The 72,089-nt window shown below is 39.2% G+C and overlaps 2 protein-coding genes across 2 annotated transcripts; both read left to right on the top strand.

Moving 5' to 3' along the window:
• The first annotated feature begins 32,423 nt into the window (after positions 1-32,423).
• On the top strand, positions 32,424-42,680 carry LOC140014585 (uncharacterized). The gene is made up of 8 exons (XM_072065643.1): positions 32,424-32,783; positions 32,931-33,663; positions 33,757-35,172; positions 35,452-35,956; positions 41,545-41,619; positions 41,730-41,860; positions 42,151-42,217; positions 42,299-42,680. Exons 1-8 carry the CDS (start codon positions 32,424-32,426, stop codon positions 42,678-42,680), a joined length of 3,669 nt encoding a protein of 1,222 aa, XP_071921744.1.
• Positions 42,681-43,024: 344 nt separating this feature from the next.
• LOC140014584 (uncharacterized) lies at positions 43,025-53,453 on the top strand. Its single transcript, XM_072065641.1, has 8 exons — positions 43,025-43,384; positions 43,532-44,264; positions 44,358-45,773; positions 46,053-46,557; positions 52,146-52,220; positions 52,331-52,473; positions 53,049-53,302; positions 53,385-53,453. The coding sequence occupies exons 1-8, from the start codon at positions 43,025-43,027 to the stop codon at positions 53,451-53,453; spliced, it is 3,555 nt and encodes a 1,184-aa protein (XP_071921742.1).
• The last annotated feature ends 18,636 nt before the right edge of the window (positions 53,454-72,089 follow it).

The following is a 72,089-nucleotide window of genomic DNA, read 5'->3' as shown; positions in this document are numbered from 1 at the left end:
ATGGCTTCATTATTTTTCTCATCCAGTCCCAAAGTCACACACAAAATAAGTTCATTCAATAGCCGTTCAGTAAGCTCCAAGTAGTACAAGTACAATTCAAGCTAGGGAAAAGTCCGGAAATAAAAGTTAAGCTCTAACCATAAAAACAATTTTTTTTGACATCATTTTGCGGTTTTGGCACCATTGGCACTACAATTATCGGATGGAGGTGCAAGATGTGCCGTTTCGAAGCTAAGAGATAGGGCTACAATGTTGAAGAAGGCTACTCAGACCATTTTCTAGTGCAATCATGTCAAAAATTCAATATACTAACCAGAACTGCAAAAACAGGTTCACCAACCGCATTCTGGTTCAAACATCATAAGACAGGCTACCTAAGTCCAAATAAAGTGATTCCAAATCCATCCGAAAGCTAAGATACAAGGATACAATTCATCAGAAGACATCCACAACCCAATCAGAAGCATTCCCAACCAAAATAACCAATTACAGACGCAAATATCAAATTCGGGTAGAAACAGGGCAGCAGGGGTATTTCCATTGTTTCACAGGCTACGTTCCTCCGATTGACCTGAAATTTTTCAGGCATCTATAAATCATCATTCTATACAACTTTCATGTTTTGAGCTAAGGCCAATTCGGCCTCTAACTAGGTGAAACAGTGCCGGGTAGAATGGTGAAAATTGGAACCCTAATCTGGAATTTTTGCTTCAAACCAGAAATTTTCCACTAATCCTTACAATTATCATACCAAAGCTTCATTCTAACCCATACTAGACCATCATACATGATCAAACAATATTAATCATATGAAAACAGAAAAATTCCCAATAAATAGAAAACTTAGACAACACAACCATAATTCATGAAATACTCCACAAAATTGCATCTTTAACTACCAACCTCTACTAATTTCACATCAAAACCAACAAAGGGATAATTTCTTAACCACTCACCTTTGTAACCTCAAGAAACAAGATAGCTAGGGCTTGTTCTTCCCAAATGGCTCCACCAATTCCCTTAAACTAGTTTAGCAACTCACTTTTGTGGAGAATTTTGGAATTTAAACGGTTGATTTGTGAGATTCAAGCAAGAAATTGAAGAAAGAAGTTGGGAGTTTTTCTCTTCTTTTCCACCAAGAAATTCGGCCAAAGAGGGAGAAATGGAAGATGATTTTTGGTCAAAATTAGTTTTAAGAAGGAAAGAAAATATCTTGGTCAAAAGTCCACCCTCGAATAGAAACGCGACATGTGGCGCCTTTTATGTGTAAGCTTATCTTCTTGTCTCTCCACTCTCATCCATATAACAACCTTCAATTATCTCTTAACACCTGGTAAAATAAATCCGATATCCAAAACTTAACCTAACTGGTAGAATTTTTCCGAACTTACCACACTAGTGGGTCCCACATTCGATATACGTTCTTAATTTCTCAAAAACTAACCGATACTAGAAAAATAATTTTAAAACCCTATTTGCTCATAAAAATTATCTGGAAAATTTTCCTAATAAAGAAAATGCAGAAAATATGCCATTAAATAGAATAAAACCCAGAAAATGAGAAAATTACGGGGTCTCACACCCTCTCCCCCTTAAAAAAATTTCACCTTCGAAATTTTACCTTCATTTGCATCAAACGAGTCCGGAACTGTTTGGGTGCCTAATGCATAAGCTTTTGCTGGCCCACTAGTTCGGTTCTCTCTTTCATTTGCTTGTTTTGTTTTAGCTCCCTCCAGTTGTAGAATACTACCTCCGCGTGACTGTCTCCTCGGACAGTTGCTAACTTGGTGCTCACCACTCCCACAAATCAAGCACTTCCGCCCTTTCCACCAACAATCGTTCTCGGTATGATTTGCCTTTCCGCAATAGCCACAAGTGATGCGGATACGGGTGTGCAATAACTTCAACCTTGGGGCAAGGATCCTTGCCCCAAGGTTGAAGTTATTGCACACCCGTATCCGCATCATTCCCTCTTTCCTCGAAAAGATTCGTCCTCGAATCTTCAAAGTCTCCTCTTGAAAGTGAGTAGTCCACAAATCGATGGTGCGCTTAAAGGACAGCAGTGTTGGAAGTAGACGAATGACTACGAACCATGTTGCATGTCGTTTGGTCAGCTTCGGGAAGCTCTCAAACAAGAACATGCGCCAAGGTAGGAAAGAGCTTGTGTAAGGCATGTGAAAATCCCAAGTGGCAATGAAAAAATCTCTAATTAGTCTTTGGTCATGGATCTTCATATTGACACCTTGATTGTGCAAAGGTGTAAAATCCAGCACTAGTTGACATTGATTTGAATCATCTTGCATGGATAAATTGGGAGCAACTTGTTGCATGGATGAGACACTAAACAACTCGTGGAGGACAACTTTGGGATCTTGCGTGACACACAATTTCTCATCTTCCAACATATAAGGTAGCAAACGATTGAATTCCACTTCATGAGGGTTACTCGAACTAGCACAAGTTGAAGCTGACAAATTGAGCACTTGGCCACCAGCTTTTGGCTGTGTGAATAAGCATGAAAGATCACCACCTTTACTTGGAATAAGCACGAAATCGGGTTGTAAGTCTTTAATCAAAACTGAAAAATTTTGGACAGCTTTACAACCTACAAAAACAAAATAACCTTCAACTTGAAACAAATTAGAAATTGGGTAAAGAAGTAATGGTACATCATCAACTAAATGGTAAGAAGGTATAGAACAAGTTTTAAATGTGAATACTCCCTTTGCCACTTCATTATTCCTTCCACCAATTGATTCAACTTGAGAAGGCATTGCTAGCCTTTTACACTTTTCTTCAAAATCTGGATAAGAAATACAAGTGTTAGGATGGAAATTATACTCAAAAGAAGGTAAAGATGATGAATGACCCATAGGTAGCAAATGAGAGTCAAATTTCGGAATTCTCCCTTCATGGTGGATTTGACTTGATTCCCCTTTGGTATGGACAGATTTGAATTGGAATTGTTCCATGAGATGATTCCAAATAGATTCAATTCCTAAAAGACAAACTCCATGGAAGCTAGTGAATTGTACAAGTGACTTTGGAATGGAGCATGGCATGACTAACTTCACTTGACTTTGCTTAATCTGCACAAATGAAGAAACACTAAATAAAGCAAAGGTAAGTTCGTTAGAAAAACAATAAGCCCTCACATTTTTGCTCAAAATCGTCTCACTTTCTCTCTTTTCTTCCTTTTTACCACTCATCTCATCAGATTTTTCCATCTCTTTATCTAGTTTAACGCCCTCGATTGTTTTCTCATCATCAACCTCCTCAACAAATGGTTCAATAGGATGAGATACTCCTTTGTTGGGAATAGGGTCAGCTATCTCCTTCTTAGAAAACTCACTTTCATAGCATCCATTTGACTCCATTTGTTTTTGGTGTAGAAGACGTTGATATGTCTCCCAAAATGACTCCGCATGAGGTGGTTCAACTCTAAGTTTAGTCTTAGAAAATGCTGAATGAACCTTCTTATCACCTCTTGCATAAACCGGCTTTAAAGAGGTAGATTGCATGGAACCCCTCCTCTTGAGAGATTCATTCTCTTGCTTGAGTTTATGTTCGTTCTCTCGATTGTACAAGTCCGTGGTATAATGGAAGGGTACAAATCGTTTCCTCATCACTTGCTTCATTTCAGTCCAAGTGGCAATCGGTTGTTCCCTATTTCTCCTTCTTGTGGCACATACTTGCTCCCACCAAATAGATGCATAATCTTGAAATTCAATAGCTGCAAGTTTCACCTTTTTCTCTTCGGAGTAATTGTGGACTTCAAACTTAGCTTGCTCCTTGCTTGTATGGTGAATGATCAAGGCTCGTAAAGCTTCCTTCACCTTCTTGGATCTTCATCTTGTCATCGGACCGCCAATGTGGACCAAAGGATCTTTGCCCCAAGGTTGAAGTTATTGCACACCCGTATCCGCATCATTAAAGATCCAACTCTGATAATTACAAGGTTGGGAGGTTCTAGGAGGGTCTTCCCCTAGGGTTGCCTATATCAGTTGGTAATCAGAGCATCAGGTTAATTATCTTTTAATTGAAGTTGTTCATATCTTGTTAGTTGTGTCTTTTGTCAAAAAAAAAAAAAACTGTAGCGATTACTGTTCATCGTTACTGTTCCGAAATACTGTTCATCGTACTGTAGCGTACTGTTCACGTTACTGTTCATCCGAGTCAAAAAAAAAACTGTTTGGGTGTTGTCTTTTTGTGTTTTTCTGTCCAAGTTCTTGGGTTTGTTATACTTGTGTTTGGGTTCTTAGGGTTTAAAGACAAAAAAAAAAAAAAAGAGTCACGTACCTTATATTGTTTAGTGTTCAAGTTGCTAGAGTATTGCTGGAATTTTCTTTTGAGTATTGCTGAAATTCTGTTTTGCCTATTTCTTGAGAATTGGTTGTTGTTTTTGGAAACCCTAGACACCGCAACATAATTTGGGGAAATTCTTGTGTTTCTTGAACAAATTCTTGAAGTTCTTGGACCACCAAGTCTTGTTTTGAAATTTCTTGAACAATAAACCAAGAACTAGGGTTTTCTTGGAATTGCCATAACCTTTCATCCGTTTTCTTGAACTTGTTGGTGTGATCTGAATTTGTGTTCCATGAAGAGCCGAAAAAAAAAGAAAAAAAAAAGAAAAAAAAAAGGAAGAAGAGAAGGAATTGGCTCTCATACAAAGGAAATCAAGTTTCCAAAAAAAATCATGAGTTTCCAATTCTTGGTGGGTTCCCAAATCTTGATTAGTCTCCAAATCTTGGTTGATTTCCCAAAACTTGAGTTTCCTAATTTTGATTGGTTTCCAACTCTTGAGTTCCAATCTTGATTGAATTCCAAAGACCCCAAACAACCTAACCAGCCCCAAACACACCCAATTCCGTTTTCAAAACCAAACCAAACACCTTAGCCCAAACCGCCTTGGGAGTTCTTGAGTTTCTAAAATCGGTTGAGCTAGTTTTGCAACCCGATTTGACTGAAATTTGAGGACTGGTTCGTACATTATTTGAGCACCCCAAAAGCACCATTTATACTCCAAAATACTGACCAGAAACTCAGCAAAGCAACAGCTGAAAAAAAAAAAAAAAGTTCCACCTTCAGGTAGAGTTTTTGTTTTCTAGGATTCGCAAAAAAATTCTGCTTTGTGTCTTATTACTTATAGGGTAATTAATTCTGGAATTTTTGAGAGTTGAGTTGTTTTAAGAACTTCGAGAAGGAAAAATTGAGAGTGAGTGTGTTTTTTTTGAGTGATACACGAGTGCTTTGCAAGGTAGACTAGGATACATTTGTTTTGCAGGTTTGACAATATGTCTCAAGAGGGGAACATGGCCGAGCCGTCTGAGACCGACGTGTCACTCAAATTGGTGCTCCAAACTCTCCAAAAACAAGCGGGGAGGCTTAAATTTGTGGTGACACGACTATCCGACAGGGTGGCTGCCATTGAGATACGAGGTACTGGAGATATTCCCAATAGGGCTTCAAGTGCTCAGAGTGTTGAGCATGATGTGGATGATGAGGGGTATCATTCTAACACCTCATTCCGATCAAGGAAAAGCCACAGGGAAGCGAGGGAAGGCCGAGACCAACCTAGGAGAACCGATGACAATCTTGGTTCCATCAAGACTAAGATGCCTACCTTTCATGGGAAAAATGATCCTGAAGCTTACTTGGATTGGGTTAGGCGAGTTGAGCAAGTGTTTGAAGTCCACAATTACTCTGAAGAGAAAAAGGTGAAACTTGCAGCTATTGAATTTCAAGATTATGCATCTATTTGGTGGGAGCAAGTATGTGCCACAAGAAGGAGAAATAGGGAACAACCGATTGCCACTTGGACTGAAATGAAGCAAGTGATGAGAAAACGATTTGTACCCTTCCATTATACCACGGACTTGTACAATCGAGAGAACGAACATAAACTCAAGCAAGAGAATGAATCTCTCAAGAGGAGGGGTTCCATGCAATCTACCTCTTTAAAGCCGGTTTATGCAAGAGGTGATAAGAAGGTTCATTCAGCATTTTCTAAGACTAAACTTAGAGTTGAACCACCTCATGCGGAGTCATTTTGGGAGACATATCAACGTCTTCTACACCAAAAACAAATGGAGTCAAATGGATGCTATCAAAGTGAGTTTTCTAAGAAGGAGATAGCTGACCCTATTCCCAACAAAGGAATATCTCATCCTATTGAACCATTTGTTGAGGAGGTTGATGATGAGAAAACAATCGAGGGCGTTAAACTAGATAAAGAGATGGAAAAATCTGATGAGATGAGTGGTAAAAAGGAAGAAAAGAGAGAAAGTGAGACGATTTTGAGCAAAAATGTGAGGGCTTATTGTTTTTCTAACGAACTTACCTTTGCTTTATTTAGTGTTTCTTCATTTGTGCAGATTAAGCAAAGTCAAGTGAAGTTAGTCATGCCATGCTCTATTCCAAAGTCACTTGTACAATTCACTAGCTTCCATGGAGTTTGTCTTTTAGGAATTGAATCTATTTGGAATCATCTCATGGAACAATTCCAATTCAAATCTGTCCATACCAAAGGGGAATCAAGTCAAATCCACCATGAAGGGAACATTCCGAAATTTGACTCTCATTTGCTACCTATGGGTCATTCATCATCTTTACCTTCTTTTGAGTATAATTTCCATCCTAACACTTGTATTTCTTATCCAGATTTTGAAGAAAAGTGTAAAAGGCTAGCAATGCCTTCTCAAGTTGAATCAATTGGTGGAAGGAATAATGAAGTGGCAAAGGGAGTATTCACATTTAAAATTTGTTCTATACCTTCTTACCATTTAGTTGATGATGTACCATTACTTCTTTACCCAATTTCTAATTTGTTTCAAGTTGAAGGTTATTTTGTTTTTGTAGGTTGTAAAGCTGTCCAAAATTTTTCAGTTTTGATTAAAGACTTACAACCCGATTTCGTGCTTATTCCAACTAAAGGTGGTGATCTTTCATGCTTATTCACACAGCCAAAAGCTGGTGGCCAAGTGCTCAATTTGTCAGCTTCAACTTGTGCTAGTTCGAGTAACCCTCATGAAGTGGAATTCAATTGTTTGCTACCTTATATGTTGGAAGATGAGAAATTGTGTGTCACGCAAGATCCCAAAGCTGTCCTCCACGAGTTGTTTTGTGTCTCATCCATGCAACAAGTTTCTCCCAATTTATCCATGCAAGATGATTCAAATCAATGTCAACTAGTGCTGGATTTTACACATTTGCACAATCAAGGTGTCAATGTGAAGATCCATGACCAAAGACTAATTAGAGAGTTTTTCATTGCCACTTGGGATTTTCATATGCCTTACACAAGCTCCTTCCTACCTTGGCGCATGTTCTTGTTTGAGAGCTTCCCGAAGCTGACCAAACGACATGCAACATGGCTCGTAGTCATTCGTCTACTTCCAACGCTGCTGTCCTTTAAGCGCACCATCGATTTGTGGACTACTCACTTTCAAGAGGAGACTTTGAAGATTCGAGGACGAATCTTTTCGAGGAAAGAGGGAATGATGCGGATACGGGTGTGCAATAACTTCAACCTTGGGGCAAGGATCCTTTGGTCCACATTGGCGCTCCGATGACAAGATCAAGATCCAAGAAGGTGAAGGAAGCTTTACGAGCCTTGATCATTCACCATACAAGAAAGGAGCAAGCTAAGTTTGAAGATTTGCTGGACCATGAAGTTACCTTGTTCACTTGTACGTTTGAAGTGAAAGAATGATCTCATACTTGTTAGCTTAGTTGGTAGTTGTTTTAAGACTGCCTAGTTTAGTAGTTGTTAGTCGTAGAGTATTTTATTACTTATTGGGCCTTATCGGGAAGCCTTAAAGAGCTGGCTCTTTATGCGAACCAAATTCCTATTCCAGGTTTATGTGGGCCGGATTTGCCCTAGTTTTAGCCTATAAAAGGCACCTATTGTATGAGCGAAGGGACAGATTATTACAACCAGAAATCGTGAGGAATTTTCCTTCAAGTTCTTAATCGAACTTACTCTTGAATTCTTGAGTTCATAGCTTAGGATTCAAATTAGACTTTATCGATTAGTTTGCTCCCTAATCGTGGTGTCGCTTCATCCATCCTTATTTGCTTAAGGTTGCTGATTACCTTTGTGTGTCAGAGGTCTTGAGTTCATGAGAACAATCGAGTTCAATTTCTGTTGGGAAGAAAGATCCAACTCTGATAATTACAAGGTTGGGAGGTTCTAGGAGGGTCTTCCCCTAGGGTTGCCTATATCAACAAGTCAAGTAGGAAGCCATTTTTTGGCTTTCTGGAGAAGTCTCCCCATATCCGGTTTGGCTTACTTTGGTAGACCTTTCATTTCCCGCCCCTACTGTCCATGGCGGGTAGGACAAAAAGTTCACTTTCTGCATTTTAGAAGGTGCTATTGATTCACTAGGAGATTCTTCAATCACACTACCAACTGCACCTCTTTTCCGAGTTTGGGAGGCTTTTACTTGTGCCTTTGCATTCTCGATTCGTTGAGCCTTCTCAAGGGCCTCCGTAAAAGTATTCACTTGCGCCGTGGCTAACGCCTCTTGGATGTCCAAATTCAGTCCCTGTATAAACCGTCTTACTCTGCGCCGTTCAGTGGCTACCAGTTCAGAAGCAAACTTGGATAATCTTGTAAATTTTGTTTCATATTCGGCCACACTTAACGTTCCCTGGCGTAACCCAATAAACTCCTCCTCCCTCCTTTCTTGGACTAAAGGTGGAAGGTACTTCTCGTTAAATTCTCTTATGAAGTTTGCCCATGTCCAGATGGTCTGTTCTCTTTCCCACTTTGCTCTAATTACGTTCCACCATGATCGGGCCGGTCCCTCAAATTGAAATACTGCAAAGTTCACTTGCCTTTGCTCAGTGTAGTTTAGGGCTGTGAAGATATTAACCATGGTTTCTATCCATTGTTCACGTCCGGATCGGGCCCTCCAAGGAATTTTGGCGGAGTAAACTTCTGGAACCTTTCAAGAGCCTTATCCTCGCCCATCTCAGGGTTCCGATTTTGGATTACGGGTATTTGGCCTTGTTGATCCACCAGTCTTGCCAAGATATCCGTCATCTGTTGCATTGCCGTTGCCATTTGGTCTCCAGTCGCAGCTCTTGATCCCTGCCCTTGCTCGGCTGACGTTTCCCTTTCTCCTCTTGATTCCGGGGTCCTCTCAGTTCCCCGGTCTCGACCACGTCCACGACTACGTCTCCCGTCCATAGATATGTTTTTCCCTCTCTCTTTTCTTTTCTTTTCCCCAAAAGGTATTTTAGTGAATAAACACAGTAAATTAACTAAGCACCAATTTCAACATACCAAATACACAAGTAAACATATACGCACATAACACGCCAGATCAAGGAGGCAGATAATCAAATACACAAATACATATCACAAATACATATCAAGTTTGACAGATAATCATCTACACGAATTCACATGCTAACGTCATGTAGTAGCCATATATGGGTGCATGAAAAGAAAAAGGATACGTTGCCCCACACCCTGTTAACCTCGTCCAGTCTCTCACGTCACTTTCTATCCAACTTGATGTCCATTGACCTCTTGTGCTCATTCTAGCCAGACAAAGCCTGTTCATGTTCCCAAAATGCAATTTCCAAGTACTTAACGCCACCTCAACTTTTGAGTACTCGGGCACAAGAATCCGAAATAAGACAATTCACATCTCGAGCAGGCCAGTCCCAAGAGTAAACTATCTTCAATCGAAATTCCTACCCGACGTACCTATCTATGATTCTCAAATACCATAAGAAAATGTAAAGCCTATAACATTCACAATTCAAGGCTTATGCTCGAATGAGCACTTAGTCCCTCATACTCATTCACCACTTAGTCCAGGCTCACTCCGCGCAGAGACCACGCGAAGCAGGCTCTAGGTTTTATCCCTCAATTGCTTAACTTTAAAGTCAAATCGAATTCCCACAGTCCGGCATCCTAAACTTTAGCCTAGGATATACTACAGAGATCTGAAGCCTAAGCTCTGATACCAATTGTGACAGCCCCACCTCCCCATAAGGCGAACCAAAGGGTTCGGCGGACCGCCTGCCCAGCTCTCGCCGGGACTCAGTCGTTCACTCACACAAATCAGAAATAGAACCACAAGAAAGAGCAAAATGAGGATCCAAAATTTAAAACAAAGCTTATATACATTGCTATCTCAGAAAGAAGTATAACTGTCGAGAATACAAAAGTTCTCAAGTCACCATACAGCCAGCCCGTGCCAAGCACTAGAGCGAGAACCAAAATAAAGCCAAAACTAGACCCAGCCAGTCGATACAGAGCTCTCGCCCTTGCTCGCCTTCCCCTGTTAAGGAAAACAAAACTAAAGGGATGAGCTAAAAGCTCAGTGAGGTTCCGAACATAGAATCAAGCCATAAATCAAACAATAAGTCAAGAAATATTTACAACATGTACAATAAACCATACATGAAAAGGATACGTTCGTTCGTTCATTCATTCGTTCGTTCGTTCTCCTGTCATTCCCCTTTCCTTCATTCATTTGAAAATGCATTTTTCGTTTATACATAAAACCCTCGTTCGTTCGTTCATTTCATTCACCCTCTCCTGGACATTGGCCAGGCTCCACCAACCTTCACCAACCTACAAGGTAATACTCGAGTATACCAAACGTTCACCCAGGTCACCATATCGCCCGACCGAGTCCGCTTCTGGCTCGAGTCGATTGGTAACAAGGGGCAGTGGCCAGTTCAGCCAAAAGGCTTACATTCATGCACAAGTAGCATTTTAATCGTTCAATCGTTGAAAAGTTCACAATCATTTAGGCTGAGTGCGATAAAGTACACACTCGCCTAGAAAACTCATTTTGGCTAATCATTGAAAGCGTTTAACATGTTATCAGTCATATATACAAGCCATATAATCAAGAAACATAACAAACAAGGAACACTCACCGAATTATGCTAAATAACGTCCAAAATGTCCTATCGGATTTTACCCTCGGTCACCGAGAAAACCTATGATTCAACGAGAAAGAATATTACAATTCATCTAGCAAAACAAGTAAGTGGAATCAAGGAACTCGACTAGTTACGAGTAAAACGGCTAAAGGTGACTTTAAAATGAAAATAAAGCCATTTGGACCTGTGGACGGAAACAACTAGGGTGTCATAAACCAAACTCAAAGGGTTATAACAGTTCCAATGGAAAACACTTGAATCAAAGTCAAGTCGGAATCCAATCAGATAGGCTCAGAAATATTATTTTTCGGAATCGTGTATGTGGTTCAAAATCGATATACATTCCAGTAGATATTATGGCCTACATGTCTTGACTGAGAAAACCTTAGGTCATACCTCGATATTTTGGTATGAAGTAGTAAATAAACATGTGAAGGTTCAAATGGAAAAGGTATCGTGTTTTAAGATGGAAAATGGGCATAGTATTTGCCAAACGAAAAATAGACAAGTTGAAATAGAAACTTAGCCCTCGAGCGAAAATTTGGGCAGCACGCCCTTTGTATTTTCCTATTTCCAGCCATTTATGGCTTCATTATTTTTCTCATCCAGTCCCAAAGTCACACACAAAATAAGTTCATTCAATAGCCGTTCAGTAAGCTCCAAGTAGTACAAGTACAATTCAAGCTAGGGAAAAGTCCGGAAATAAAAGTTAAGCTCTAACCATAAAAACAGTTTTTTCTGACATCATTTTGCGGTTTTGGTACCATTGGCACTACGATTATCGGATGGAGGTGCAAGATACACCATTTCGAAGCTAAGAGATAGGGCTACAATGTTGAAGAAGGCTACTCAGACCAGTTTCTAGTGAAATCAGGTCAAAAATTCAATATACTAAACCAGAACCGCAAAAATAGGTTCACCAACCGCATTCTGGTTCAAACATCATAAGTCAGGCTACCTAAGTCCAAATAAAGTGATTCCAATGCCATCCGAAAGATAAGATACAAGGATACAATTCATCAGAAGACATCCACAACCCAATCAGAAGCATTCCCAACCAAAATAACCAATTACAGACGTAAATATCAAATTCGGGTAGAAACAGGGCAGCAGGGGTATTTCCGTCTTCTCACAGGCTACGTTGTTCCGATTGACCTGAAATTTTTCAGGCATCTATAAATCATCATTCTATACAACTTTCATTGTTTTGAGCTAAGGCCAATTCGGTCTCTAACTAGGTGAAACAGTGCCGGGTAGAATGGTGAAAATTGGAACCCTAATCTGGAATTTTTGCTTCAAACCAGAAATTTTCCACTAATCCTTACAATTATCATACCAAAGCTTCATTCTAACCCATACTAGACCATCATACATGATCAAACAATATTAATCATAAGAAAACAGAAAAATTCCCAATAAATAGAAAACTTAGACAACACAACCATAATTCATGAAATACTCCACAAAATTGCATCTTTAACTACCAACCTCTACTAATTTCACATCAAAACCAACAAAGGGATAATTTCTTAACCACTCACCTTTGTAACCTCAAGAAACAAGATAGCTAGGGCTTGTTCTTCCCAAATGGCTCCACCAATTCCCTTAAACTAGTTTAGCAACTCACTTTTGTGGAGAATTTTGGAATTTAAACGGTTGATTTGTGAGATTCAAGCAAGAAATTGAAGAAAGAAGTTGGGAGTTTTTCTCTTCTTTTCCACCAAGAAATTCGGCCAAAGAGGGAGAAATGGAAGATGATTTTTGGTCAAAATTAATTTTAAGAAGGAAAGAAAATATCTTGGTCAAAAGTCCACCCTCGAATAGAAACGCGACATGTGGCGCCTTTTATGTGTAAGCTTATCTTCTTGTCTCTCCACTCTCATCCATATAACAACATTCAATTATCTCTTAACACCTGGTAAAATAAATCCGATATCCAAAACTTAACCTAACTGGCCGAATTTTTCCGAACTTACCACACTAGTGGGTCCCACATTCGATATACGTTCTTAATTTCTAAAAAACTAACCGATACTAGAAAAATAATTTTAAAACCCTATTTGCTCATAAAAATTATCTGGAAAATTTTTCTAATAAAGAAAATGCAGAAAATATGCCATTAAATAGAATAAAACCCAGAAAATGAGAAAATTACGGGGTCTCACATACGTCCTAGGGGGAGGTGGGGCTGTCACACAAGGGATTGTATGAAGCCAAGTTTTTGTGATTTTTTGGTAGCTATTTCTTGATCTTTGACAGCTGTTGCTGCTAGATTTTTGGATGGAATCTTGGGTGTTGAGTTGTCCCTATACGAACTAATCTTGGGGGAAAAGAAAAAGAAGTGAAAACGAAATTTTTGTTGCCAAAAATCCAGCTATTGTTGCTGGTTTGCCTTGCGAAGGAAGAAGAAAGTCGCGCGCGTGCTCCGCAACTTCTTCTTCTTCTTTTTTTTTTTTAAAAAAAAAAAAGAAACTGGGCCAACGGGTCTCTCCTTTCTTCAGGCCTTTGCTTGGGTTTTGTATGGGCATTTTGTTTGGATTTTGTAAGATTTTTGGTTGGGTTTTGGGTGAAATTTTTATTAGGTTTAAAACAAAACAACAGCAACAATAATAAAACCTCTACTACTTCTATTTTCTTTTCCTACAAAATAACACAAAAATAAGAGTGATTACTTAACAATACAATAAACACTCTCTCTTGTTTTTTTTTTTTGAAAAAAAATAAATTTTGATAAAAAATTTAGTGTCTATAGCTTGCTCCTCTTTGTCTGAATTTCGAAGAAATTTGAGACAAAAATATAGATACCAAATCACATACTTGCCTTCTTTGGTTGCAACTACATCAAAACAAACAAAGTGAATAGTCTAAAACAAAGATCTAAATACGCACGGATTTATTTACGTTTCCTTTCACACCCGACGTAGTCTAAATGCAAGGTTAAACGAAACTTGTGTTGGAAACAAAAAACAAAGAAATGAAGAAAATCACAAAAGTAAATAATAAAAGGATACATGTATCGGATCGCGAGTTGATATCCATTAGTAGGACTAATCCAATCCCAAACAACTAGTGAAAATTTTGAAAAATCATTTTGAAACTAGATTGCTTGGCGGGATCCAAGCTAAGCCCAAACAAGTAGTGAAATTTTGAAAAATTATTTTAAAATTAGATTGATTGGTGAAATAAAATCCGATTCCAATTAAATGACAAATTGGTGGGATAAAACTCGAATTCAATTAAATGATAGATTAGTAGGTTAAAATTCGAACCCAATTAAATGATAGATTAGTGGGATAAAACCCGAATCTAATTGAATAACAGATTAGTGGGGTAAAACTCAAGCCAATTAAATGACAGATTGGTGAGATAAAATTCAAACCCAATTAAATGAAAAATTGGTGGGAAAAATTCAAACCCAATTAAATAATAGATTGGTGGGATAAAATTCAAACCCAATTAACTAACAGATTGGTGGGATAAAACCGATATGGGATAAAACTCTAGCCCAATTGAATGATAGATTGGTGGAATAAAATTCGATCCCAATTGAATAATAGATTGGTGGGATAAAATCCAAATTCAATCAAATAACAGACTGGTGGGATAAAATTCGAACCGAATTAAATGACACATTTGTAGGATAAAACTCGAGTCCAATTAGAGGACAGATTAGTGGGATAAAATTCGAACCCATTTAAATGATAGATTAGTGGGATAAAATCCGAATCCAATTGACTAACAGATTGGTGGGGTAAAACTCGGGCCAATTAAATGATGGATTTGTGAGATAAAATTTAAACTCAATTAAATGATAAATTGGTGGGACAAAATTCAAATCCAATTAAATAATAGATTGGTGGGATAAAATCCGATATGGGATAAATCTCTAGCCCAATTGAATGATAGATTGGTGGAATAAAATTGGTGGGATGAAACCCGATATGGAATAAAACTCTAGCCCAATTGAATGATAGATTGGTGGAATAAAATTTGATCCCAATTGAATAATAGATTGGTGGGATAAAATCCGAACCTAATTAAATGATAGATTGGTAGGATAAAACTCGAGTCCAATTAAAGGACAGATTAGTGGGATGAAATCCGAACCCAATTAAATGATATAATCCGAACCCAATTAAAATTCGAACCCAATTATGGTTTTGGTGGTTGAGGAGAGGGAATAATGATGTCTCGGAATTTTTTAATAGGTTTCTCCATGAAATAGGGGAGTGTTTGAAGGGCAATAGTTGAGGACTAGGAAGACTGTGAATTGGATCGTCCAGTTACTGGGTGACATCTTGCAAGCCCGATTCCCGAGGATGAGGTCAGCACCCTCGTGAGACAAGTTGCTTCGGGAGGTGGTCCGCTACCGGAAGCGGGTGAGTATTCAACCGACTCGATGGATCTCGCCGCAAGGGGTGGAAGTTAAATTCAGATGGGTGTTCTCGGGGGAATCCTTGTGAGGACCCGAATTTTACTTACTTTAATTCTATTTTACTGGTTTATTTAAATATTTATTCACCCGTTTTCTTCGAATAATTTATTTCAATAATTTTAAATCCATTTACATGGAACTATGCCTTACTCATATTTTTAAAACGTCCTGTTAGCAAATTTAATTTTCGGAGGCTCGTTTAAAAAGAAATAGCGAATACACGTTTTTCGAGGCAATATTCGATCTGAGAGTGCAATGATCTTGGAGATTTGAGGACTCACGTTTTATTTCTTAAAATAGTTATTTTTATAATTATTTACCCTAGTATTGGTTAATTATATTATCGTTATATGAATTTCTTTTAAACTTCGTCTTATCGCGCGCAAATCGGAAGTTCGCGTAAATCGAGTCGAAACAGCTAAGTGGAGATTTAAGAAACTTATACTAGACTACTAAGGGTGAATAATTATAGTGTTAAAGGAATTATATTGGAGGATTAGTGCACGAGTGTGTCAAACCCGAGAGAGAAAACGGTGGTACAGTACTCGCGCGCGCACGTTATTCCTAGTTGACTTTTTTTTGCACCTTTAACCTAGCTTCCTTAACACACTTCTCTCACAAAAATTCAGACCACAAACACACTCATTTCTCTCTCTCTTGGTCAGCTGAATACCCAAGGAAAGAAGGAGGAAGAAAGCTTCTTCATCTTGCACAAATCTTGCTCCAATTCACTTCTAACTTCGAATCCAACCTCAAAACCACTTGGTGAAAGACTTCATCTTGTGGTAATTTCTTGGTGTTTTAGTGGTGAAATTTCTGGTTTTTTCACGAACTAAGGAGGTAACCATTAACTCTTGCTTTCTTGTTCCATCTCTTGGCCTTAAAGCTTGTAGCTTCCTTATTGTTGTGGTTGGTTGGTTGAAGTGGGCTCTATGAACTCCGACCTTAGTTATGTGAGGGCTGCCCTGAGGATTAAATGCTTGATTAATGTTGTTTTTATGTTAAGTGAGTTGATTATGGTCAGAAAAGTGAAAGGAAAAAAATCAAAGGAAGTGAGGAACTAGAGCTGGCCGAATCTGTCCAGTGCTTTTCGTTCCTGCCTTTCAAATTTTTGTGGGTTGTTTTCCCATGAAATTGGTTGATATATGTTGTATATGGTGTGTAAAAAGCTTCTACCAAAAATCATTTGAATTGGTTGAGCAAAACTTGAATTTTTGAAACTTGAAGAAATCTGGAAAACGTGTTCTGGGCAGCTAAACAGTGGCCCTTTGATCGAACATAACTCTTTGTACAAAAGTCAAAATCGAGTGCCATTTGTGGCATTTGAAACTAGATATCTGTAGCTTTCTAACGGTATGAAAATCACATGCTAGTTCGATCTGAGTGAACTGCAGTGAATTGATAAAGGCGGCTGTTCTGTTCTGCTCTGTCTGCCTGTTCCATTCGAATGGATAGGAGAAGCTGCAATTTATGGCTTGAATTTGAACTACTTGTGAACTGATTTTGGAAATGTTTTCTTCTGATGAAATGTAGAGTTTTGAATCTAGTTTCCAACACCGCCAACTATTCTCAATTCCAAGTTTTATTGAGTGAAATATATTTCAATTTCCAAGCGGCAAAGCTGGAAAACCCTTCCTTTTGCTGGCCGACTGGCCGACTGGTTTAGTTGTTTGTGATATTTTATTTTGAAATTTTGATGTCAACCAACTATCAATTGCTTATGAAATGTTTCTTGGACCTTGTTTTCACAAATGAACCAAAATGGGACTGATTTCATGGTGTAAAGTGTTTGAAAAGGAAAAGGAAACAAGAAGACAGATTTGTCTTGGAAATTTCTTGAACTTTGGTAGTTTTGTTAACTACCTTCCTGTACGAGTTTTTAAGTGAAATTTGATATAGGAGTAGTCCTTATATGGAAGTTGAATTATACCAAATTTGGTGTTATTATAAGATCATTTCGATACCCAAATGATGCCCCAAAGTTTGCTTTCCAAATCTGGAAAATTTCTGATTTGTGCTTGAATTCCAACCAACTTTAGACTATTATATCTCAATGCTCAAAACTCCGAATTTAGTCCCATTTGACCTGTTTGAAACTTTGTTAGGGACTCGTATTGTGTTACAAATTTCAGAGGCTAGTTCACTTTCTGTGAATTTTCCCGAATTTTCAAAGTTTGCCGAAAAACAAGACTGAAACTGTCTTATATGCTCAAATCAGCCACTTTGAGCTGAAATTTGAATGTCTTCCGTTTAGAATCTTGGAAAGGTGTCTTTTAGGAACTTTTAGTACTTTGAACCAAGATTCCAACGTATAAAGTTTTCCAATTTTGGACCTACTGAGTGCAAGTTCTGATTTTTCTAAGTTGATGCGCAAAACTGAAATTTTCTGACTTGTTAGGAAACGAGTTTTTTGGAAACTCTTCCCTATCCTTTGATACTGATTGACCGTTTCAAACTTGATTTCATGGAGGAAATCAGTTTTTCTTGTGTTATTAAACCCCACTTTGGAGTCTCGATTTACGAGTAATTAAAACTTTCTTGTATGACATCTTCTTAGTATTGTACAAGTGTACAATCTTCCTTGTTAGCAAAGGGGTTTGTAAGTAATAGTGTGTGATAGTCAATTATTATTTGCTCAGGCGCTCAAGGGGAACTTCAAGAGGATCTCGAAGTGGAAGCCTAAAAAGCTTGTTTGCGCACTTACTCCCTTATTTTGATTGGTGAGTGTCAAGTGCCTGTTAAATGCTTATGTGATTGAAATGTGAATTGTACAAGTGTTATACATGATATGTAAACTTGTTGAGACAAGTGTGTACTTTATCGCGCTCGTTCTCCTTTAAGTGATGCTACAATTAAATTGTGCTAGGTGAATTGATATTCGAATTGTATGAAGTGAATTGTTATGGGAATTAAGTGAAGTGTTGCTATTGCAAACCATATTTGTGTTGTGATGTCAAATGGAGTGAACCTCCTCAACTTATGTGTATACTTGTGGGGACGCCCTTGTCCTCTCTTTCTTTTAATTATGCGATACTTGTTACATGTATACACATGATCGGTAATTGTTCATAAACATGTTTAACTCATAAGCCCTGAGCGGATGCATGTACCACACCAATCTGAGTGGGAGGTGCCTCTCATACCGTCTCAGTGCTATAATCGGTTCTCTGAGCGATAGCATGTACCACACCAATTTGGATGGGACGCACCTCTCATGTCGACTCAAAACCCTAAACAAATAATCGGTTCATCGAGCGATAGCATGTACCACACCGATTCGGGTGGGAGGTACCTCTCATGTCGACTCAGAACCATAAACAAAGTATAAACCAATTGGAGCGATGTCTCATCGACCACTGAGCGATAGTATGTACCGCATCGATTCGGGTGGGAGGTACCTCTCATGTTGAATAAGAACCATAAACGTATAATCGATTCCCTGAGCGATAGCATGTACCACACCGAATCGGGTGGGAGGTACCTCTTGTGAGAACCTTGAATTTTGCAAGAAATACCAATGCATACTTCAATTTCACTTTTATTTAGCATTCGTATTCTTTAAATCTTTTCTAGTATTACTTTCACTCACTTTTATATACTGGTGCAAATTTCATTCGTAGTTCTTATTCTAATCTACCACATTATTTCATTTGTTTTAAACAAGTAAATAAAAATAATTTTCGTGAGCAAAATAATACAACGGTGCTAACTATTAAAGCACTTAGCTTTGCTACACTAAGTTAATAATTCTTGAGTTATATTAAGTTTACTCCTTGAAAATAATTCCTTAATTTTGTTATATAGTTAATTCTAATTTCGAATAAGGTTAAGTGTAGCTAGATATCTCTATATGTTTATGCAACCGGTAAATTCTAGATAAAATCAATACAAGTACTCTAACCATATTTAGGACATAAAATTTCGATAACCAAAGCCTTGCAAGATTAGCGAATCATTAGGCGTTCAAATCACACTTGGGGACAATTTTTGGAGCTAAGTTAGGACCAAGGACTTAAGTGGATAATAGGAGGAGAAGTGAAAAGACTAAACTACCCTCACAATGTCACACAATTACCCCACGGCCACAACCATTCCAGGCAGCCAAACAACTCCTCGGACAGCATGATCAGCCACCACCCTAGCCGGCCAACCGCATCCTTCACCACTTCAACACACCACCACCCTAGCTGACCAACCGGCATCTTCACCACTGCAGTACACCATCTCTGCTAACACTCAACCTCTTCTCCTAAACCGGCACCATACACTTTTCTCTCCCTTTCATATCTCAAGCCACAACCTCATTCCCTCTCAACAAACACATTTCCCTCACCGCCTCGCTATCATCGTCAAAGAAGAACGCGAGCTGCAATTCCCTTTCTGTCTTGTTCTGGCCGTAAGCTGGAGTGAAGGCAGAGAGAAGCCGTGAGCAAGCTCCACACATTCTGCACCTCCATTTCACCCAACTTCACGACTGTGTCACCACCAGCTCCACCGACAACCACAACCTCAATCACTGCCGCGTGAGTGAGAGCTGAGAGGAAGAAAAATTTTCCAGATTTTCGTGTGAAAGATTAGCTTGCTGTGAGGTAAAATTCTGGATCATGTTAGGACTAATCAGAGGTAGTTTGAGCTATCTTGAAGCATGCATGTACTGTGGTATGTGACGACCCCACTTCTCCCAAGGGCGAACCCAAGGGTATCGGCGGGCCGCCTGCCTAGCTCGCGCCAAGACTCAAAACTTAAAGCAATAAAACTAGATAAAACGAAAGAGCACTATATACAATATATCTACAATCCCAAAAGTTACATTTACATCCTCAAAAGTCTCGAGTCAAACCACTCTAATACACTATAACCACAACCAGCAGAAGATAGACCCTAAGAAGGGTCCTTATACAAACCACCAAAACTAAAACAAACATCCTAACTGTCTAACTAATACAAGCCAATCTAACTATACTAGTGTACGAGCCAAAAGTCCCCGCGTCGGCCCCTGCTAAGGAAAACAAAAGGAAAGGGGTAAGCTATATGCTTAGTAAGTAAACAGGGGCGAAAGCATAAATTTCACGTAACAACAGTTACACAGTAATAGTAAAGCAAAAGCAGAAAAGTAACATCACATAATAAGGATACAGGTGGCTCCAAAGCCAATTCATATGCCATGCGTGATCTCCTGCCGACACTCCGTCGACCACACTCAATGGTCCGTAGAACTTCACTTGTACACCCACCGACACCTTATCACCCTCACTGGCCAGTCACCTCACAAACTTGCCCGGGCGAACGAAATCACAAACTTGAGCTTGAGTCACAAGCTCGGGTCACAAACTTGGTCACCTTCTCGGTGAACCGGATTCACAAAATTGGTTCATAACATGAACCTACAAACTTGGTGACCTCAGACTAAGTTGGACACACTTCGACCAAGCCCTAACCGGCTCGAATAGTCCATACAGGTCTTAGATCGGGCCCACGAACTCACAAACTTTGCAAACTTCACAAACTTTACTCGAAAGTCGCCCCGAGCCACAAGCTCAAGGGTTTTGGTTCCAAAAGGTTCATATACATATGCCAAGTACAATTATACATTCAAATTAGGGTTTAGGTCGAGTGCGATAAAGTACACCCTCGCCTAAGTACCCTTTTCACATATCTCAAACACATAGCAAAGAAAACACACCAAACTGGCCTGAATACTTACACAGAAACTGAAATAGCAAAAGTACGAAGTCGGATCGAAATGAACAGCTAGTAGTGGGCCCCATCAGTTCCGCCCAGCTCACCACCGTCTGAAATAGAAGATTGTGTCACATCATATCGTAAACGGCTACTATCGTGCCTCAAACAAACAAAACGGCAAAAACGGCACGCGCGCACATACATATGACGGACGGAAACGGAAACGGCCGTTAGCGGAAACGGCAGATTTGACACTCGTTTCTATTGTAATCATAAGTTGAGCTACGAATATCGGATTAAGGCGTATGAGACACCATATCGAAGCTTAAAGGATGAACAACAATTGTTATGAAGACATCCAGAACTGAAACTGGAGGCTTCAGCCCCAAATGAACCAAACACAATCACATACGAAATCTGGCCAATGCACAAATGGTCAGTTTTGAGTGCAAACTGTTTTCTATGCTACACATGGGCAAAAGAGCTGAAATTGGCAGTTAGATAGTTCATTCCAAATGGAACAACTTTCATGAAGGTCGGCAATCCAAATTCGGAACGGAAGTTGGTCATCAGGACCAAAACAGATCTGACCAGAAAATGGTCATTTTCACGGGCAGGCCTTATTTGCTCGGCTATATCTCAGGTTCTATAAATCCGATTCATGAAATTCCAAGGGCGTTAGAAATCTCTGATATAGGGCTATAAGTTTGGTGTTTTGGTCGCAAGCCCAAACAGCTTGTAACCTAGTCAAACGTGAAGCCAAAGTTCCAGTCGTAAACTGTCCGGATATAAGAACAGAACAGAATTTGACGGTCAAAACAGGTCTGAGTATTTCGTTTATAACTCAGGTTATACCACTCCGTTAACCCTGAAAATTTACAGGGATATCCAGGACTTAAGGGGCTACAACAATGTAGAAGGCCTCTCAATCCAAATCCTAGCACAACTAAGTCAAAAATGCAGAAAACCAACCCAGAACCGTAATTGCAGGTTCCCAAATCACACAAAACTGTAATCAGTCCAAGTCAGTCTATACAGGTCCAAAATCATTGATTCCAAAGGCATATGAAAGCTAAGACATCAAACTACATTTCATAAGAAGACACCAACAACATAATCCAAACCAATTCCAGTCAAAACAGACAATTACTATTGCAGTTCGGACATTCTGTTCACCAAAAACAGCAACAGTAAAAACGGCATAACTCACTCTATACTACTCCAAATGCCCTGAAATTTTGCAGGCACTTCAAACTCATCAATATCTACAACTTTCATGTTTTGAGCAAAGTCCAATTCGGCCTCTATCTATGACCTAAAATTTCGGACAGAATGTTCAACCAAGAACCCTAATTTTCCAGAAATTCTTCCAAATCCAAAATTGATTGCAATTATCAACTATTCACACCTACTAGTGTCATTATAGGCCATTGCCAATCATCAAAGATGGCTACAACATCCACTTCATATTAAACCAGAAAATTCATCATAAAATTAAAAACTTCACCAAATCAAGCCAAACCAAGAAATAAATCATATAATCCATCACTTTAGCCACTTCTAAGCCAAACATAAGCATCATTACATGTAGTAGGGTGTTCAAGCATCACTTACCAAGAAATCAAGAGAGATAGGGCTTGTGGACACCTTAGCTCTTCAAATCAACTTCACTAATACACTTATTAGCACTAGAAGAAAGGTTTTTATGGAGTGAAATCTAGTCTAAGCTCTTGTTTGTGGAAGATTGAGTGAGATGGAAGCTTGAAATTTGATGAACTTCCTTCCTTCTTGCAAGAGAGAGGGCCGGCCAACACAAGGTAAGAAAATGGTGAATTTTGTGAATTTTTGGAGATATTAACTAATTTTGGTCAAAAGTAAAAAATGTGAATAGTAAATCTTAACTTGGAACCACTAAGAAGGTGACACTTGTCACCTCTTAAATGCAATCTTATCTTTTCTTTTCTCTCTCACATCAATCAAATCACCTCCTCTACTTATCTCCTAACACCCGATAAATTTTTCACAGTATCCGAAATTTAATCTTATTGGCCGAATTTTTCCGAAATTTTCGCACTAGTGGGTCCCACGTCCGAAATCCGTTCTTATTTTCTCAAAATCTAACCGATACTAGAAAAATCATCTAAAAACTATATTTACTCATAAAAATTATCTGGGGAACTTTTCTAATAAGAAAATGTGGAAAAGCGGCGATAAATAATCTCCACTGAAACTTTCTAATATTGCAACACTAGAGGTTTGCTAATCATTCAAACTTACTAACCTATGTCAAGGCACACACTAGAATACCGAATATAAATTATAACTTGAACCTTATAATCATAATACATAAACTAGGATTTTCAAGCTCAACCGAATTAGGGTTTCCTTCCTAGCCATAAAACCCTGATATTTTCTATACCGAATATCAAATAACCCTAATATCGACTTACGATCGGACTGGGGCCTCACAATCTCCCCCACTTAGGACAATTTCATCCTCGAAATTAATTCGCTGGTCAAAGCGTACCTTCAAAACTTGCCGAAGGGTCAATCGCCTCCTGTTGACCCATTGCATACACTCTTGCTGGCCCTTTAGGTCGATTCGGAACAATACGTATACTTATTATCCAGACTATGAGCAAAAGAAGAGACACAAAACTTACGCACAAAAGGCACACAAAAGATAAGTTCAAAATTCTATTCAAATATATACACGTATTTACAAAGTCACACCAAAAGATTTACACATTACCCGACCTCCAGTCGGTACAAAACCCAATATACACTAGCACTCCGGCTCCAAAATCTAGTTAGTCGGCCAAGTAACAAAAGGAATTAACCGAATTAGTTCTAACAAAAGTCATACACTAGCTAAACAAAAGTACAAAAGCGACCCTAATCGCCTCCCCTAGGGCCCAGGTTCCCAACAGAACCTAACGTGTCCACCTCGTCCATCCTCTCTGGACCGGTGGCCCGTGGCGGTGCCTCTGCAGCTAGATCTAGTAGGAGCTCGCAGTCGACCGACATTTCAGCTTAAAATATATCATTCAACTTAAAGAGAATCACACAATCCTAATGAACCTATCACGTATGTCCCACAATTGCCCAAGTCCTCTAACCTAGGCGCTCTGATACCAACTGTGACGACCCCACTTCTCCCAAGGGCGAACCCAAGGGTATCGGCGGGCCGCCTGCCTAGCTCGCGCCAGGACTCAAAACTTAAAGCAATAAAACTAGATAAAACGAAAGAGCACTATATACAATATATCTACAATCCCAAAAGTTACATTTACATCCTCAAAAGTCTCGAGTCAAACCACTCTAATACACTATAACCACAACCAGCAGAAGATAGACCCTAAGAAGGGTCCTTATACAAACCACCAAAACTAAAACAAACATCCTAACTGTCTAACTAATACAAGCCAATCTAACTATACTAGTGTACGAGCCAAAAGTCCCCGCGTCGGCCCCTGTTAAGGAAAACAAAAGGAAAGGGGTAAGCTATATGCTTAGTAAGTAAACAGGGGCGAAAGCATAAATTTCACGTAACAACAGTTACACAGTAAGAGTAAAGCAAAAGCAGAAAAGTAACATCACATAATAAGGATACAGGTGGCTCCAAAGCCAATTCATATGCCATGCGTGATCTCCTGCCGACACTCCGTCGACCACACTCAATGGTCCGTAGAACTTCACTTGTACACCCACCGACACCTTATCACCCTCACTGGCCAGTCACCTCACAAACTTGCCCGGGCGAACGAAATCACAAACTTGAGCTTGAGTCACAAGCTCGGGTCACAAACTTGGTCACCTTCTAGGTGAACCGGATTCACAAAATTGGTTCATAACATGAACCTACAAACTTGGTGACCTCAGACTAAGTTGGACTGACTTCGACCAAGCCCTAACCGGCTCGAATAGTCCATACAGGTCTTAGATCGGGCCCACGAACTCACAAACTTTGCAAACTTCACAAACTTTACTCGAAAGTCGCCCCGAGCCACAAGCTCAAGGGTTTTGGTTCCAAAAGGTTCATATACATATGCCAAGTACAATTATACATTCAAATTAGGGTTTAGGTCGAGTGCGATAAAGTACACCCTCGCCTAAGTACCCTTTTCACATATCTCAAACACATAGCAAAGAAAACACACCAAACTGGCCTGAATACTTACACAGAAACTGAAATAGCAAAAGTACGAAGTCGGATCGAAATGAACAGCTAGTAGTGGGCCCCATCAGTTCCGCCCAGCTCACCACCGTCTGAAATAGAAGATTGTGTCACATCATATCGTAAACGGCTACTATCGTGCCTCAAACAAACAAAACGGCAAAAACGGCACGCGCGCACATACATATGACGGACGGAAACGGAAATGGCCGTTAGCGGAAACGGCAGATTTGACACTCGTTTCTATTGTAATCATAAGTTGAGCTACGAATATCGGATTAAGGCGTATGAGACACCATATCGAAGCTTAAAGGATGAACAACAATTGTTATGAAGACATCCAGAACTGAAACTGGAGGCTTCAGCCCCAAATGAACCAAACACAATCACATACGAAATCTGGCCAATGCACAAATGGTCAGTTTTGAGTGCAAACTGTTTTCTATGCTACACATGGGCAAAAGAGCTGAAATTGGAAGTTAGATAGTTCATTCCAAATGGAACAACTTTCATGAAGGTCGGCAATCCAAATTCGGAACGGAAGTTGGTCATCAGGACCAAAACAGATCTGACCAGAAAATGGTCATTTTCACGGGCAGGCCTTATTTGCTCGGCTATATCTCAGGTTCTATAAATCCGATTCATGAAATTCCAAGGGCGTTAGAAATCTCTGATATAGGGCTATAAGTTTGGTGTTTTGGTCGCAAGCCCAAACAGCTTGTAACCTAGTCAAACGTGAAGCCAAAGTTCCAGTCGTAAACTGTCCGGATATAAGAACAGAACAGAATTTGACGGTCAAAACAGGTCTGAGTATTTCGTTTATAACTCAGGTTATACCACTCCGTTAACCCTGAAAATTTACAGGGATATCCAGGACTTAAGGGGCTACAACAATGTAGAAGGCCTCTCAATCCAAATCCTAGCACAACTAAGTCAAAAATGCAGAAAACCAACCCAGAACCGTAATTGCAGGTTCCCAAATCACACAAAACTGTAATCAGTCCAAGTCAGTCTATACAGGTCCAAAATCATTGATTCCAAAGGCATATGAAAGCTAAGACATCAAACTACATTTCATAAGAAGACACCAACAACAAAATCCAAACCAATTCCAGTCAAAACAGACAATTACTATTGCAGTTCGGACATTCTGTTCACCAAAAACAGCAACAGTAAAAACGGCATAACTCACTCTATACTACTCCAAATGCCCTGAAATTTTGCAGGCACTTCAAACTCATCAATATCTACAACTTTCATGTTTTGAGTAAAGTCCAATTCGGCCTCTATCTATGACCTAAAATTTCGGACAGAATGTTCAACCAAGAACCCTAATTTTCCAGAAATTCTTCCAAATCCAAAATTGATTGCAATTATCAACTATTCACACCTACTAGTGTCATTATAGGCCATTGCCAATCATCAAAGATGGCTACAACATCCACTTCATATTAAACCAGAAAATTCATCATAAAATTAAAAACTTCACCAAATCAAGCCAAACCAAGAAATAAATCATATAATCCATCACTTTAGCCACTTCTAAGCCAAACATAAGCATCATTAGATGTAGTAGGGTGTTCAAGCATCACTTACCAAGAAATCAAGAGAGATAGGGCTTGTGGACACCTTAGCTCTTCAAATCAACTTCACTAATACACTTATTAGCACTAGAAGAAAGGTTTTTATGGAGTGAAATCTAGTCTAAGCTCTTGTTTGTGGAAGATTGAGTGAGATGGAAGCTTGAAATTTGATGAACTTCCTTCCTTCTTGCAAGAGAGAGGGCCGGCCAACACAAGGTAAGAAAATGGTGAATTTTGTGAATTTTTGGAGATATTAACTAATTTTGGTCAAAAGTCAAAAATGTGAATAGTAAATCTTAACTTGGAACCACTAAGAAGGTGACACTTGTCACCTCTTAAATGCAATCTTATCTTTTCTTTTCTCTCTCACATCAATCAAATCACCTCCTCTACTTATCTCCTAACACCCGATAAATTTTTCACAGTATCCGAAATTTAATCTTATTGGCCGAATTTTTCCGAAATTTTCGCACTAGTGGGTCCCACGTCCGAAATCCGTTGTTATTTTCTCAAAATCTAACCGATACTAGAAAAATCATCTAAAAACTATATTTACTCATAAAAATTATCTGGGGAACTTTTCTAATAAGAAAATGTGGAAAAGCGGCGATAAATAATCTCCACTGAAACTTTCTAATATTGCAACACTAGAGGTTTGCTAATCATTCAAACTTACTAACCTATGTCAAGGCACACACTAGAATACCGAATATAAATTATAACTTGAACCTTATAATCATAATACATAAACTAGGATTTTCAAGCTCAACCGAATTAGGGTTTCCTTCCTAGCCATAAAACCCTGATATTTTCTATACCGAATATCAAATAACCCTAATATCGACTTACGATCGGACTGGGGCCTCACATGGTACCATCGGATGATGAATTTAAGCTATTAGAAAAATTTCTGTCTTGGTTAAATACCCCTGCCGAGTAGCTGAGTTGGGAATGTAGCTCTAATGTGTTTTCCGGAAATGATTTGAGCATGCATTGGTGATTAACTAATCGAATCTGGGATGATTATTATGATTAGGGTCATGCATGAATTTAATTAGCCTGGATTACTTTGGAAATAAAAATGAAACAGAACTTTTCACATGCAAACTCATCCGAGTGTAGTCTCACCAAATTCTGGAATTATGAATGTGTTTTGCTGCTGCCGAGCTGATTTTCTGGTCTGGATGTTAGCTAATTAACTCAGCAATTGTGCATGTGAGAATTAAGGGCAAAATAAAAGGCTTTAACTGAAGAAAATATCGGATGATGAACTAAAGAGCTTAGAAAATTCTGTTTTGTTGAGAATGATTCTGCCGAGAGAATGGTTTGGAAATGCAACTGAAATTCTGTTTTCTTGTGATAACCTGAGCACTCAAGTGTAATTAGCCGAGTGGAACTTAATGTTTATGATGTCTAGGACCCTGCATGTTAATTCTATGAAGTTGATTGATGAATTAAGGAACCTAAGAAATTCTGGTTTGATGAAAAATCTTCTGCCGAGACTAATTAAGAAATGATTTGCTTAATTATGACAAGCTGTGGTTATAATCCTAACTATCCAAGTGAAGACAAAATGCTTAAGGGCCTGCATGTTGAGTTACACGATTGGACAATGAAACTAGGAACTTGGAAAAAATTCTGGTTTTGTGAATTGGAAATTCTTATGAGCTGAAAATTTCCGAGACCTTAAATTTGATATATAATTTTCAATCTGTCTTATGGTGATGATTTGAGTTGATAAATGTGAATAGCCAGTTAACAACATGTTAATTAAAGCTTGCATGAGGTCAAGTAGCTCGGCTAACAAAGAGAATAAAATGAAAGTAGAAAAATTGGTTCATAAATGATCATCCGAGACTAGTTGTTATAATTTCTGGATTTGTGTTAGATGAGTATAATTGTAGCTTGAACCTGGATTTGATTTGGAAACCTTTACTAGCTAGCTACGTGTTTACATGTACTAATAGAGTACCAAAAATTCTGTTTTAACCAAAGAAAATCCTGTTTTGGAACCATTGTTATTGCTGGAATTTCTTTGGGAAATGCCGTGAACTTGAACCTGGAAATTTTGAAGATTATAACCGTGGTTTAACTTCAACTCCTGAACGAGAATTGTGCATTGTTTAGCTAAGTAATTGCATGAGGAAGTGAGAGTTTAATAGCCTGTTTCAACTGAGGAAATAAAGTGAAAACAGAAAACTCCTTCATGCATGATTCATCCGTGGCTTGCTAGACAGATTCTTGAATTTTTTTGGGATGTTTAATCTTGTTGCTCGAATTTGATTATGAACCAGAATCTTCAGCTTGACTTTAGAATTGTTCCTTGGGGTGTTAGAAACCCGAAATGCACGACAAAATGCACACGTAGTCTGTGAAAACTGTTTGGCAATGAGTCATTTGATATCTTGGGAATTCGATTTGGAAATAGTGAAGCGTAGCTATGGATAAGCTGGAAATTTTCCAGCCTTAGTCATGTTTGATAAAGAAGTACGTATGGATTTCTTTATATATTTTGGAGCTGTGGAAAAATTGTATTACTACTGAATTCGCTTTATAATACCTTGAGATGGTCATGCATTTGAATTTTGGGGTGACAATGTGATATTATGGATGGAATTTCTTGGCCATTGGAATGATTTTATAAAGTATTATTGGATGATGGAAGTTAATTGCTGGAATGTCTTGGGACTCCACTCTTATTTTATTTGCTTATGTTGGGTTAGCTGAAACCAAGTGCTAATGATTGATGAAGCCTTGGTCGATCATTTTATTTTATTCAGAATTGCAATTGCCTAAAGCTAGGGCTAATGATTGACGAAGCCCTAGTAATTTGCTATGTGATTTTTGCCATATTTTGATCCATAATATGTCTTCGAAACGGAATCGGAGCTGTGGAAGTTATATCGACCTTGCGAACTCGATTAGTTGTTATCAAAATTAACCAAAAATATTTTCCAGCTAGCATTATACTATAAAACTCCATATTTAGTGTTTTGCCTAAAACTTTCCAACTCGATAATTTCCTTTAGTTCAAACTAGCCTTGACAGCTACAGTAAATAAGTTCTATAACTTTTGGAAACTCCAAGTCTTATTTCAATTCTTTTCCTTTCTATAAGCTTTGCACTTGGATAGTTAACTATAAGAAAAGTTCCAAAATACAAGCCTTACCAATCTTTAGTGAAAAGCTTGGGAGACCTGCTCGGCAAGAAACCCTATTCTAGGAAAAATAGTTTTTAAGGATAATTTTTGCCAAAAGCCGTAAATTTAGAGAAATGTTCAAAGTAACCTTCTAACTTTGATATTGAGAAGTTTGTCGACTTGTTTCTAGTAAGTAATACTAGTTACCCTCTTCTAAGGAAAAATAAGGAACATTTCTACTACTTTTGTCAAGCTTCAATCTAAATAGATTTTTGAAATCTCTTGAGAAAGTAAACTAGTATTATATTAAATAAATTCTTAAACGAATAAGTTTAAAAACTGAATAGAAACTTATGGTTTCAAAATTTGGTTTTTAGGATTTTGCGAGGACGCGGAATTCGATTCTCAACTTGATACCTGAACTCCACTCTTGGTGAGTGTCCCTGCCTGTTCTTTTCCTACCTGAATTAAGTGCTTTCTTGACTCGATATGTGATAAATTGCAAAACAAGTTTTGATCCGTCGAAGTGAACAGTGTGTACTTTATCGCACTAGCCGTTCGAGTGGTGACTTGCGTGAATCATTTTTCTCGTGAATCCTTGAATCTAAAAGTAGTTACGTCGTTGGGTGAATCCCTCGACACTTGAATCTAACTACAAAAACGTCGTTGGGTGAATCCCTCGACCAATTATCTACGAGTATATGTCGAGTATACTGCGTCCTTAGTCGACGTTCGGGCCCGGGACAGGGGTATGAATGGTGACGGGTTAGGATTAAAATGAGTGGATCTACATGGATTATAGGTAGTGAGAGTTGACGGAGGGTCAACTACGATAAATGGTGATCAAGCGAGGAAAAAGGCTCCTGAGAGCCCCTGTATCCTACCTTGTGCTGTTACACGCTTTCTTAATTGTTTAACTTGTTTAAGTTATTACTCGCTGTTTGAATTACGTGACTGCATGTTTTGGGGCACCACTGAGCTTTAGCTCACCCCATGTTTATTTGTTTTCCTTACAGGATGGGGAGTTTGAAAGTATTCGAGCAGCTTATATTTCCTATGGTTGTACTTGAACAATTTGAATGTAATTCTAGGTCTGTAATGAATTCTAAGCTAAGCATTGTACTTTTCATTTTGGATTGCCACTTGAAGCTGGAAAAGTGTAATCTCTAATTCTAATACTCAATTTGTATGTTTGTATTAGTATAGTATATCCTTATCTATTGCGAGCGTCGCTGGAAGTGTTTAAGAACCGTCGATTGGCTAAGTTATATACTGTTATCTCTGAAGTTAATGTGGTGGTAGAAATTGTTTTGTTTCGGAAGAATCCTTTTTGTAATAGTTTAGGTTAACCGTCGGAGGAATTTGGTTTAGACTGCTTGCGTGAGTCCTGGCGAGAGCTGGGCAGACGGCCCGCCAACCCTTTGGTTCGCCTTAGGGGGAAGTGGGGTCGCCACAGGTGGTATCAGAGCCTAGGTTTGAAAAGTTATTTGAGAGATATACTATACGAGTTAGAAACCCCGATCTTTTTAGAAGTAAGAATTGAGACCATTAGATACATCTTAAGTAATACCGATTCGATTAGTTATTTGAGCTCTAACCTCTAAGTTTTAATTCTTTTGCAGGTATGGAGAATGGTAATGGACACGCTAATGGTAATGGGGCGTCTAATGGTCACATAGAGCCTCTTAGGTCCATTTCCTAGAGGCCACGAGGTGGAGGAGCCCATATACGTTACACCCCAGCTGATAGGCACCCTCGGTGCCAGTGTAGGGCCACTTATGCCTACCCCAATGAGCTAGTACTATCCCTGGATGATGAGCGTCACCAGCTGAAGGACGCTAACTTCACCATGACCCAGGATGTAGAGGAGCTGAGTATCATGGTGGATACCCAGTTCGACCGCATAGCCGATTTGGAGATTAGGTTAACTGCTGAGCATCATTTGCTGGAGGCTGCTCGTTTGGAGATAGAACGACAGAAGTCTAGGGCGACTCGACTAGCTGAGAGGATGCGTGATAGGAGTGCCGGCATCAGGGCTGATGCCGCAATGATGATAGATGAGGCCACGAGTATCTTTCAGAGTGTAGAGCAGGAGGACCCGGAGGAGGATCCGGAGGAGGACATAGCTCACGATAGCCCTGCTGAGGGTTAGGCTTGGATCGATTCGACCATATTGGATATGTAGGGTTAGAATAGGGGGACATTAGCTAGGTCATCAAGTTTTGTCTAGGTGGATGACTTATTTCTGAGGCACCATATCCCTAATTTTTGTTTAAGGGATTATCTGTATGTATTTTTGCTAGTTATGTGCCTTACTTTTGGGAATGTCCCAACCTATTATTTGTATGACTTTCTCTTGGAAATATATGTTAAGCGTTTTACTTACTTTTCTTCCGTTCCATATCGATTTTATTTACTAAGGAAATATTAATAAGCCTAAATAAACAACACTTCGCCTAATCGTTTGATCCTCCCATAATAGGCATAACTTAGTCTATGGATCGCCAAGTGATAGGAAGGGGCCGCGGGAGACCCACTAGACAACACCCGGAAGCGGGTAGAGATAGAGAGCCCGAGGTCAACCCAGACCAAGGGCAAGAGGGAGGGGCCGGAGACGGAGTAGCCACCGCTATTAACCGTATCACTGACGTCCTAGAGCGCTTGACTGAACACCAAGCTACTGGACCAGGGCGCCATCAGGGAGGCCCAGTTGATTCCGATGATCGGGCATTGGAAAGGTTCCTGAAGTTTGGACCTCCCAAATTTTACGGGGGACCCGAGCCGGAAGTGGCCGAAGGCTGGTGGGAGAGGATCACTGAGATCTTCGCCGCCTTAAACTATACGGAGGAGCGAAAGGTGACTTTTGCCACCTTCCAGTTTGAGGGAGCCGCTCGCTCCTGGTGGAACCTAATGAGGGTTCATTGGGAGACTAATCATACACCACGAACTTGGGTGAACTTCACAAGGGAGATCAATGCCAAATTCCTTCCACCTCTCATTCAGGAGAAGAGAGAGGATGATTTCATTAGATGCAAGCAAGGGGCGATGAGTGTCGCCGAATATGAAATTCAGTTCACAAAGCTATCCCGCTTTGCACCTGAGTTGATAGCCACCGAGCAAAGGCGTGTTCGGAGGTTTGTGCAGGGTTTGAATGTGGAACTACAGGAAAGTTTAGCCGCCGTGAGGATAGATACTTTCGCAGATGCTGTCGAGAGAGCTCAGAGAGTTGAAGTAGCTAGAGCTCAAGTGAAATCTTTTCAGGCTAAGAAAAGATTTAACCCCAGCAGTAGTCGAGAGCCGACATATGGAAATACTCCACCGGCTAAAGTGGGCCGAGGAACTGGCGGAGTGACTAGTCCCGGAGCACCGCGAGGTGCACTAGCAAGGGGAACCGGGGCAAGGAATGCAGGGGGAAGAAACAATGGAATTAGAGGGGGACCGATTGGAAGAGGACAACCTAGGAATACCTCGCAAGGAGGCCGAGCCATAATTCCCCAAATGACTTGTGTATACTGTAAGAAACCTGGTCATACTATGGATAGCTGCTGGAAGAGGCAAGGAAAGTGCTTGAAATGCGGAAGTAGCGAGCACCAGATTTCCGGATGTCCATCAATGCAAGGTGGGACTACCCCAAATGCTAGACCAAACACTTCTGGAGGGAGCCGGCCGACAGTTCCTGCCAGAGTGTATGCTATAGGTGACCAACCTGTACCTGATGCCTCGGAAGTGGTGGAAGGTACACTCCCGATTTTTCACCGATTAGCTAAAGTGTTAATTGACCCTGGTGCAACCCATTAATTCTTTAATCCATCCTTTATGTCTGGAATAGATGTGCAACCTGTTAGATTACCCTTCGATCTTGAAGTTAGAACACCCATGGGTAATAAGAATGTAATCACTAGTCTGGCTTATAAGAATTGTGAATTCTGGATTGGAGAGCGTAAAATGCTAGTGGATTTGATCAGTCTGGACATAAAAGGTTACGATGTTATAATAGGAATGGATTTTCTAGGCCATCATCATGCTAAACTTGACTGCCGAGCGAAAGTGGTGGAATTTTGTATACCTGGTGAAGCAACCCTGAGGTTAGATGTCAAGGGTAGGTTAGCATCATCTGCTATGATCTCAGGAATTCGAGCAAGGAAAATGTTGTCTAAAGGAGCACAAGGTTTCTTAGCTTTCTTGATAAACGCTCCCAGTGATCAAGTGAAGCTGGAGGATGTACCAGTGGTACAGGAATTTTCGGATGTTTTTCCCGAAGAGCTTAAGACTCTACCGCCGGAAAGAGAAGTGGAATTTAAGATTGACTTGATGCCTGGAACGGCTCCAATTTCTAAGACCCCGTATCGAATGGCTCCTGCCGAGCTAAAAGAATTGAAAATTCAATTACAGGATCTGTTGGAGAAAGGTTTTGTGAAGGAGAGTGACTCACCTTGGGGAGCACCCGTCCTATTCGTGAAGAAAAAAGATGGAAGCTTGAGGTTGTGTGTCGATTACCGAGGGTTAAATGAGGCTACAATCAAGAATAAATACCCTCTACCGTTAATTGATAGCTTGTTCGACCAACTGCAAGGGTCGGTGGTTTTCTCTAAGCTGGATTTAAGGCAAGGGTACTATCAGTTGAAGATCAAGAAGGAAGATATACCTAAGACTGCTTTCAGTACAAGATACAGACATTTTGAGTTTGCAGTCATGTCTTTTGGATTAACCAACGCACCAACTGCTTTCATGGACCTAATGCAGAGAATTTTTAAGAAATATCTGGACCAGTTTGTAGTGGTTTTCATAGATGATATCTTGATTTACTCTAAGACTCGAGAGGAGCATGCTAAGCACCTAGGGGTGGTTTTGCAGATACTAAGAGAACATAAGCTGTATGCCAAATTCAGCAAGTGTGAGTTTTGGTTGACTGAAATATCTTTTCTAGGGCACAGAGTTTCTGAAGATGGAATTGCCATGGATCCGGCAAAAGTTGAGGCCGTTACAAATTGGAAACAACCAAAAACTCCAACTGAAGTTAGAAGTTTCTTGGGCTTAGCAGGTTATTATAGGCGATTTATTCAGGATTTCTCGAAAATTGCAGGACCTATGACTGAGCTAACCAAGAAAGGGGCTAAGTTTGTCTGGACTCCGAAGTGCGAGTCAAGTTTTCAGGAACTAAAGAAGCGGTTAACATCCGCTCCCGTTTTGGTTTTACCTGATGGAGGTGAAGGTTATGCTGTATATTCTGATGCTTCCAGAGAAGGTCTGGGATGTGTTTTAATGCAAATGGGTAAGGTAGTTGCCTATGCTTCTAGGAGATTGAAACCCCACGAATAGAACTACCCAACTCATGACCTAGAACTAGCCGCAGTAATTTTCGCCTTGAAGAAATGGAGACACTACTTGTACGGCATGACTTTTGAGGTTTTTACGGACCATAAGAGCCTCAAGTACTTGTTCTCCCAAAAGGAGCTAAATTTGAGACAAAGGCGATGGGTAGAATTTCTGGAAGATTATGACTGCTCGATTAATTACCAACCAGGAAAAGCCAATGTGGTGGCTGACGCTCTTAGTAGGAAGGCCCAAGTAGCAGGGTTAATGGTAAAAGAGTGGGATATGTTAGAAGAAATAAGTGGCTGGAACCCTCGCTTGGAGAAATTGAAGGTTTTATTTGGGAACTTATCATTGAAGTCACCGTTACTAGAGCGTATTAAGGAGGCCCAGAAAACGGACCCTATGATTCGGAAGAATTTGGAGAAAGTGCAAAAAGGGGAAACCCTAGACTTCAAATTAGGGCCTGAAGGGGTATTGAGGTTTCGAGATCGAATTGTGGTTCCGGCAGATGAAGAGATAAGAAAAGGAATTCTAGAAGAATCACATCGATCGAAGTATACTATACATCCAGGTGTGACCAAGATGTATCATGATGTGAAGGGATTATACTGGTGGGAAGGTTTGAAAAAGGACGTGGCAGAGTTTGTGCAGAGATGCTTGATTTGCCAACAAGTAAACGCTGAGCATCAGAAGCCCTCTGGTTTATTGCAACTGTTAGAAATCCCTGAATGGAAATGGGAACACATAACAATGGATTTTGTAACGGGACTACCTAAAAGTCAAAAAGGATTTGATGCAATTTGGGTAATAGTCGATCGACTCACCAAGTCTGCACACTTCGTGCCTGTAAGCATGAGTTTTTCATTGAAAAAATTGGTCAAGTTGTACACAGAAGAGATCCTAAGGTTACATGGTATTCCAGTGAGTATCGTGTCTGATCGAGACCCAAGATTTGTCTCGCGTTTTTGGCAGAAATTTCAGGACTCTTTGGGGACCAAGTTGAAGTTTAGTACTGCGTACCATCCCCAAACCGACGGGCAATCGGAAAGGACAATTCAAACTCTAGAGGATTTACTGAGGTCGTGTATACTGGATTTTGGAGGTAAGTGGAGCCAATATATGACCTTGGTGGAATTCGCATATAATAATAGCTATCAAGCTTCGATCCAAATGGCACCTTATGAAGCTTTGTATGGAAGAAGGTGCCGATCTCCGATTCATTGGGATGAAGTTGGAGAAAAGAAAGTCGTAGACCCTACAGCTATACCTTGGATCGAGGAAGCACAGGAAAAAGTAAAACTAATTAGAGAAAGGCTTCAAGTTGCTCAGAGTAGACAAAAGAGCTACGCCGACACAAGGAGGAAAGATTTGGAATTCGAAGTAGGAGACAAGGTTTTCCTCAGAATTAAACCCTTGAAGGGCGGAGTAGTGTCTAAGAAAGGTAAGAAGTTGAAGCCAAGGTATATCGGACCTTTCGAAATTTTGAAAAGAATTGGGTTAGTAGCGTATCAATTGAAGTTGCCTGCAAGCATGGCTAAGATTCACGATGTATTTCACGTCTCCATGCTTAGGAAATATTATTCCGACCCAAGTCACGTACTTCCACTGGAAGGAATTGAAGTGGATGAGACGTTAACGTACGAAGAAGGACCGGTCAGGATTTTGGAAAGAGAAATGAAGGAGCTGAGAAATAAGAAAATTCCTCTGGTGAAGATTTGGTGGAAAAATCATGGACTCGAGGAAGCAACTTGGGAGTTAGAAGAAGAAATGCAGAAAAAGTATCCCGATTTATTTATCCAGAATGTGTGAATTTTGAGGACAAAATTCATTGTAAGGAGGGGAGGATGTGAGAACCTTGAATTTTGCAAGAAATACCAATGCATAATTCAATTTCACTTTTATTTAGCATTCGTATTCTTTAAATCTTTTCTAGTATTACTTTCACTCGCTTTTATATACTGGTGCAAATTTCATTCGTAGTTCTTATTCTAATCTACCACATTATTTCATTTGTTTTAAACAAGTAAATAAAAATAATTTTCGTGTGCAAAATAATACAACGGTGCTAACTATTAAAGCACTTAGCTTTGCTACACTAAGTTAATAATTCTTGAGTTATATTAAGTTTACTCCTTGAAAATAATTCCTTAATTTTGTTATATAGTTAATTCTAATTTCGAATAAGGTTAAGTGTAGCTAGATATCTCTATATGTTTATGCAACCGGTAAATTCTAGATAAAATCAATACAAGTACTCTAACCATATTTAGGACATAAAATTTCGATAACCAAAGCCTTGCAAGATTAGCGAATCATTAGGCGTTCAAATCACACTTGGGGACAATTTTTGGACCTAAGTTAGGACCAAGGACTTAAGTGGATAATAGGAGGAGAAGTGAAAAGACTAAACTACCCTCAGAATGTCACACAATTACCCCACGGCCACAACCATTCCAGGCAGCCAAACAACTCCTCGGACAGCATGATCAGCCACCACCCCAGCCGGCCAACCGCATCCTTCACCACTTCAACACACCACCACCCTAGCTGACCAACCGGCATCTTCACCACTGCAGTACACCATCTTTGCTAACACTCAACCTCTTCTCCTAAACCGGCACCATACACTTTTCTCTCCCTTTCATATCTCAAGCCACAACCTCATTCCCTCTCAACAAACACATTTCCCTCACCGCCTCGCTATCATCGTCAAAGAAGAACGCGAGCTGCAATTCCCTTTCTGTCTTGTTCTGGCCGTAAGCTGGAGTGAAGGCAGAGAGAAGCCGTGAGCAAGCTCCACACATTCTGCACCTCCATTTCACCCAACTTCACGACTGTGTCACCACCAGCTCCACCGACAACCACAACCTCAATCACTGCCGCGTGCGTGAGAGCTGAGAGGAAGAAAAATTTTCCAGATTTTCGTGTGAAAGATTAGCTTGCTGTGAGGTAAAATTCTGGATCATGTTAGGACTAATCAGAGGTAGTTTGAGCTATCTTGAAGCATGCATGTACTGTGGTACCATCGGATGATGAATTTAAGCTATTAGAAAAATTTCTGTCTTGGTTAAATACCCCTGCCGAGTAGCTGAGTTGGGAATGTAGCTCTAATGTGTTTTCCGGAAATGATTTGAGCATGCATTGGTGATTAACTAATCGAATCTGGGATGATTATTATGATTAGGGTCATGCATGAATTTAATTAGCCTGGATTACTTTGGAAATAAAAATGAAACAGAACTTTTCACATGCAAACTCATCCGAGTGTAGTCTCACCAAATTCTGGAATTATGAATGTGTTTTGCTGCTGCCGAGCTGATTTTCTGGTCTGGATGTTAGCTAATTAACTCAGCAATTGTGCATGTGAGAATTAAGGGCAAAATAAAAGGCTTTAACTGAAGAAAATATCGGATGATGAACTAAAGAGCTTAGAAAATTCTGTTTTGTTGAGAATGATTCTGCCGAGAGAATGGTTTGGAAATGCAACTGAAATTCTGTTTTCTTGTGATAACCTGAGCACTCAAGTGTAATTAGCCGAGTGGAACTTAATGTTTATGATGTCTAGGACCCTGCATGTTAATTCTATGAAGTTGATTGATGAATTAAGGAACCTAAGAAATTCTGGTTTGATGAAAAATCTTCTGCCGAGACTAATTAAGAAATGATTTGCTTAATTATGACAAGCTGTGGTTATAATCCTAACTATCCAAGTGAAGACAAAATGCTTAAGGGCCTGCATGTTGAGTTATACGATTGGACAATGAAACTAGGAACTTGGAAAAAATTCTGGTTTTGTGAATTGGAAATTCTTATGAGCTGAAAATTTCCGAGACCTTAAATTTGATATATAATTTTCAATCTGTCTTATGGTGATGATTTGAGTTGATAAATGTGAATAGCCAGTTAACAAATGTTAATTAAAGCTTGCATGAGGTCAAGTAGCAAGCTAACAAAGAGAATAAAATGAAAGTAGAAAAATTGGTTCATAAATGATCATCCGAGACTAGTTGTTATAATTTCTGGATTTGTGTTAGATGAGTATAATTGTAGCTTGAACCTGGATTTGATTTGGAAACCTTTACTAGCTAGCTACGTGTTTACATGTACTAATAGAGTACCAAAAATTCTGTTTTAACCAAAGAAAATCCTGTTTTGGAACCATTGTTATTGCTGGAATTTCTTTGGGAAATGCCGTGAACTTGAACCTGGAAATTTTGAAGATTATAACCGTGGTTTAACTTCAACTCCTGAACGAGAATTGTGCATTGTTTAGCTAAGTAATTGCATGAGGAAGTGAGAGTTTAATAGCCTGTTTCAACTGAGGAAATAAAGTGAAAACAGAAAACTCCTTCATGCATGATTCATCCGTGGCTTGCTAGACAGATTCTTGAATTTTTTTGGGATGTTTAATCTTGTTGCTCGAATTTGATTATGAACCAGAATCTTCAGCTTGACTTTAGAATTGTTCCTTGGGGTGTTAGAAACCCGAAATGCACGACAAAATGCACACGTAGTCTGTGAAAACTGTTTGGCAATGAGTCATTTGATATCTTGGGAATTCGATTTGGAAATAGTGAAGCGTAGCTATGGATAAGCTGGAAATTTTCCAGCCTTAGTCATGTTTGATAAAGAAGTACGTATGGATTTCTTTATATATTTTGGAGCTGTGGAAAAATTGTATTACTACTGAATTCGCTTTATAATACCTTGAGATGGTCATGCATTTGAATTTTGGGGTGACAATGTGATATTATGGATGGAATTTCTTGGCCATTGGAATGATTTTATAAAGTATTATTGGATGATGGAAGTTAATTGCTGGAATGTCTTGGGACTCCACTCTTATTTTATTTGCTTATGTTGGGTTAGCTGAAACCAAGTGCTAATGATTGATGAAGCCTTGGTCGATCATTTTATTTTATTCAGAATTGCAATTGCCTAAAGCTAGGGCTAATGATTGACGAAGCCCTAGTAATTTGCTATGTGATTTTTGCCATATTTTGATCCATAATATGTCTTCGAAACGGAATCGGAGCTGTGGAAGTTATATCGACCTTGCGAACTCGATTAGTTGTTATCAAAATTAACCAAAAATATTTTCCAGCTAGCATTATACTATAAAACTCCATATTTAGTGTTTTGCCTAAAACTTTCCAACTCGATAATTTCCTTTAGTTCAAACTAGCCTTGACAGCTACAGTAAATAAGTTCTATAACTTTTGGAAACTCCAAGTCTTATTTCAATTCTTTTCCTTTCTATAAGCTTTGCACTTGGATAGTTAACTATAAGAAAAGTTCCAAAATACAAGCCTTACCAATCTTTAGTGAAAAGCTTGGGAGACCTGCTCGGCAAGAAACCCTATTCTAGGAAAAATAGTTTTTAAGGATAATTTTTGCCAAAAGCCGTAAATTTAGAGAAATGTTCAAAGTAACCTTCTAACTTTGATATTGAGAAGTTTGTCGACTTGTTTCTAGTAAGTAATACTAGTTACCCTCTTCTAAGGAAAAATAAGGAACATTTCTACTACTTTTGTCAAGCTTCAATCTAAATAGATTTTTGAAATCTCTTGAGAAAGTAAACTAGTATTATATTAAATAAATTCTTAAACGAATAAGTTTAAAAACTGAATAGAAACTTATGGTTTCAAAATTTGGTTTTTAGGATTTTGCGAGGACGCGGAATTCGATTCTCAACTTGATACCTGAACTCCACTCTTGGTGAGTGTCCCTGCCTGTTCTTTTCCTACCTGAATTAAGTGCTTTCTTGACTCGATATGTGATAAATTGCAAAACAAGTTTTGATCCGTCGAAGTGAACAGTGTGTACTTTATCGCACTAGCCGTTCGAGTGGTGACTTGCGTGAATCATTTTTCTCGTGAATCCTTGAATCTAAAAGTAGTTACGTCGTTGGGTGAATCCCTCGACACTTGAATCTAACTACAAAAACGTCGTTGGGTGAATCCCACGACCAATTATCTACGAGTATATGTCGAGTATACTGCGTCCTTAGTCGACGTTCGGGCCCGGGACAGGGGTATGAATGGTGACGGGTTAGGATTAAAATGAGTGGATCTACATGGATTATAGGTAGTGAGAGTTGACGGAGGGTCAACTACGATAAATGGTGATCAAGCGAGGAAAAAGGCTCCTGAGAGCCCCTGTATCCTACCTTGTGCTGTTACACGCTTTCTTAATTGTTTAACTTGTTTAAGTTATTACTCGCTGTTTGAATTACGTGACTGCATGTTTTGGGGCACCACTGAGCTTTAGCTCACCCCATGTTTATTTGTTTTCCTTACAGGATGGGGAGTTTGAAAGTATTCGAGCAGCTTATATTTCCTATGGTTGTACTTGAACAATTTGAATGTAATTCTAGGTCTGTAATGAATTCTAAGCTAAGCATTGTACTTTTCATTTTGGATTGCCACTTGAAGCTGGAAAAGTGTAATCTCTAATTCTAATACTCAATTTGTATGTTTGTATTAGTATAGTATATCCTTATCTATTGCGAGCGTCGCTGGAAGTGTTTAAGAACCGTCGATTGGCTAAGTTATATACTGTTATCTCTGAAGTTAATGTGGTGGTAGAAATTGTTTTGTTTCGGAAGAATCCTTTTTGTAATAGTTTAGGTTAACCGTCGGAGGAATTTGGTTTAGACTGCTTGCGTGAGTCCTGGCGAGAGCTGGGCAGACGGCCCGCCAACCCTTTGGTTCGCCTTAGGGGGAAGTGGGGTCGCCACAGGTGGTATCAGAGCCTAGGTTTGAAAAGTTATTTGAGAGATATACTATACGAGTTAGAAACCCCGATCTTTTTAGAAGTAAGAATTGAGACCATTAGATACATCTTAAGTAATACCGATTCGATTAGTTATTTGAGCTCTAACCTCTAAGTTTTAATTCTTTTGCAGGTATGGAGAATGGTAATGGACACGCTAATGGTAATGGGGCGTCTAATGGTCACATAGAGCCTCTTAGGTCCATTTCCTAGAGGCCACGAGGTGGAGGAGCCCATATACGTTACACCCCAGCTGATAGGCACCCTCGGTGCCAGTGTAGGGCCACTTATGCCTACCCCAATGAGCTAGTACTATCCCTGGATGATGAGCGTCACCAGCTGAAGGACGCTAACTTCACCATGACCCAGGATGTAGAGGAGCTGAGTATCATGGTGGATACCCAGTTCGACCGCATAGCCGATTTGGAGATTAGGTTAACTGCTGAGCATCATTTGCTGGAGGCTGCTCGTTTGGAGATAGAACGACAGAAGTCTAGGGCGACTCGACTAGCTGAGAGGATGCGTGATAGGAGTGCCGGCATCAGGGCTGATGCCGCAATGATGATAGATGAGGCCACGAGTATCTTTCAGAGTGTAGAGCAGGAGGACCCGGAGGAGGATCCGGAGGAGGACATAGCTCACGATAGCCCTGCTGAGGGTTAGGCTTGGATCGATTCGACCATATTGGATATGTAGGGTTAGAATAGGGGGACATTAGCTAGGTCATCAAGTTTTGTCTAGGTGGATGACTTATTTCTGAGGCACCATATCCCTAATTTTTGTTTAAGGGATTATCTGTATGTATTTTTGCTAGTTATGTGCCTTACTTTTGGGAATGTCCCAACCTATTATTTGTATGACTTTCTCTTGGAAATATATGTTAAGCGTTTTACTTACTTTTCTTCCGTTCCATATCGATTTTATTTACTAAGGAAATATTAATAAGCCTAAATAAACAACACTTCGCCTAATCGTTTGATCCTCCCATAATAGGCATAACTTAGTCTATGGATCGCCAAGTGATAGGAAGGGGCCGCGGGAGACCCACTAGACAACACCCGGAAGCGGGTAGAGATAGAGAGCCCGAGGTCAACCCAGACCAAGGGCAAGAGGGAGGGGCCGGAGACGGAGTAGCCACCGCTATTAACCGTATCACTGACGTCCTAGAGCGCTTGACTGAACACCAAGCTACTGGACCAGGGCGCCATCAGGGAGGCCCAGTTGATTCCGATGATCGGGCATTGGAAAGGTTCCTGAAGTTTGGACCTCCCAAATTTTACGGGGGACCCGAGCCGGAAGTGGCCGAAGGCTGGTGGGAGAGGATCACTGAGATCTTCGCCGCCTTAAACTATACGGAGGAGCGAAAGGTGACTTTTGCCACCTTCCAGTTTGAGGGAGCCGCTCGCTCCTGGTGGAACCTAATGAGGGTTCATTGGGAGACTAATCATACACCACGAACTTGGGTGAACTTCACAAGGGAGATCAATGCCAAATTCCTTCCACCTCTCATTCAGGAGAAGAGAGAGGATGATTTCATTAGATGCAAGCAAGGGGCGATGAGTGTCGCCGAATATGAAATTCAGTTCACAAAGCTATCCCGCTTTGCACCTGAGTTGATAGCCACCGAGCAAAGGCGTGTTCGGAGGTTTGTGCAGGGTTTGAATGTGGAACTACAGGAAAGTTTAGCCGCCGTGAGGATAGATACTTTCGCAGATGCTGTCGAGAGAGCTCAGAGAGTTGAAGTAGCTAGAGCTCAAGTGAAATCTTTTCAGGCTAAGAAAAGATTTAACCCCAGCAGTAGTCGAGAGCCGACATATGGAAATACTCCACCGGCTAAAGTGGGCCGAGGAACTGGCGGAGTGACTAGTCCCGGAGCACCGCGAGGTGCACTAGCAAGGGGAACCGGGGCAAGGAATGCAGGGGGAAGAAACAATGGAATTAGAGGGGGACCGATTGGAAGAGGACAACCTAGGAATACCTCGCAAGGAGGCCGAGCCATAATTCCCCAAATGACTTGTGTATACTGTAAGAAACCTGGTCATACTATGGATAGCTGCTGGAAGAGGCAAGGAAAGTGCTTGAAATGCGGAAGTAGCGAGCACCAGATTTCCGGATGTCCATCAATGCAAGGTGGGACTACCCCAAATGCTAGACCAAACACTTCTGGAGGGAGCCGGCCGACAGTTCCTGCCAGAGTGTATGCTATAGGTGACCAACCTGTACCTGATGCCTCGGAAGTGGTGGAAGGTACACTCCCGATTTTTCACCGATTAGCTAAAGTGTTAATTGACCCTGGTGCAACCCATTAATTCTTTAATCCATCCTTTATGTCTGGAATAGATGTGCAACCTGTTAGATTACCCTTCGATCTTGAAGTTAGAACACCCATGGGTAATAAGAATGTAATCACTAGTCTGGCTTATAAGAATTGTGAATTCTGGATTGGAGAGCGTAAAATGCTAGTGGATTTGATCAGTCTGGACATAAAAGGTTACGATGTTATAATAGGAATGGATTTTCTAGGCCATCATCATGCTAAACTTGACTGCCGAGCGAAAGTGGTGGAATTTTGTATACCTGGTGAAGCAACCCTGAGGTTAGATGTCAAGGGTAGGTTAGCATCATCTGCTATGATCTCAGGAATTCGAGCAAGGAAAATGTTGTCTAAAGGAGCACAAGGTTTCTTAGCTTTCTTGATAAACGCTCCCAGTGATCAAGTGAAGCTGGAGGATGTACCAGTGGTACAGGAATTTTCGGATGTTTTTCCCGAAGAGCTTAAGACTCTACCGCCGGAAAGAGAAGTGGAATTTAAGATTGACTTGATGCCTGGAACGGCTCCAATTTCTAAGACCCCGTATCGAATGGCTCCTGCCGAGCTAAAAGAATTGAAAATTCAATTACAGGATCTGTTGGAGAAAGGTTTTGTGAAGGAGAGTGACTCACCTTGGGGAGCACCCGTCCTATTCGTGAAGAAAAAAGATGGAAGCTTGAGGTTGTGTGTCGATTACCGAGGGTTAAATGAGGCTACAATCAAGAATAAATACCCTCTACCGTTAATTGATAGCTTGTTCGACCAACTGCAAGGGTCGGTGGTTTTCTCTAAGCTGGATTTAAGGCAAGGGTACTATCAGTTGAAGATCAAGAAGGAAGATATACCTAAGACTGCTTTCAGTACAAGATACAGACATTTTGAGTTTGCAGTCATGTCTTTTGGATTAACCAACGCACCAACTGCTTTCATGGACCTAATGCAGAGAATTTTTAAGAAATATCTGGACCAGTTTGTAGTGGTTTTCATAGATGATATCTTGATTTACTCTAAGACTCGAGAGGAGCATGCTAAGCACCTAGGGGTGGTTTTGCAGATACTAAGAGAACATAAGCTGTATGCCAAATTCAGCAAGTGTGAGTTTTGGTTGACTGAAATATCTTTTCTAGGGCACAGAGTTTCTGAAGATGGAATTGCCATGGATCCGGCAAAAGTTGAGGCCGTTACAAATTGGAAACAACCAAAAACTCCAACTGAAGTTAGAAGTTTCTTGGGCTTAGCAGGTTATTATAGGCGATTTATTCAGGATTTCTCGAAAATTGCAGGACCTATGACTGAGCTAACCAAGAAAGGGGCTAAGTTTGTCTGGACTCCGAAGTGCGAGTCAAGTTTTCAGGAACTAAAGAAGCGGTTAACATCCGCTCCCGTTTTGGTTTTACCTGATGGAGGTGAAGGTTATGCTGTATATTCTGATGCTTCCAGAGAAGGTCTGGGATGTGTTTTAATGCAAATGGGTAAGGTAGTTGCCTATGCTTCTAGGAGATTGAAACCCCACGAATAGAACTACCCAACTCATGACCTAGAACTAGCCGCAGTAATTTTCGCCTTGAAGAAATGGAGACACTACTTGTACGGCATGACTTTTGAGGTTTTTACGGACCATAAGAGCCTCAAGTACTTGTTCTCCCAAAAGGAGCTAAATTTGAGACAAAGGCGATGGGTAGAATTTCTGGAAGATTATGACTGCTCGATTAATTACCAACCAGGAAAAGCCAATGTGGTGGCTGACGCTCTTAGTAGGAAGGCCCAAGTAGCAGGGTTAATGGTAAAAGAGTGGGATATGTTAGAAGAAATAAGTGGCTGGAACCCTCGCTTGGAGAAATTGAAGGTTTTATTTGGGAACTTATCATTGAAGTCACCGTTACTAGAGCGTATTAAGGAGGCCCAGAAAACGGACCCTATGATTCGGAAGAATTTGGAGAAAGTGCAAAAAGGGGAAACCCTAGACTTCAAATTAGGGCCTGAAGGGGTATTGAGGTTTCGAGATCGAATTGTGGTTCCGGCAGATGAAGAGATAAGAAAAGGAATTCTAGAAGAATCACATCGATCGAAGTATACTATACATCCAGGTGTGACCAAGATGTATCATGATGTGAAGGGATTATACTGGTGGGAAGGTTTGAAAAAGGACGTGGCAGAGTTTGTGCAGAGATGCTTGATTTGCCAACAAGTAAACGCTGAGCATCAGAAGCCCTCTGGTTTATTGCAACTGTTAGAAATCCCTGAATGGAAATGGGAACACATAACAATGGATTTTGTAACGGGACTACCTAAAAGTCAAAAAGGATTTGATGCAATTTGGGTAATAGTCGATCGACTCACCAAGTCTGCACACTTCGTGCCTGTAAGCATGAGTTTTTCATTGAAAAAATTGGTCAAGTTGTACACAGAAGAGATCCTAAGGTTACATGGTATTCCAGTGAGTATCGTGTCTGATCGAGACCCAAGATTTGTCTCGCGTTTTTGGCAGAAATTTCAGGACTCTTTGGGGACCAAGTTGAAGTTTAGTACTGCGTACCATCCCCAAACCGACGGGCAATCGGAAAGGACAATTCAAACTCTAGAGGATTTACTGAGGTCGTGTATACTGGATTTTGGAGGTAAGTGGAGCCAATATATGACCTTGGTGGAATTCGCATATAATAATAGCTATCAAGCTTCGATCCAAATGGCACCTTATGAAGCTTTGTATGGAAGAAGGTGCCGATCTCCGATTCATTGGGATGAAGTTGGAGAAAAGAAAGTCGTAGACCCTACAGCTATACCTTGGATCGAGGAAGCACAGGAAAAAGTAAAACTAATTAGAGAAAGGCTTCAAGTTGCTCAGAGTAGACAAAAGAGCTACGCCGACACAAGGAGGAAAGATTTGGAATTCGAAGTAGGAGACAAGGTTTTCCTCAGAATTAAACCCTTGAAGGGCGGAGTAGTGTCTAAGAAAGGTAAGAAGTTGAAGCCAAGGTATATCGGACCTTTCGAAATTTTGAAAAGAATTGGGTTAGTAGCGTATCAATTGAAGTTGCCTGCAAGCATGGCTAAGATTCACGATGTATTTCACGTCTCCATGCTTAGGAAATATTATTCCGACCCAAGTCACGTACTTCCACTGGAAGGAATTGAAGTGGATGAGACGTTAACGTACGAAGAAGGACCGGTCAGGATTTTGGAAAGAGAAATGAAGGAGCTGAGAAATAAGAAAATTCCTCTGGTGAAGATTTGGTGGAAAAATCATGGACTCGAGGAAGCAACTTGGGAGTTAGAAGAAGAAATGCAGAAAAAGTATCCCGATTTATTTATCCAGAATGTGTGAATTTTGAGGACAAAATTCATTGTAAGGAGGGGAGGATGTGAGAACCTTGAATTTTGCAAGAAATACCAATGCATAATTCAATTTCACTTTTATTTAGCATTCGTATTCTTTAAATCTTTTCTAGTATTACTTTCACTCGCTTTTATATACTGGTGCAAATTTCATTCGTAGTTCTTATTCTAATCTACCACATTATTTCATTTGTTTTAAACAAGTAAATAAAAATAATTTTCGTGTGCAAAATAATACAACGGTGCTAACTATTAAAGCACTTAGCTTTGCTACACTAAGTTAATAATTCTTGAGTTATATTAAGTTTACTCCTTGAAAATAATTCCTTAATTTTGTTATATAGTTAATTCTAATTTCGAATAAGGTTAAGTGTAGCTAGATATCTCTATATGTTTATGCAACCGGTAAATTCTAGATAAAATCAATACAAGTACTCTAACCATATTTAGGACATAAAATTTCGATAACCAAAGCCTTGCAAGATTAGCGAATCATTAGGCGTTCAAATCACACTTGGGGACAATTTTTGGACCTAAGTTAGGACCAAGGACTTAAGTGGATAATAGGAGGAGAAGTGAAAAGACTAAACTACCCTCAGAATGTCACACAATTACCCCACGGCCACAACCATTCCAGGCAGCCAAACAACTCCTCGGACAGCATGATCAGCCACCACCCCAGCCGGCCAACCGCATCCTTCACCACTTCAACACACCACCACCCTAGCTGACCAACCGGCATCTTCACCACTGCAGTACACCATCTTTGCTAACACTCAACCTCTTCTCCTAAACCGGCACCATACACTTTTCTCTCCCTTTCATATCTCAAGCCACAACCTCATTCCCTCTCAACAAACACATTTCCCTCACCGCCTCGCTATCATCGTCAAAGAAGAACGCGAGCTGCAATTCCCTTTCTGTCTTGTTCTGGCCGTAAGCTGGAGTGAAGGCAGAGAGAAGCCGTGAGCAAGCTCCACACATTCTGCACCTCCATTTCACCCAACTTCACGACTGTGTCACCACCAGCTCCACCGACAACCACAACCTCAATCACTGCCGCGTGCGTGAGAGCTGAGAGGAAGAAAAATTTTCCAGATTTTCGTGTGAAAGATTAGCTTGCTGTGAGGTAAAATTCTGGATCATGTTAGGACTAATCAGAGGTAGTTTGAGCTATCTTGAAGCATGCATGTACTGTGGTACCATCGGATGATGAATTTAAGCTATTAGAAAAATTTCTGTCTTGGTTAAATACCCCTGCCGAGTAGCTGAGTTGGGAATGTAGCTCTAATGTGTTTTCCGGAAATGATTTGAGCATGCATTGGTGATTAACTAATCGAATCTGGGATGATTATTATGATTAGGGTCATGCATGAATTTAATTAGCCTGGATTACTTTGGAAATAAAAATGAAACAGAACTTTTCACATGCAAACTCATCCGAGTGTAGTCTCACCAAATTCTGGAATTATGAATGTGTTTTGCTGCTGCCGAGCTGATTTTCTGGTCTGGATGTTAGCTAATTAACTCAGCAATTGTGCATGTGAGAATTAAGGGCAAAATAAAAGGCTTTAACTGAAGAAAATATCGGATGATGAACTAAAGAGCTTAGAAAATTCTGTTTTGTTGAGAATGATTCTGCCGAGAGAATGGTTTGGAAATGCAACTGAAATTCTGTTTTCTTGTGATAACCTGAGCACTCAAGTGTAATTAGCCGAGTGGAACTTAATGTTTATGATGTCTAGGACCCTGCATGTTAATTCTATGAAGTTGATTGATGAATTAAGGAACCTAAGAAATTCTGGTTTGATGAAAAATCTTCTGCCGAGACTAATTAAGAAATGATTTGCTTAATTATGACAAGCTGTGGTTATAATCCTAACTATCCAAGTGAAGACAAAATGCTTAAGGGCCTGCATGTTGAGTTATACGATTGGACAATGAAACTAGGAACTTGGAAAAAATTCTGGTTTTGTGAATTGGAAATTCTTATGAGCTGAAAATTTCCGAGACCTTAAATTTGATATATAATTTTCAATCTGTCTTATGGTGATGATTTGAGTTGATAAATGTGAATAGCCAGTTAACAAATGTTAATTAAAGCTTGCATGAGGTCAAGTAGCAAGCTAACAAAGAGAATAAAATGAAAGTAGAAAAATTGGTTCATAAATGATCATCCGAGACTAGTTGTTATAATTTCTGGATTTGTGTTAGATGAGTATAATTGTAGCTTGAACCTGGATTTGATTTGGAAACCTTTACTAGCTAGCTACGTGTTTACATGTACTAATAGAGTACCAAAAATTCTGTTTTAACCAAAGAAAATCCTGTTTTGGAACCATTGTTATTGCTGGAATTTCTTTGGGAAATGCCGTGAACTTGAACCTGGAAATTTTGAAGATTATAACCGTGGTTTAACTTCAACTCCTGAACGAGAATTGTGCATTGTTTAGCTAAGTAATTGCATGAGGAAGTGAGAGTTTAATAGCCTGTTTCAACTGAGGAAATAAAGTGAAAACAGAAAACTCCTTCATGCATGATTCATCCGTGGCTTGCTAGACAGATTCTTGAATTTTTTTGGGATGTTTAATCTTGTTGCTCGAATTTGATTATGAACCAGAATCTTCAGCTTGACTTTAGAATTGTTCCTTGGGGTGTTAGAAACCCGAAATGCACGACAAAATGCACACGTAGTCTGTGAAAACTGTTTGGCAATGAGTCATTTGATATCTTGGGAATTCGATTTGGAAATAGTGAAGCGTAGCTATGGATAAGCTGGAAATTTTCCAGCCTTAGTCATGTTTGATAAAGAAGTACGTATGGATTTCTTTATATATTTTGGAGCTGTGGAAAAATTGTATTACTACTGAATTCGCTTTATAATACCTTGAGATGGTCATGCATTTGAATTTTGGGGTGACAATGTGATATTATGGATGGAATTTCTTGGCCATTGGAATGATTTTATAAAGTATTATTGGATGATGGAAGTTAATTGCTGGAATGTCTTGGGACTCCACTCTTATTTTATTTGCTTATGTTGGGTTAGCTGAAACCAAGTGCTAATGATTGATGAAGCCTTGGTCGATCATTTTATTTTATTCAGAATTGCAATTGCCTAAAGCTAGGGCTAATGATTGACGAAGCCCTAGTAATTTGCTATGTGATTTTTGCCATATTTTGATCCATAATATGTCTTCGAAACGGAATCGGAGCTGTGGAAGTTATATCGACCTTGCGAACTCGATTAGTTGTTATCAAAATTAACCAAAAATATTTTCCAGCTAGCATTATACTATAAAACTCCATATTTAGTGTTTTGCCTAAAACTTTCCAACTCGATAATTTCCTTTAGTTCAAACTAGCCTTGACAGCTACAGTAAATAAGTTCTATAACTTTTGGAAACTCCAAGTCTTATTTCAATTCTTTTCCTTTCTATAAGCTTTGCACTTGGATAGTTAACTATAAGAAAAGTTCCAAAATACAAGCCTTACCAATCTTTAGTGAAAAGCTTGGGAGACCTGCTCGGCAAGAAACCCTATTCTAGGAAAAATAGTTTTTAAGGATAATTTTTGCCAAAAGCCGTAAATTTAGAGAAATGTTCAAAGTAACCTTCTAACTTTGATATTGAGAAGTTTGTCGACTTGTTTCTAGTAAGTAATACTAGTTACCCTCTTCTAAGGAAAAATAAGGAACATTTCTACTACTTTTGTCAAGCTTCAATCTAAATAGATTTTTGAAATCTCTTGAGAAAGTAAACTAGTATTATATTAAATAAATTCTTAAACGAATAAGTTTAAAAACTGAATAGAAACTTATGGTTTCAAAATTTGGTTTTTAGGATTTTGCGAGGACGCGGAATTCGATTCTCAACTTGATACCTGAACTCCACTCTTGGTGAGTGTCCCTGCCTGTTCTTTTCCTACCTGAATTAAGTGCTTTCTTGACTCGATATGTGATAAATTGCAAAACAAGTTTTGATCCGTCGAAGTGAACAGTGTGTACTTTATCGCACTAGCCGTTCGAGTGGTGACTTGCGTGAATCATTTTTCTCGTGAATCCTTGAATCTAAAAGTAGTTACGTCGTTGGGTGAATCCCTCGACACTTGAATCTAACTACAAAAACGTCGTTGGGTGAATCCCTCGACCAATTATCTACGAGTATATGTCGAGTATACTGCGTCCTTAGTCGACGTTCGGGCCCGGGACAGGGGTATGAATGGTGACGGGTTAGGATTAAAATGAGTGGATCTACATGGATTATAGGTAGTGAGAGTTGACGGAGGGTCAACTACGATAAATGGTGATCAAGCGAGGAAAAAGGCTCCTGAGAGCCCCTGTATCCTACCTTGTGCTGTTACACGCTTTCTTAATTGTTTAACTTGTTTAAGTTATTACTCGCTGTTTGAATTACGTGACTGCATGTTTTGGGGCACCACTGAGCTTTAGCTCACCCCATGTTTATTTGTTTTCCTTACAGGATGGGGAGTTTGAAAGTATTCGAGCAGCTTATATTTCCTATGGTTGTACTTGAACAATTTGAATGTAATTCTAGGTCTGTAATGAATTCTAAGCTAAGCATTGTACTTTTCATTTTGGATTGCCACTTGAAGCTGGAAAAGTGTAATCTCTAATTCTAATACTCAATTTGTATGTTTGTATTAGTATAGTATATCCTTATCTATTGCGAGCGTCGCTGGAAGTGTTTAAGAACCGTCGATTGGCTAAGTTATATACTGTTATCTCTGAAGTTAATGTGGTGGTAGAAATTGTTTTGTTTCGGAAGAATCCTTTTTGTAATAGTTTAGGTTAACCGTCGGAGGAATTTGGTTTAGACTGCTTGCGTGAGTCCTGGCGAGAGCTGGGCAGACGGCCCGCCAACCCTTTGGTTCGCCTTAGGGGGAAGTGGGGTCGCCACAGCATGTTTTCTTGGCCTCACGAGCATCCGCTCACCCCGTTAGATTTGTTTTCCTTAGCAGGAGCTGATCTGGAAGGGATTATGGAAAAAGCCTACTTGATGGCTCTTTTGGCTAGAATTTTGGAATGTATTTGTCTAGACATCTTTTGGGAAGTTGTATATTTTGGAAAGTGGATGTATTTTGAACTTGTGGTGTAAGATTGGATATTTATATATGGAAATGATTTCGTGCCTTTATTCCGATTTTATTGTTAGTATTGTACCTTAAGTTTGAACCAGAATTGTACTGAGTCCTGGCGAGAGTTGGGCAACCGTTCTGCCGATACCCTTTGGTTCGCCTTAGGGAGAAGTGAGAGCATCACAATCCAGGGGAGAGTGAAGGGGGTGGGCTGGTGCGGGATTGTCATGGGAAGTTTGTGTTCGGTTATTCGATGTATTTTGGGACAATGAGCAACCTGCATGCAGAGTTGCGCGCACTCCTTGTTGGTGTTAAGTACTGTATCGCCCGAGGGTTCCAGGAGTTACATGTTGAGGCAGATTCGCTAATGCTCATTCGGATCGTTCAGTGGGCTAGTGCATGTCCATGGCAGTTGCAGAGGGAGCTGGATGATCTGCTTCAATTTCGTCATTGTTTTCTAACGATTTCGCATTGTTATAGAGAAGCGAATTCACCAGCCGATTGTCTGGCAAATTATGGTGTCGATTCTGTGGCAGAACAGGTTTTTAATGCTTTTTCTAACCTTCCACGGTTAGTTAGGGGAATATTAGGATGGATAAGTTGGGCTTCCCAATATTCTGTAGACGAGCGGTTGGATATTCGTGACAGCAGCTTCCTCTGCTTCATCTAGTGTACGCATGATCTCTGATTAATAAAATAATTAAAAAAAAAGATATATTAGTGGGATGAAATCCAAACCCAATTAAATGATAGATTGGTGGGATAAAATCTGAGTCCAATTAAACGACAGAAGATATGAAAATGCGTCCCAATTAAATGAAAATGTGTGGAGTGTTTTTGCTATTTTTCTAAGCAAATATTGAAAATCAAATATCACATTTGCAAAAATTTGCCCAGTGTAGATCGGGTTCAGCTAAAATAAGTGCTATTGTGAGGACTCATATTTTTATTCTTAATTTAGCCTATTTTAAAATTATTTGCATTGGTGTTATTTAATTTTATTATTTTAGCATGAATTTTACTTAAATTATATTTTTATCGCTTACGCGTCTAAATTTTTCATAAGTCGAGCCGGTACGACTAATCGGAGATTTGGAGAATTAATTTTAGAGTAGTAAGGATGAGTATTTGTAGTGCTAGAGGAACTACCTTGGAGGATTAGTATTTAAGTATAACAAACAAGAAGGAAAATTGTAGTGCATGGCACTATTGCCCTACTATTCATAGTTGACCTTCTCAACCACCAAAAAGCTACCTTTCCCCTCACTTTCCCATCACAATTCAAAGTTCATTTTCTCTCCTTTCCTCTCTCTAAGGGGCCGGCTCCTTGAAGCTCAAAAGAGGAGGAGAAAAGCTCCAACTTTCTTCACCAATCTTGCTCCAAGAGTCATACAAAATACTCAAAACCTTCAGTAGTTGGTCTAACTTGAAGGAAGCTTCCATCTTGTGGTGAGTTCTTGGTGGTTTAGTGGTGCATAGCTTGGCTCTACTTAGGGTTCAAGAAGCCTTGAAGAGGTAACAACTGTCACTCTCCTTGATCTTTAATTTTTACAAGGATTAGTAATGGTTAGTGGTTGTTTGCATGGATTTGAAAACCCTAACAAAAAACCTAAGCTAGAGGACTTGAGGAAACCCTTGTTTTTTGCTTTAATCCTAGGTAGTGGCCTTGAGGTGAACTTTTAGGTAGAGAACTTGAGAATTCTTGCTTGTTTGGTTGTATTCTTGTGGTTTATGGCTTGGTTGTTGGCTTGGAAGTTGGAAAGAAACTTGAAGATGAAGGGGGAGGGTGCTGCTGAAATTTTGCAGGTTTATCTCCTTGATTTAATTTCGAATTTTGTTGCTCAAATGGCTATAAAAATGCTTGTCATATGTTATATTGTGTGTGTAAAAATTATTTTTCAAAAATTGTTTCCATTGGTTGGGTAAAACTTGAGTTTTGAGGAAAGAAAGAAAACTGAAAAAGTGGCCCAGGCCAGCCGACCAGGGGCTCTTTGACTGCACATAAATCTTTGTACAAAAGTTGAAATCAAGTGCCGTTTATGACATTTGAAACTAGACACCAAGAGCTTTCCAACGGTATAAAATTTCCCTGCTAGACACCAAGACTGTTCCTGCCCTGTTTCAATAAAACAGCAAGTTTGAGCTGAGATTTGAATGATTTCTGATTGGAATCTGGGAAAAGTGTCTTCTGGGAAGTTTTAGTACTTTGAGTCTAGTTTCTAATGGTACAAAGTTTCTAATTTTTAGACTTACCGAACTCAAGATATGATTTTTCAAGTGTTGTCGCATAAAGCTGGAAATTTCTGGTTTCCAACAAAATGAACTTTTGAGAACTTCCAACTTCCTTTTGAGATTGATAGTCCGTTTCAAACTTGATTTCATGGATGATACAAGTTCTCCTATGACTTTCAACCTTCATTTTTGAATCTCGATTTTTGATGGATTAAAACATTTTTGAGGCGTTGTCCTAAGTTCTAAGCAAATGAATTTTCTTCCTTGTATGCCAAGTGACCTGGGATATCCGTGAGTGATGGTTGGTTAATATTTCTTTAGGTGCTCAAGAGGGGTTCGAAAGGAATTCTGGTAAGGAACTTTAAAGGAATTTCTTGCTCACTTGTTTTTTAAATTGGTGAGTGTCAAGTGCATGACTTGTTGCATAATACTTGAACTACTTTTATTGAAAATGTGAATTGGACTTATTGAGATGAGTGTATACTTTATCGCACTCGTTCTCCTTTACTTGACTTGCTAATTGATCTGCTCGTACTTGATAGTTATACCAGTGATTGATTTGGCGTCGATTTGAGAGTTATCTCATCGACTTATACTTGAACTTGTGGGGATGCCCAAAACCAATGGCTAGCCATTCAACTCAATCCAGCAAGGGTTTGGTTGAGGAGTTTGGTGAACCTTGGACATATACTTGACTTGGATATATTCGAATAATATCAAAAACTTGTTTGACGTTTGGGCCCGGTAGGGGGTGTAACGGTGGATGGAAATTTGGTGAAAAGTGAGGTTCTACATGTGACGCCCCCACTTTTCCCTAAGGCGAATCAAAAGGTATACGCGGGACGCCTGCCCAGCTCTCGCCAGAACTCGAAACAAATCCAATTCAAACCTAGTCTAATACTAACAACGAAAGTCGGAATAAAGGTACGAAATCATTTCCATACATAATTATCCAGTCTTACATCACAATTTTCAATTTTACAAACACTTTCCCCAAAAATATACAACATCCAAAAGTGTCTAGTCAATTACAATCAAAACACTAATACAAAAGTGCCTCAAGTCGGCATTTGCTTAACTCCTTCCAATCGGGTTCTTGTTAAGGAAAACAAACTAATGGAATGAGCCAATACTCAGTGAGGCCAAGAAACACACATGCAAACACATAATCCAAGTAGCAACAACAATTACATTGTAGATAAAGCTATCAAGTTTGAATAATTCACACTTCGAATAGGAAAAATAAACGAAAACAATTCAAGGATACTGTAGCTCTCAGGAGCTAAATTCCACGTAATCGAATCAAAGTCTTGATCACAGCTCATGTTGACACTCCGTCAACCACATAAGTATCAAATCCGTAGATACACCACTTTTCTTCGAATCCCGTCACCGTTACACCTCCTTATCGGGCCCGCTCATCAAAGTTTTGATAATACTCGAGTATATCATGGCAATACTGTGTGAGTAATGCCGACCAAGATCTCTCCAATAGATCATGCTCTACGAATATCTCATGGTTTGCTAAGCTTATCGACCAAACCCATGCTGGCTCGAATCGCAAAGTTAACCAACGAGTTTGGGCGTCCCCCGAATACGAATACGAATATAAGTCGATGAGCAACGCTCAAATCGACGATTCCAAATAGGAATCACAAATAGGAATCACATCCACATTACTATGTACAAGTCGAATATGAATTCACATAGCAAAATACAAATATAATTTCGTTCGAAAGAGAACGAGTGCGGTAAAGTACACACTCGTCTCAAAATTTCAAATTCACATAACGGATAAGAAACAGTTAATCACTTAGCAACAAATTCATGCACTTGTCACTCACCAATCAAAATAAAAGAGTGAGTGCGTAAACAAGCCTTTAGGTGTTCCCCTCGAGAGCCTCGTGAAGGTCTCTTTGAGCACCTGAGCAAACAATAGTTATCTATTAAACACTATCACTTGAAAATCGTTTCTTATCAAGAAAGGGATTGTACACTTGTACAATCTAGAAAATACCATGGAATGGGGCTTTACTTGCTCAAAATTCAAGGTTCTAAAGTAGTATTTATTAACACAAGGAAAAAACTGATTTCCTTCATGAAGACAAGTTCAAAATGGTCAATTAGTATTGAAGGATAGGGAAGAGTTTCAAAAACTCAATTCCAGTCAAGTTTGAAAATTTCCGATTTGAGGTTCAATTTTTGAAAAATCGTATCTCACTATTCGTATGTCCAAAATTGGAAAACTTGGTACCGTTAGAAACTAGTTCCAAAGCACTAAAAGTTCCTAGAAGACATTTTTCCAAGATTCCAAATGGATAACATTCAAAATTTGGTTCAAAGTTGCTGTTTTGGACCATTGAGACAGTTTCTGGGTTGGTTTTTGGCCAAGTTTGAAAATTCGGCAAAATTCACAAAATGCGAACTAGCCTTTAAAATTTGGAACCCAATTAGAGCTACAAACAAAGTTCAAAAAACAATAAGCGGGACAAGAATTGGAGTTTTGAGCACCAAGATATGGTGGCTCAAAGTTACTGAAAAAGTGAGACCGTTAGGCCAAATTCCAGATTTAATTCACGAATGTTGGGACTTTGATTGAACATCGAAACGGACTCGGAATGGCACCAAATTTATTATTATAATACTACCATATAAGAGTTATTCTTCTGTCAAATTTCATATAAAAATACGAACGGGAAGTCAGTTAACAAAATCACTAAAGTCCCACGAATTTCCAAGGCAAATCTGTCTTTGTATGCAAATTTTCCTTTTCCAAATATTCGGCCAATGAAAACATCTCAAATATGGTTCATTTATGTAGAAAATGTCTAATAAACCTCCAAGATATGTTTGGTAGGTGATTAACACCAAGAATTTCAAAACAACAAGTCCCAATCAAGGTTAACGCATCAACTAGCCAAAAAGAGGGTTTCAAATCATTGAGTCAGTTTCGGATTTCGGCCACAACTCACTCAATTGAACTTGAAATTGAGCGTGGTCAGTGGCATTAAAAATTATATTCATAAAGCTACAATTTCTTAGAAGAAAGCATTTTCAAAATCTGTCCACAGCTAGCTCATATTTGAGCATCAATTCGCTGCTCAAAACAGAGCTCCCAGTGTAGACGCGAAACAGGACAGTCATGTTCAAACGATTGATATGAACTACTCAGGTGGAATCAGAATGTACATTTTATACCGTTGGAAAGCTGGGAATTTCTAGTTTCCAGTGCCATAAACGACACTCGATTTTGACATAGGAGAAAAAAGTTATAGCTGTTTGAAAAACACTGCCAGAGCAGTTTCGGGAAAAATTCCAGTTTTACTGGACTTTCGAAGACTCAACATCTACCCATCCAAATCACGAAATTTTTTGATGAAACTTTCTACATAACCCACAAAACATGTATACATCATAAAAAATTCATTAGAACCACAAAAATTTGCTCTAAGGGCCACGGCATGTACAGGGGCAGAAATGGAAAAATCCCTCATCACTTCCTTTGAGTTTTCCTTCAACAATACAACCTATTTCCACTAGATTAAACACTAATCCAACATTAATAACATCAAAACATAACAAATCAGTCTATCAAGCCATAGTGGGAGTTCATAGAGCCCATACACCAAATTTCTAACAATTTAAAGCTACCCATGAGAATCCAAGAGCTCATGAGTGTAATCTAACTTCCATAAATCAAGAATTAAGGGGTTGATCATCACTTACTTTCTTAAATGGTCAAGGCAGAAATTTCGGTCACTTTGAGCTGAAGAAAAAACTGTGAGAGGCAGCTCCTTTCCTAGCTTATCTTGATCACCAAGTGATTTGAGTGTTGTGTGTAAAACTTGGAGGTGATTTGAAGAAGCAATCGAGAGGTAAAATGAAGGAAATTTTTCTAGTCTTCTTCCCTTGTGTTGCTCGGCTGGTTTGAGGAAGAAAAGAAGGGTGAAAATCTGATGTTAAAGCTTCTAAAGTAAGCTTAAAACTTGTGGCCCAAAATTGCTCAAGGTTGTCCACTAAAATAATGCACGTGCGCGTGCGTTCCGTGCTCAATTCCTCTCAAGTTTATTTCACTAGTGCACTAAACTTCTAATGCACTTTCATTCATACTATTATTATTCACTCTTAATGGTCTAAAAATAAAGGTCTAAAGTCCCTCAATTAATCGCGCACGTGAAAACGCGTATTTCCGAATTGTACGCGATAAAATGAAATTTTCATGAAATTCTTATAACGATAGTATCACTAACTAATAATTGAACACTTAAACATAAAAATACCTATTTCAAGATTAATGTACTCTCGGATCAAACATAGTCTCGAAAACTGTGTACTTCTTATTTCTCGCTAAACGAGCTCTTGAAAAATTAATTTTACTAACGAGACGTGTTAAAAATATAATTGAGACATTATTCCATGTAAATAAGTTTAAAGTAGTTGAAATAAATTATTCGGAGAAAATGAGTGAATAAATATTTAATAGAGCCATTAAAATAATACAAAAGTAAGAAAATAAAAATCTGGGTCCTCACACTACGGACCTGATACTTGCTCGGTTGATGGAGTGTCAACACTTGAAACTTTGGATCAAGACCTTGGTAAAGCAGCGTGGAGTTAGCTCCTGAGAGCTTCTGTATCCTTTAATGATTGTGATTTGTTTTCTTTTGTGAATTACATGAATATTATGACTGCCTTTCTTTTATGAGTTTAATATTTGCTATAATTGCTTGCTTACCTGTTTTTTTTTCTTGGCCTCACTGAGCATTAGCTCATCCCTTTAAGTTTGTTTTCCTTAACAGGAACTGGGAGTGGAAAGATTTTGGAGAAGCTAGCTTGATTATATTTTGATCCGAATTTGGATGTAAATAATTTAGTCATCCTTGGGTGGTTGTATTTTTGGGGAATTTGATGTACCTTTTGGAAACATTTTGACGTAAGAATTGAATGACAATTTGAAGGAAGCAACTTTTCTTTATATTGGTTTTCTTATTGGTTGATTAGTTTTAATTTTAAATTTGACTTGTATCGAGCCCTAGCGAGAGCTAGGCAGGTGGCCCACCGAAACCTTGGGGTTCTCCCTAAGGAGAAGTGGGGTCGTCACTGCTATTCTATTTCTCCCTTCGAGAAGGCATAAATAATGGTCACGTAATCCAACTTGCAAAAGAAAGAAAAAAGAAATGCGGCAAAATATGATGTCACCACTGTGTGATCCCTAGAACTCTGAGAACTGTCGTGCCCCATTTTTTACAAGAAAATAAAAATAAATGGTTGTAAATGGTTTTAAAAAGTGAATTTTTGATTTGAAAAATGATTTTTGATTTACAAAGAAAGTGGGTCTAAATGGGACTTGAAAATGCGACGATTTGACCCAAAATATAGTTTAAAAAGGGTTTTTGAAATAAAAATCGGAGTCGCCACTTGGTATAGAGTTAAGGTGTACCAAGTCACCTAAAAATGAATTTTTTAAAGGAAAAAGATAGAAAAGAAACCCCTTTTAAACGACTCCTAGTCTACGTAAACCAACGAAAAAGGTTCGGGAGTCACATTTGACGAAGGGGAAGGCAAGGATGAAATCCAAGGCACCCTTCGACCTAGCCAAGGCTAGTTGCGTGATTAAGTCAAAGATTTTCTTGTTTTAACCAAAGCATTTATCACATTTGAATGTGCTATATGAATGCAAACCCTAGACCTAGGGGGACATCGGGGGTCAAAATATCTCTTCAAAGTTTGAATGGTGCCAATCACATTAATTGTGATGCCCAATGGTGATTTTTGGAGAAGTCACGAATAATGCAAAAATATGAGACTCTAAGAAAAGAAAAGAAATAAAATAATTATACAAATATACATGTCTTAAAGGAGTGCATCATGTCGGGTACGGGGAACTAATGTTCGTGACTCAATTTTCCCTTTAATAGAGGGAATACGAGCATGCTAAGGCTAGAAAAGCCAAACTCGTCCATATCCCATATTCAAGGGGCTCCCTAATCTAATCAAGCAAATGCACTTCCCTAATCCTAATTCTAGAATGAAATGCAATTCTAATGTCATGTTTCATACAAAAGGGACGAGTAATATACATATAAGGGAAAATATGGGGGAAGGGATATACGTATAAGGAGAATATCATACAAAATGATAAAAAGCCCTAAAAGGTGAAAAATATGCATGAGATGAAGTGTAGTCATACAAAACATGATCTAACGCGCGAAGGGCTCCTAAGGGCTAGCGTTGGACTAGCCCACATCTACGCTCTCTCACAAGCATTGGACTTGCAAGAGCTCGAGGGGACAACCATGACTAGCATTGGACTAGCCACGGTTATGTGCATTTGCATCCATCATACACACGTATATAAGTAATGTGCATAATTAAAGCAAGTAGATGTGAGCACGTAATTCACATAACACATAAGCATACATATCTAGATGCCAAAACCTAAGAAAAGCGATTAAACACATAACACATAGACATGCAAAACACACAAGGCAATTAAGGCCCTAACTATTACATTTTAGGGGGAAGGCCTACTACAATCTAAAAGGGGAAATAGAAGGAATAAAACGATTAAATCCCTAACTATTACAATTTTGGCATTCGAGTGCCTCCCAGATGATGAAATTGAATTAAAATTAAAGCAAGACTAAGCAACTAAAGAAATAAATAAGGTGAAAATGAAATAAACACTTAAAGTCATGCAATTGCACACATAAGACACATATACGCACGTAGGGTCAAATAAAGTCAAAAATAAAGGATAAGGTGTACCTCCCTTGAGTTGGAGCTCTAATGGGGTGAAATGACTTATTTACCCTCCAAAAATAAAGAAACGGTCAAGGCACCAATTTAATTTGAAACAATTAAAGAAAATATGCAAGTACAAACTCTTTTGACCATAAAGCTCTTAAAATCATGAATTAAATGCAATTTAAACAAAGCATGGTAGTTAATTGAAGCAAGCAAGCAATGAAATTGCAAAAATTAAAGCTGCCAAGGACCAAATTGATGAAATTATTCAATTGATTGGGTCCTAGTTGAGTTATCCAAGAAACAAGGGACTAGACTGCAGTTCTTAGAACATTTTCATGCAAGTTTTCATGCAAAACTACGAAGAATGCTTTCTTTATCATTGCTGGTTTCTGCAATTTCCGCTGCTATGACTTCCATATCAGAACGCAAATGATAAAGTCCCAACAACAACAATCTTTTGAGCCCAAAACAATACTTCATGCATCTTATCATCAAAAAACAACTATATACTATGCATTCCCCAAAGATTTTCTTATCCAGATCATGCACAAAAGAAACCGAAGGACACGGCCTTCTGAAAATTCTGGGTTCATGTAACTTTATTGCAGGATTGAAGCAAAGGAAATGATGCTGATCATCAAGGATATAAGCAAACAACAAAACAGCAATAGAGGAAAAAGGAAAAAGTGCCAAGAAGAAGGAGGAAAAAAAATGCAGCCGAGGAGCTTTCATCATATACTTGCAACGGTCCATTAAACATTCAACCAAGAACATTCTACTCTTCAACCAAGCATTAAGATCATCACAAGGGAGCAAGACAGGCTATACTTGTGAACAAGACACTTTAGTTCCTCGATGCATCAAAACCCAAACAAGCAAACTGAACACATAGCGCATGGTTCTTACTGCTACTGATCTTCAAAGCTATGTTTTTCCTAAATGCAGCTTTCAGAGCACATATTGTTTATGTTATCTCAAATAAGCAGCAAACAACAACAAGAAAGTGCAACCAACTACCACTTCAGCGATCCAAAAGAAAAGAAAAGGACCCTTCCAAGCTGCTGCTATCAAAAAAATGATTCAAGGCAGTTCCTAGCTTATCCATGGACAGAAATGTGAGAACGCGAAACAAGGAAGAAGGGAGACATTCAACAAGCTTTCAGACACCAAATCAAAGTGGTCTGAACACGGGCTAACTTTGACCCAAAATTTCAGAAAAACAACGCAGACTAAACCTGAATCAAAAGAAAATGCGCATGAAAGAAAACCAATGACTTTTGTCCCTGATTTCCATTAAGAAGATTATAAACACAGCTTTGGGAAGCAAAAATGCAGATGAAGTGCAAGGAAACAGCGGAAATCTCTTTTTTTTACTTCATGCACTTGAAGAACTGGGAGCTAACATGATGAAACAATCATCAATCTGATGACAGACTTCAATACAAACAGACGCGAACCAGGGGAACCAAAAAAAACAAAACCAGAAACAATGGTCGCGCAAATCTGATAAAAGGAAGAGAATCTGCAATTTCCTGGGCTCGCTTGTCACAAATATCAGTCATAAACACAAAAGCATCTTAAGTTCATCATAGAGCCCCCACCGAGGAACCCAAACTACTGTCCCTAAAACCCCAGGTCAAAGCCCCATGCGTTCCTCAACCATAAACCAGGACAGAAACAACAGAAAAATACAAACTTGGCATGAGTTCATGACTGAAATACCTCGGTGAAGATCTGCCGGTGATGATGGAGGGCTGAAATGGTGGCTGAAGTGAAGGTTAACAGTTCTGCCGGCCCCTTTGCTCCTTGGGGAAGTAGCACCAGACCTCTTCTCCTCCTTGCTCTCTCCGCTCTTTCGGTTTCTCCCCCTGGCTCTTTCTACCCAGCCGCTCACAACTCCTCCTCCTTTCCTTGCTGTCCGGTCCTTCTTTTTTCCTTACTCAACCAGCCGTCCCTTACTCCCTTCACTCTCGGTTGCTTTCTCCCTCAGTTTCTTTCTTTCCGCCGCCAACTCCCTTTTTTCTCTCCCTCCAGCCGTCTGTCAAACCCCCAACTCTCTCTCTATCTTAAAACCTAGCCGTCACTCCCCACCCCCTCCCTCCTTGGCTGCGGCTGTTTTCCCACAGCTTTTATACCAGCAACTTACTCCCGAAACCTAAAATCTAAGGCACACAAATAAACTCCATCTTTGCACATTTTTACAACCTTAGATCTTCATGATTTATGACAAACCTTGGATCAAGCTAGGGACTTTTGGTGGAACGAATCAGACGGAGGAGAAAAATGGAGTGAATAAATGAAACTGGAATTTTCTTCGCAGCTTTATACCTTGTGCTTGCAAAAATGAAGGCAAGGGTTCGGATCCTGTGTGGCTCACACCCGTATGAGCTTGCTCTTTTTTTTTTTTTAATAACTTAATAAAAATGAAAATAACAGCAAATAAAATGACCAAAACCGGGAATAAAAGATAAAACGCCAAAAGATTTTTCTGCTTGTTGATTTTCTCTTCTTTTCTCTCTTTTTTTTTCTTTTTTCTTTTACCTGAAATCTAGTATGTAGAAAAAATGCTTTTAACCTTAAATCAAACAAAAATAAGAGACCCGAGGACATAATAATAAAAATAGAATAAAATAAACATAAAAAAAATAAAAAACCTAAAATTAAAACAAATAAAGCTATAAATTAAATTAATTAAACCAATAAAGTTAAAAATCAAAAATTTGGTGTCTACAGTTTGCCCCTCTTTGTCTGAGTTTTGGAAAAACTTGAGAAAAAGAAATAGACACCAAATACTTACCTGTGATTGACTGCCGTCTTTGAAATGAGGACTGACCCGAACAAAATTAAAATCATGGGACTGACCCGAACAAAATTTAAAATCATGGGACTGACCCGAATAAAAATTAAAATCATGGGACTGGCCCGAACAAAGTTTAAAATCATGGGACTGACCCGAATAAAAATATCATGGGACTGATCCGAATAAAATTTAAAATCATGGGACTGACCCGAACGAAATTTAAAATCATGGGACTGACTCGAACAAAATTTAAAATCATGGGACTGACCCGAAATAAAATTTAAAATCATGGGACTGACCCGAACAAAATTTAAAATCATGGGACTGGCCCGAACAAAGTTTAAAATCATGGGACTGACCCGAATAAAAACATCATGGGACTGACCCGAATAAAATTTAAAATCATGGGACTGACCCGAATAAAAATTAAAATCATGGGACTGGCCCGAACAAAGTTTAAAATCATGGGACTGACCCGAATAAAAACATCATGGGACTGACCCGAATAAAATTTAAAATCATGGGACTGACCCGAATAAAAATTAAAATCATGGGACTGGCCCGAACAAAATTTAAAATCATGGGACTGACCCGAAATAAAATTTAAAATCATGGAACTGACCCGAACAAAATTTAAAATCATAGGACTGGCCCGAACAAAATTTAAAATCATGGGACTGACCCGAAATAAAATTTAAAATCATGGGACTGACCCGAACAAAATTTAATAAAATTTAAAATCATGGGACTGACCCGAAATAAAATTTAAAATCATGGGACTGACCCGAACAAAATTTAAAATCATGGGACTTGCCCGAACAAAGTTTAAAATCATGGGACTGACCCGAATAAAAACATCATGGGATTGACCCGAATAAAAATTAAAATCATGGGATTGACCCGAACAAACTTAAAATCATGGGACTGAGCCGAATAAAATTTAAAATCATGGGACTGACCCGAATAAAAATTAAAATCATGGGACTGGCCCGAACAAACTTAAAAATGGAATGCACACAAGTGGGACTAACCCATGTTTAGTGGTAATGAGAAAAAAAAAACGCACGCTAGTGGGACTGACCCATGTTTAGCGGCAATGAAAACGAAGTGCTTATTGGTGGGACTGACCCATGTTCAGTGGCAGTGAAATGAAATGCACGCTAGTGGGACTGACCCATGTTTAGTGGCAATAGAAATGAAATGCACACTAGTGGGACTGACCCACGGCTAGTGACGATGCAAAATAAAATGCTCACTAGTGGGACTGACCCACGGCTAGTGGCAGTGAAAAATGAAAATGGTCACTAGTGGGACTGACCCAACGGCTAGTGGCAGTGAAAATGAAAATACTCACTAGTGGGACTGACCCAACGGCTAGTGGCGATGCAAAAGAAAATGCTCACTAGTGGGACTGACCCAACGGGTAGTGGCAGTGAAAATGAAAATGGTCACTAGTGGGACTGACCCAACGGCTAGTGGCAGTGAAAATGAAAATGCTCACCAGTGGAACTGACCCAACGGCTAGTGGCGATGCAAAAGAAAATGCTCACTAGTGGGACTGACCCAACGGCTAGTGGCAGTGTAAAAGAAAGGCTCACTAGTGGGACTGACCCAACGGCTAGTGGCAGTGAAAATGAAAATGGTCACTAGTGGGACTGACCCAACGGCTAGTGGCAGTGAAAATGAAAATGCTCACCAGTGGGACTGACCCAACGGCTAGTGGCGATGCAAAAGAAAATGCTCACTAGTGGGACTGACCCAACGGCTAGTGGCAGTGAAAATGAAAATGCTCACTAGTGGGACTGACCCAACGGCTAGTGGCAGTGAAAATGAAAATGCTCACTAGTGGGACTGACCCAGCGGCTAGTGGCAGTATAAGAGAAATGCTGGTATGTATGAAGAGACTGTATAAGACTTGTTTGAAAAATTATCCAAAAATTTGGCCCAGTGTGATGAATTGATCAGTGGGATTAAACCCGAGTCTGCCTTAGTTGGTGGTACAAAATCCAGGCCCAACGTGATGTTTGTGAAGTTGGCGGCACAAAATCCAGGCCCAACGGGATGTTGGCGGCACAAAGTCCAGACCCAACGTGAACTTTGCGATGTTGGCGGCACCAAGTCCAGGCCCAACGTGATCTTTGTGATGGTCAGCAGGATAAGACCCCGTCCTACCATCCAATTGGTCAAGAAATCTGGAAATTAAGTGTGATTGTCATGAAAGAGAGGATAGAAGGGTGCGCGGCATACGCTAAAATTTCATCAACAAGAAATTGAAATTTGTCAAGGAACAAGAAATTAAATTAAATTTTGAATTTTTTTTTTTTTGAGAATCTTTTCAAAATGATTTGCCCCAGTTTCCACCAATTATTGTGCAACCGATCAATTGATTTGCATTACGGCATGGTTGCTCCTCCTTGAAGCCTTGATTCGTAAGATTCTGACTTACGCTTCTTCATCGATTTCAGCTATGGATACCTACACAGGGGGCTTGCCAAAGTACAACATGCACTTTATTTTAAAATATTGCAACTACTACTCATGGAAATAGCAGCGTGATTGATTTGAAAATCTTGCTTGACTCTTTGACGAAATCTTCAAATGGACTATAAAATTTTTGCCCCAGTGTGGGCTTATTTTGTGAAATCTTGCAAATAAAATTTTTTTCAGTGCGGGCCCTTTTGATTGCAAAAATTGGTTTGGATGCCTCTCCATTTATATGAACAAAGTAAGAAACTATGCTTCCTAACAAAATTTCATGATGAATTTCTCAAAATAATACCAAATTACAAGTGACTCCTTCCTCACTTTAGCATTGATGCTTAGAGTAATGGGTCACCACTTCTTGTTGGCTCATCTTTCAGAACCAATCAAGTGGGCGTTATTTCTGATTTGGAAGTGGCTAAGGAAAATGAGAGGTCGGGACTTGTTTTATTCTTGTGCCCAAATTATATGTAATCCCTTCAATATCACATCTTAGTGAAAGCAAATAGTATGTCATCCCTATTTCTTAAGAAAATTTAGTCAACGTATAAGCTTTAAACTTGCAACATATGGGTAGAAACGATAGCTAAACATGTGGGAATAGGTTATAGCCTTAAGATCACAAATGATTGATGGATTTCTTATGAGCATAATCCTCACTTTGAGTGTCATGAAGGATAAGTCAGCGATGGACTTTATGAGCTTGTAATGTGGTTTGAAAACGATAGTTAAAGAATAAGACTTTCAAGGACATTGCACCGAAGATCGCTTTTTCCAAAATTGCTCCTATTCTGAACTCAAAGATCTTAGACTTTGTTTACATTTTTCATTATTCACCAGGGACTTCAGCGTCGAATTTTTCTGTATTTTTTCTTGCATTTACTTTTCTTGCTTTGCTTTTGCTTCTTTTTTTCCTTTTCCTCGACCTGGTGGGTTTTCACATGGTGAGTAGCGTCAACCCCATACCCAAGCAATTCAGAAATGCAGCTAAAATTATTCGGCATCAGAAATTTTCTTGACAGAGCCATTGCAAAGAACAGAAGTCAGGACTTTTGACTTTTGTAATGGGGTCAGGTGGGGTGCTTAGAAAAGTTAAGGCTTGAAAGCAGATTTCAAGAGTGGTTTGAAGAACCCGAGATCGCATTGTTGAGCCAACCCTATTTTAGGGCTAAATCAGAATTTGCCCCAGTTTATGCTCAACTGAGGCTTTTCCTTTTTCATTTTCTTTCTTCTTTTGATTTTTCGGCCTTCTGCCATTCTTTTGAACTTTCACAAAATTTGCCCCAGTTTATTTTTGAACTGAGGTTCTCTTTTCTTCTTTTGTCTTTTGATTTTGTTGCATTATCACTTTTCACTTCTTGAAGCTTTTTCCTTTTCAACCCAAACTTGCCCCAGTGTGGGGTTTGCGATTCTCAGGGGTTGCCAAATGAAATATTTTATTCTGAAGGCTCAAAAGGGATAACTAGGGATAGAATGTTTGATTGGAAAAGAAGAGGGCCTGACTTTTATTCCGTTCCTTACAATAACTCTGAAAGGAAACTTTCTTTAATACGAAATTTCTTGCATGTATCTGAATTAATTGACTGAGGAAGACCCTTGTTCATCCATATCTGTGACACACCAAGTGGAATCAAATTTCCCCAATTTGGGATTCCCTCTTTTCTTTTAATTTTACCATTTTTGCTTTTCTCCTTTTTGAAAAATTCTCCAATCTCCCTCCCCAATGTGGGGGTGCGATCGTAGATGCTTTTGAAAAGAACCACCCATTTTAGTTCAAATGAGGATGCAAGGGGTAATTAGTGTTTAGATTGTAGAAACGATGGCCAAAGCATCATTCTTACACCTCACGACAACCAAAGTAACGAAATGCTCATTGAGAATCCATTCTCCTTTTTGATATTTGAAAATTTTTCCAATATAGGGTAGTGACCATCAAGGCACTTATTTGAAACGAAAATTATTCTTTCAAAGGCTCAAATGGGAGAGCAAATGATAAAATCTGTATAGGTAGAGAAACGAATGCTCGAAGTATCATTCCAAATTTCCAAAACAAACAAGAATAATGCACATTTTGCTTTCACTTAGATGTGAATTGAATATAATTAGACACAGCGGACATTTTTCAAACAAAGATCGCCCCAATTTACAATTTATCAATCAATGTGACTGATTTTATTTTGGGGTTAATAGAAGTGGGCAAAATACAGTGAAAGAGAAAGAGGTATTGCATTGGGTCTTTTGAGTGACCTCTTTTAATTCTGAGCACTCTTATTGCATAGCTCGAATCACCAATCTGGTGTATACATTTGTGAGTTTTCAGGCAAGAGGTTGAAAAATCTCAATTTGAGCTTATTTCTTAAAATTCATCATGAAATCTCTTAATGAGCTCAATAAAGAATGAAATGTACACGAGTATATACAAAACAAATAATTGTCTGAATAAAAGCTTCATTATTGCCAATGTTTTGAAAAATTTTAAAAGCAATACATATGAGAAACATTCTAAAGAACTCCTTTACACATGTATACACACTTTTCTCTCTTAATAGCCCCATTTTCCCTTTGAGCAATGAAATCTCTTAGATGTTTTACATGAGTGCTTTCAGATGAATTTTCAAATTTACATTATAGGGCCTGCCCAAGAATCAAGTAATACTTGTTATTTTCAAACTTTATTAGATCAAAATTGTTATCAGATATGAAAAAATATTTTTACCTTATTGAAATGTTTTTATGAATGCAGGGGAAGGGGAAAAACAAAAGAAAAATACCCTGAGTTAGTAATCAAGACTATAAAATCGGTATGCATGCCCTATGGGGGAGCCCTTTTATGCCAAGGGTAGGCCTAGCATGAAAATGCAATCCTCTAGGGTAGGCACCATACAATACCTGATGAATCCGATCAACTGATTGGGTGAAAAATGATTTGAAAATTTTGGCCAATTGGAGTGAGAAGAGACGTTTGTCCTAAAAAATGAGAGCGAAGTCCGAATGGATTGCTTGTTTTGATCGACACATAAAATGATGTGAGAAAAAAAGCCTACTCTTGAAAGGATTGCAATGTCTCGACTAATTTATCCAGTGAACTTTAGACTTACACCCTAAAAAGGAATAAGCGGATCAAGAGGATAGGATGAAATTGATAATTTATTCAAAATTGACTAGATTACCTTAAAAGTGTAAAAGGGTCAAATGCATTGCATGAAATTTGATTATTTATTCAAAATTGAATGGATAACCCTAAAAATGAATTAAACTAATAAAATGAAGTGAATGAAATCAATTGATTAAGTGAAATGATGATTTATTCAAAATCGACAGCATTGCCCTAAAAATAGGTAAACTGGTCAAATGGATCGGATGATTTATTCAAAATTAACTAGATCACCCTAAAAAGGGTAAACTGGTCAAATGAATTCAAAATCGACTAGGTTGCCCTAAAAATGAACAAATTGATAAAATGGACTGGATGCAATTGGTGAATAAAATAGTCCAGTGGATTGAATAGAATTGACAGCTTATTTAAAAATCAATTTATCCACTGGTAATTTCAAAAAACCTATTGCGATGCATTAGTCTATGAGCCTTCAAAAATCAAATTTTGGCCTCAATTTATTTATCGTCTCAACAGTGAGAAAATATTAGTGAATTTGTTTCAATTAATGTCCTTTACACCAGGGATTTTTACCAATTTTGATAAAGTGGCCAAAAAGTGATTATTAGACGCTCATATTCCAAAGATCACTCTATGAAAATGATCGGATCCTACCTTACCTTGTGCACTACCCCTTTGGATGGTACAAAATGTAAACATGCAAGTCTCCTTGGATTAAGTATCCGAGACACGAGGTGGTTCATTCCTATAACGGGATTCCCTAAGTGGCATTCCCTTTCTATGGTTTATGCGTGATGCCAGTTTATTAAAGCAGTAAAATATACAATTTGAAATGAAACATGACCTAAGGGACCCTTTATTTGCCAGGGTAAGCCTAAAATGATATGGCATTATTAATTTATGAACGAAATATATCGAAATTTCTTAAACGTGCAATAGCCTATCTACAAGGGTAGGTTCTAAAAGAAGGTCATGCCAGACCTCTTATTTGCTAGGGTTTAGGAATGCAATGGAGACACAAAACCAATAAAAGTTAGTTCAGCCAGATAAATACACATAACACATTGTAGCAACGAGATAAAGCAATCAATACAAAGAAATAAAGCAATAAAAGGGAAAAAGGGGTTGGATCCCTCCCCTCGTGAATAGTATCCCTAATAAGGCAAGGCAGACTCTACCCTAGGCAAGCTATCATGGATGCATGAGGTATTGGCTCACTAATGCATCTAGACTCGATAGGTTTTAGGTCCCCGAGCCTTCAGACTTGGAAACCAAGGGTCATCAATCCCAAGGTTCTTTGTCGGTGGCTCGAGCGATTCCCCAGACATTGCTACGCACACATCGTGTCACGGCTACATGTCATGAGTGAATCTATCGAAATCCTCAACCTTCGACTAAAAGCTAAAGGCTATGAACCCAAAGCTTAAAATGGAAGATTGAGTGACCCCTCGGATCAAGCTACGCACACATCGTGTCGCGATCACAAGTCCAAGTGAGTCGCCTAAAATCCTAATAGGGTGGAGTGGCGTGACAAGCCACTAAAAGAAAAATAAATGAGGGGTAAAAAATTAGAGCGTATGCACGTATGCTAGTGCTCGTTTGGAGGGGAGGGATCAAGAACCAACGCGAGGCTCTAGGGTTATGTCCCCCACCCAAATGCAATGCAAAGCGTGGAATCACATACATAAACCATTCATCCATCAAACAATCGTACGCAAAGGGCGAGTGAGTGAGTTGGTACGCACGAAATGCAAAAATCCTAATAAAAGGAAAAAATGCAATCCTAAACATCCAAATGTAATAGATAAGAATGTTAAAAGAAGAAAATAATCGACTAAATCAAATGCTCGGACTCTCTAAGTCCCCAGTGGAGTCGCCAGCTGTCGCGCCCCATTTTTTACAAGAAAATAAAAATAAATGGTTGTAAATGGTTTTAAAAAGTGAATTTTT

This window comes from Coffea arabica, chromosome 9e, assembly GCF_036785885.1.
Source record: "Coffea arabica cultivar ET-39 chromosome 9e, Coffea Arabica ET-39 HiFi, whole genome shotgun sequence".
In the NCBI taxonomy this organism is placed as follows: domain Eukaryota; kingdom Viridiplantae; phylum Streptophyta; class Magnoliopsida; order Gentianales; family Rubiaceae; genus Coffea; species Coffea arabica.
Note: the sequence above shows the minus strand (reverse complement) of the source record. Positions and strands in the feature narration are given on the sequence as shown.

Bases quoted from the DNA above. Each gene is read 5' to 3' on its own strand.
- LOC140014585 (XM_072065643.1), top strand. From the start codon at position 32,424: ATGGATCGCCAAGTGATAGGAAGGGGCCGCGGGAGACCCACTAGACAA. The intron at 33,664-33,756 runs GTACACTCCCGA...TGTCTGGAATAG, and splicing joins TGCCTCGGAAGTGGTGGAAG to ATGTGCAACCTGTTAGATTA. The intron at 35,173-35,451 runs GTCTGGGATGTG...ATTACCAACCAG, and splicing joins TTCTGATGCTTCCAGAGAAG to GAAAAGCCAATGTGGTGGCT.
- LOC140014584 (XM_072065641.1), top strand. From the start codon at position 43,025: ATGGATCGCCAAGTGATAGGAAGGGGCCGCGGGAGACCCACTAGACAA. The intron at 44,265-44,357 runs GTACACTCCCGA...TGTCTGGAATAG, and splicing joins TGCCTCGGAAGTGGTGGAAG to ATGTGCAACCTGTTAGATTA. The intron at 46,558-52,145 runs GTTAGAAATCCC...TTTTCCTTACAG, and splicing joins CCCTCTGGTTTATTGCAACT to GATGGGGAGTTTGAAAGTAT.